Source organism: Cavia porcellus, unplaced genomic scaffold, assembly GCF_034190915.1.
Source record: "Cavia porcellus strain 051 isolate PalLab524CR breed Dunkin Hartley unplaced genomic scaffold, mCavPor4.1 scaffold_15, whole genome shotgun sequence".
Classification (NCBI taxonomy): Eukaryota; Metazoa; Chordata; class Mammalia; order Rodentia; family Caviidae; genus Cavia; species Cavia porcellus.
Genome location: NW_026947498.1, coordinates 6746374 through 6817785, shown reverse-complemented (window position 1 = coordinate 6817785; position 71412 = coordinate 6746374). Strand labels below are relative to the sequence as shown.

Here is a 71412-nt window from a genome sequence, read left to right as displayed (position 1 = left end):
AACCTCTGCTTCCCTTTCCTTGCAGGTGGTCACTGCTTGTACCCTCGTCGTGCTCATCCAGGGTGGGAGTGTCTTGTCAGGTCTCTGGGCCCTTTCTGGAACTGTCTTGATGCTGATCAAAATCCACATTGGGAGGCTGGGTTGTCCTGGTGCTTAGGCACAGGGCTGGGAGTTACTGCAAACCACTGTTTTGTGAGAAGCTGTCCACGCTCTCCCACACTGAAGACTGGAGTGACACGGCAGGGCAATGGGAACAGGGACCATGTATTCTGATGGAGACTCAAGGCGGAGCGTCCAAAGCCTTAAGTACGTGGGTGAAGTATGGATCCTGCAGAGGGACCAGGGATTAAGGGTATGGCCTCTGCAGAGGACCTGGCCAAGCCTAGTGGGTCCTCTTTGCCTCCCATGGCCATGGTGACTGTGCTGAAGACATGTGTCACACACCCGCCATGGATGCTCCCTCTGCCTGCAGCCAAGCCGTGCCTTGTTCCAGGATGGCCAGGTCAGATGCGGCTTGTGGCAGCTGAGAAGTCCACAGATCTGGGGTTGGCAAAGTGGAGAACCAAGGAGACCCAGATGTTCTAGCCTGAATCAAAAGACTAGAAGATACACATGTCCCAGCCCAAGTAGGCAGGAGGCTTTCCTGTCACTCGGCCTGTTTGTCCTACTTAGATCTCAAACTGGTGGGATATAGACCCCCAGGTCAGGGAGGGTTGGCATTTTCCTTGGTCTTGCAACCCAGTGTTAATTTTGCTCTAAAACACCTCAGGGTGACCAAATGGCTGGATGATATGGGGCCCAGTCAGGTTGACTCATAAAGTTGGCCTTCACAGTGTCTCATACCACAATTTCCATCATTGGTTTGAGATGCTGCCCATGCCCAGGGCAGCCATTCTGTGGGCTTCATTACCATGGGCCCAAGTCCCTGAGCAGGGATCATTGTAACTGGCAAGAATGGAGGCATGGATGGTGTCACTTAGATGGTAGCATGAGGGGAAGAGGAGTCACCTGGAGAGAACGAGGGACCAACAGACGGCAAGGACTCATGCTAACGGGAATGGCACAGTGAAGATCCCAGGATGCTGAGGGTCCTGGGCAGCAAGACAGCATATATCCTAGAGACACCTTGCATCCTGAGCAAGATTCCCAAGTCCATCCTCCAGGGCCACAAGGACATTAACTTCCGTCCTACCCTTATACAAGAAGGTAGCCAAGCAGATCATGGATGTTTATACTTTTAAAAAATTTGTTACAGCAAAGGACACACTGCCACTAACCCCCCCAACACTCGCCACTAACTCCCCCCAACACTCGCCACTAACCCCCCCAAACACTCCCCCTTTCTTTGAACACATTTATCCTGTCATTTCTGCCACTTACTAAAGCAGATCTGCAAGTCTTTCATGAGTGGAGTCTTGAGGAATAGATATAGATATACACCAGGGGCAGAGGGAAGGCACCAGGCCAGACCAGGACTTAGTGGGAAGAGAATAATCAAGGGAGACCTCAGGCCCAAGCAAAAACACATAACAGACACATTGGATCCCGAGTAACATTATGCCTGGTCGAGGGAGTGATTTTCATGGTGGAGGAGGGAAGCTGTCTATCACTGTCCACCCCTTGCCCCCCAAGCCCAACCCTCTTCCCACCATTCTCATGGGGATGCCACACCCTACCATAGGTCTCAGCACTGACGGCCAAGTGCACATCTTCCTCTTTGCAGGTTCTAAGGCAAGGGAAAGGTTGGAACCAAAATTGTCAACATTCAGATGAACATTCAGATAATATTGTCGTTCTCTCATACCTATGCTTTAGTTCACTGGGCTGCTATAACAAAACACCTTAGATTGGGTCATTTCTGAATTAAAAAAAGAAACTGTTGGTGGTGCTAGAGACTGGGAAGTCCAGAGTCAAGATAGCAGCAGACTGGGTGTTCAGGGAAGGCACCTTCTCCCTGGGTCTTCAGGTGGTTCCTATGAGCCCCTTTTATAAAAGCACTAATCTCATTCATGGGAGCACAGCCCTTATGACTACATCATGTCCCAAAGACCCCAACTCTTAATTCTACTGCATTGGGAGTTGAATTCCAACATATGAATTTTGGAGAACACAGACTTCAGGTTTTAGCAAGGTGCTGCTCTCTCCTATGGAATTCTATATTTTTAATACTTATATTCTATAAGTTATCCCCCAAGCAGAACTACACCAGATCACACGGTGTAGTATTTTTTATCGGCACACACTGTAATACAGAATAAGGGATTTGTTTTGGCATCTGGTTATGTGCATATAGCCTGCTTTGATTACGGTAACTCCTATTATCTCTCCCTCTTTCCTGTTCCCCTCCCCAACCGTCTTTATCTCTAGTCACCTGTTTTCTGCCTTCCTGTCATTTCTTCTCTCGTGTCTTTTCTTAGATTTCTTTTTTGGAGGACGAATTTTGAGAGTGTCTTGCTTTTTAGTTCAAGCAGGCCTTGAACTCACTATGTAGCCCAGACTGGCCTCAAACTTGTGATGATTCTCCTGCATCAGCTTCTGAAATGCTAGGATTAGGCGTCCTCTGTACCTGGTTTGTAGATTTCTTTTATAAGATAAAACTTGTGATATTTAACTTTTCTAAGCCTGGTTTATTTCATTTAGCATGATTGTCTCTAGTTTCATCCATTTTCTACAAATGGAATGATTTCATTGTTTTTCTGTTCAAATTCAATTTATTTCAAGGATAAAAAGAAAAAAAACTATAACAAAGTTTCAAAACACATCCGTCAGGGGGCAACAATGGTACATACAATGAGCATTGTCACCCCCAAATCATTCTCTCAGAACACAAGACTTCCACATTCAATTGTCTGAACAATACCAGTGCAGGCAGTGAAGGCAGTGAAGGCAGAGAAATCAGTAGTATAATTATCTTAACTATTTTTATATGCATATATATGTATTCACACACATTTATGTTTTTTTCAGCTTCCCACACTAATGAAACAATATATTTACACACGTGTGTCTTATTTATTTCACTAATGAATAGTGCGTCTCAAATTGCATTCATTTACCTATCAAAGTCTCCAGTCTATCCTTCTTTATGACTGAGTAATACTCCATGGCATAAAAATACCACATCTTTTTTATCCATTCCTCAGTTGGTGGGCATTTAGATTATTTCCAAGGGGCATGATTTCATTCTTTATGGCTGGACAGTACTTCGTTGCATATATGAGTTTCATTTTCTTTATCCTGTATGGATACACATACCGAATAAATCAATAGACGTATTCTGTTTACTGGCATCTAGATCATGTCCTCAGTGTAGTCAATGTGACTGTGCCACAGTATACATGTGACCACAGTATTCCCACAGTGTATCATCTTTAATGAGGAGTGGCATGGCTGGCTCAAATGGTATTCTATTTTTAATTTTTGGAGGAACTTGGTACTGATTTTACCTGGTAAAAATTTTTAAAGGCTCTCAAAGTTGTTTCTTCAGGAACCCAGGGAAATTTTCCATGTGTTGGCTTCAGATCATAAAACCAATTTAAATATCACCACCTGGGCACGGGGCCGGGATGGCTTTGTTTTGGGTGATTGCCCAGGAGCTGGGATTTGCCTACCACCTTGTCTGCTGCTTAAAGCATGCTCTGTGACTTTCTTCTGGTGTGCCTAATACTCTATTTCACGTTGCAATCATATGTGGGAGGTGAAATCTACTCTTCATTTGCAAGCTGACACATAGAGATGTTTGATGTGTGGGGAGCTCTGATTCTCTGGGGCAGCAGTTTGAGGCTCAAGGTTGGTCCCCAGGGGTGGGCACTCCAGAGCCATTGTGACTTTGTCACTGTGTTCCCCGTCCTGGCCTCCTCTCATGACATAAATGGGCATTTTATGGCTCCAGCGGTGTTCTAGGGTGGTGTGAGCAATCTGTAGGTTTTTATAGTTCTCCCAATGCAAACACACCCAGTGTCAGACGTACACTATTTCTATGATAACTCCTCCTGCTCATTTCATTAGATACCATCGCATGTACAAGTCTCATGTGTCTGGCAGGCCTAGACCGCTGTACACCCGTGTGATGCTGGTGTCAGTCAAGACCCAGAGCGTCCGCCACCCTGAGCTTCCGGGTACAAAATCCCAGGGCACCGCCAGCCTCAGGAAGCCTCTGCCCACATTCTCTCCTGGAGCTCTCTCACTGCAAAGCATCTCTGTCTGTTGCAGAGATGGACACACATGGACACGTCCTGGGTGTGTTCTTTGAGTGTGTGACACCCGAGTGGTGTTCACGTGGCTTCACTGGTCCAAATCGACTCCTTTTTACCCCACTATGAGACTGCACCACTTCTGCCCCCTCCTCCTGCTGATGGGCATGCTCTTTTGTAAACAAAGCAGCTATCAACACACTGGCCTGCGCCGTTCTGTAGATGGCCGTGCTAATTTACCCTGGTAAATACCTAGAAAAGAAATCACTATCCAGCAGATGCTGTCAGGGACCCAACGCTCCTCTCCTCTCTGCTAAGACTCGGGCGGGCTCCCGTTGCTCCACCCCTGACCAACACCGGTGCTGTCTGGGGCCTTTACTTAGCTCTTCTTGTGGGTGTGAGGCAGCTGTCACCCCCATCTCTCTGACAACTGATAAAGTAGAACCACGTTGAACACGCTTACTGGGCGTTCACATGCTACTTTGGAAAATGTTTGTTCAGCTCTTTTCTTCATGCTTAAAATTGGGTCATTCGGTTTACGTGTGAATTTGTGAGTTCTACTATTTATTTTTGTGCTTGTCTTTTCCCCTAGTTACCTTCAAAATTTCTTGAGGTATGGGGTCAGCTCTTTCTCCAGTATCCACCACTGTTCTCATAAACACAGGCTGCTGAGTTAGTATCCTGAAGGTTTAGTACTAGATCCATGCGCTGCCTTACAGTGACACAGCCTTTTGACTTATTAAAATTGTGGTTTCTGGTGTTTAGCTTTTTGATTGATAGCATTTCTTACTGCTGTTTTTGGATTGAGGATCCATTTCCCCAACATGCAGACCTTTTGCAGATTTACAGTGTTTATTTCCAAACATGTTAAGTCAAACTGGCACCCGCTATGTGAGTTTGGAAGTGACCCCCACCTTCACTTTGGAAGACCCAGAGAGATCCCAAGTTTTCATAATAGGTGGTTGCTTCAAGAAAGTCAAATGTTTACAGTCTGAAAAATTAGAACATTCAGTCCTATCATCACTTGATGTTTTTCCTCTTCTAAAGTTTATGAGACATTTCTCAGTGAACAGCCAGAGCCCAGGGGGAAGAAGGAAGGAATACAAACGCTTTTATTTGCAGATAAAGACGGTAAGCACCCACAAAAAGACTAGTGGAGGCTTTTTAAAACCCTGTCTCCCTTCCAGTGTTGTCAGCCAGAAGCGTCATAAATTTATGCTCTGCTTTGAAAGAACACCTGCAGTGATGTCACCCACACTTTCTTGAGTTAGTCCGAAGCAGGCTGGCGAGATATTCCCTCCGTCACTGCTTTGAACTTACATTCCACTCTGCTCCCGGGTGTTGTCCTGTTTTGGAAAAACTCCCATCCTCAGATCAATCGAGAGAACCACAATCTTGGATCGCTGAAATGACATGTGCCCGGGGAAGTTATCATTTTCCAGTTGATTGGTTTGTACTCATGCCAATTCAACAAATGACAAACTTTTTCTCATCTAAAAAGTCATAGTTGCTTATTGTACTTGATACAACATGAAGGAATGGAGAAAATGAAAAATTACCTGAAAATTTATTACTATAAATAATAAGTGTTTAATACTATTTAAATACTTGTGATCTTTTTTGTTTTTATTTGTCTGAGATTCTATATAATTTCCAAAAAAATACCCCAAACCATGGTGAATATACTCTTAAAGATTCTAGGTGCTGCAGACCCTGTTTTTCCTAGAGTGTTTTTTTTTTTTTTTGTACTGGGGTTCGAACTCACAACCTCGCCCTGACAGGCAGACACTGTGCCGCTGAACTGTATCCCTGGCCCGACATTAGAGATTTTTAATGCTGCATGACAGCTCATTAAGTACTGTCACCCCTCGTGTCTGTGCTATGTCTCCATCAAGTTTTGTTCGGTTCATGCTCCTAATAATGTTGACATCTTTTTCACCAGTCATGCCTCATGCTCGTGTATGGAAAAGCTATTGACTGTGCACGTGTGTTATTTTTTAATCTGGCCCCTTTCCAAAGGCTTTAAAAAATTCTAGGTGTTTTGAGTTGATCCTCGTGCGCCTTTGGGTTATCTGATTTTGTCAGCGTGTAACAAACTTTTTGGCTTCTCCTTTCCAGTAACTGGAGCTCACATTTCTGTTTCAGCTCTCCTTAGATGACTCAGATCTTTGCAAAATGAACTACTAATACTTTGACAGACACACCTGCCTCGTTTCTTATTTTGATAGAAATACTTTCGATTTTTTCTCCATGAAGTCAGAGGCTAGTCATCTGTGTAATTATGATGTGAAAGAACGCCTCTTGAGCTCAGCTTTTCCCTGAAGACTCTTTAAAATGTGGGAATGTGTTTTAGGTGAAGTTTAATCCCTTTAAGCTACTATTAAAGGTGGGAACTGCTGACATAAATTATTGTAATGTTAGATTTCCTAATATTGAGCCCTTTCTCAGTCTTAAGATTAAAATTTCCTTAGTGATGGTAGAAAATTATTTTAAGAGACTACTTATTTTTCCATGATCCTATTTTATATTTAAAAATTTCTCTTAAGTGAAGCTGGTTCATAGCTTTCATTTGTGTGTTACCCATATTAGGTACTAGAATCATTGTTAATGTAGCTCATGAAATAAATTGAGAGCTTTGTGTATTTTTTCTACCCTGGAATAATCAATATAACCTAATTCCTTAAAAATTGGAATGGAACTTTTGAGATGAGCAAATTTTACCTTACATTGCTTCCATGGTTAGTGATATATTCATGCTTAAAATTTCTTCTCATGTCAGTTTTGGTAGCATGCCCAGAAAAAGTTCTTTGATTTGAAGATTTTAAATTACATTTTGCAGAGCACCAGAATACCATCATCTCCGGCCACTTTTGTTCACACCTCAGTTTAATTTTCAAAACTTTTTATCAGACAGAATTAGAGAGAAGAGTGTCACGAGCTATTTCCTCCCTCACTTTGGTGTCTGTTAACCCACAGGCGACTTCAGTCCACCCCCATTCTTTCCTTCTCAGTGCCACCCCGGCCCTATTATTTTGAACAAATTACATCACCAAAAATTCATCTATGAATATTTCAGCATACACCTCTAAAATAAAAGGGCTCAGAAAAGCAGTGGCAGTAGGGCTCCCCTCCCTCCAAAATGTTAACAGTAATTACCGCGGCCACTCAGATCCGGTCAGTGCTCCTGTTGCCCTAAACCTTTTAACCTTCTGTGACGTTCGAGTCTGTGCAGTGAACTCAGCGATGTGTCTCTTCCATTTCTACTGTTTCACCCTCCATTTCTTTTTTTCCTTTAAAATTTCTGGTTTCTACTTTCTTATTTGTTCCTGTTTCTTGATTTGCCAACAAGGGATCTGTTTCATCTCTCTCTTATTTCTCTGCCCATTTCCCCCTGTCTTCTCGATTATATTTACATACAGTTTATCTCTCATGCTTTTTAAAGAAATGCCTTACATCAAATCTGACATTGGGCTTTCTACTTCCTCTGAAGCACATTTATCTTTCTGAATTTTTGTTTCCTTAGACTCCTGTAGAATCTCACCAGACCTGTCCATCTCCTCCTGTGGTCTTGGCTTACCCTGCAGTGTGTATGTGTAAGCAGGTGTGAGTTCCCACTGGCTTTAGCTCTAGGTTCTGTGTAAGAGGCCCCTGGAATCCACTTCGTGGTTGCTCCTGGCCATTCAGTGGCCCTAGCAGCGGAAGCTGAGGCGGATCTTCACTGCGAGAGCTCTAGGCCAGAGCTAGAGCCTGACCGATCTGCAGCCAGAGCTCGGGAAGCAGTGGACTCAGGGCTTGGTACGACTCATTGGCCCTGGGATTCCTGGCTGGCCACCGCCTTCCCAGGGGCAGCCACTGGTCAGGGTCCCCGTGGAAGCGGAGATCAGCCAGGACCTCCCATGAGTGGGCTGATGCCTCCACCTCCCAAGCTTCCCAGGCCAGCATGCTGCCCTTAGACCCACGGGGTGAGCTTCCGGCCACGTTCCAAACTTCAATCCCCCCTTGTACACTGTGACCACCCTTACCCCACTCACTGAGCTGGATGGTGTGTCAGTGGGGAGCTCAGTCCTCATCCAGGGTGCAACCTCTCAGCATGATGTTCGAATGCTTATCAATCCTGCTTTTTCTGCACAGCCTGGCTTCAATTTAGGCTTTCTGGAGTACAGTCTTCATGGATTCTATCAGAGGTGGCTGGCCGTTTCCAGATAATTTATTTCTGGTCCTTTCCTTTTTTTTTTTTCCTCTCCTCTTTTTTTCTTTTCCTTCTTTCCCTTCCCTTTCCTTTTTCCTCCTTCCCTCTTCCTTCACTCCTTCTTTTTTCCTTTCTTTCTCCAACACTGGGGATTATACCCCAGGGCTTTTGCATTGAGCTACATCCCCAGCCTTTAAATTTTTTTCCATTATTATTATCTTTTGAGACAGGCTCCTGCTAAGTTGCTTAATTTCCCAAGCTATATGCAGACTTACGATCCTCCTATCTCAGCCTCCCAGAGAGCTAGGTTTATAGGTGGGTACCCCCACATCCAGCTAGTTCTGGTTTTTCTACTAAATTATTTTCAGTTTCCAAAACAATTTGTTTCTGCTTTGTAGAGTAAGTCATCTTCAGAAGTCTCCTCACCCTAGTCTGCATTGAAGGATTGCTGTTTCAACGTTTTTGCTATCTTTTAACTCTATTTTTCAGCATCTTAGTGTTTTGCTCTTTGACTCACTTTTTCTAAGAAGAAATGTTTATCTGAATGTGATGATGACCCACATAAAAATGCCCCGAGGCTCAAGAGGAAGGCGGCGGGTGTGCTGTAGACCAAGGTGTTACCAGGCGGTGTGAGGATGCTCGTGGGACCCCAGAAACACCCAGGAATGAGACCCGAAGCTCACACAATTAGAAACGACAGCAGCTGATCTTCCCACTGGCTCAAATATAGGGCGCAGATTTTATTTTTTATTTTAAAGAAAAAAATCCAAGGACTAGGGATTTAGCTCAGTGGTGTATGTGCCTGCCTGGCAAGCGCAAGGTCATGAATTCGATCCCTGGTAATAAAAAAAAATAAAAAGAAAAAAATCCAGTAAGAACAATAATACAAAATTTCAAAACAAGATAATAGGATCAAAACAGTGGTTAATATAGGGCGTATTGCTATCTTCAAAATCATTGCTCAGATTATAAGATATACCCCTAATTTCTGTTAATTCATTGAAAAGGAAAGTTTGTGCTTAGGTTGTCTGGTCACTTTTTTGTATGCCTATATTTAGGACTCGGATTTTAGAAACTTCCAGAATGCCCCAGAACGGCTGCAGACCCCTCTCTGGCAAAACCCTCCAGGCCTCTCAGTGCTGAGCCCTGCTAGCCCCGTGTGGTGTCCACTGGGCAGAATCTCATCTGCACCCCAGACCCCGGCTGTGCCTGGTGGGTGCTGCTCTCTGCCCTACCGGACCTCACTTAAAGGGAGCAGAACCGAGCATGGCGCCCACCGCCCGGGTCTGGAAGCCTCCACCACGGTGGCCCTGCTGCAGGGGTGCGGCTGCCACTCAGCACTGGGTCTCCGGGCCCTGCACCGAGGGAGGCTCTGAAGACGTTAGAGTCCCTCATGCACTGACTCCAGGGTTCTCCCGCTTATGTCTTCTTCCATAGATGTTTGGTTTCTCAAATGAAAGGTGTCACGCATCACAGCTCTCCACACCACAACTCATCACAACCCCTGAGATCCAATACTGGAGTGAAATTACAAACTTACGGGGAGAGAAAGGAGAAACCTGACAGTCAGTGTGGTGGAGACGCAGCTGCACACATTCTTGGCTGAAACAGAGCCTGGAAGCCCGAGCTGGGAACAACCTCAGGGCAGGGCCAGCTTTGGGCAAACCCCACTGGGCCAGGTGGAGGCCATTGAAATAAGAACCTGCATGCAGACTTCTGGAAGTCAGACTTCTAGAAGCTTTGTGATGTTGCAAAGTCATTTGTTTACATCTTGGACTAGTTTTTCTTTCCTCAACAAAAATGGTGCACAGTTTTTCACAAGTAGTGCTGGAATAACTGGAGTCTACATGTAAGAGAGCCAAGTTGGAACTCTACCTCACAGCACACATAAATACTAACTCCAAGTAACCATGGGTCTACATGTAAGGGCCAAAAGGTAAACAGAGGGTCAGTCAGCAAGTAAGAAGAGGCTTGGTTATTATTTTTCAAAGCCACAAATGAAAGCCACAAGATGATACACTGTGCATATCTAGTAGGGTGGGAGAGAGTCGAGGGGTGAACACCAAGTGTCTGCAGTGGTAGACAGAATTTGAACCCTCATTCCTAAGTGGTGGAAATTTAACACTAATGCCTCGGCACCGAGTTTGGTAATTCCTCGAAAAGTTAAACATAAAAGTTACTTCATGGTCCAGGAATTCCACTCTGTGATTATGGAAAACGTAAGTACAGTAAGTCCCCAACTTACAGAAGAGTTCTGTTCCAAAAGTTCCAAGTTAGATTTGTTCCTAAGACAAAGCACTGCACACCTTTGACACAGACATGCACATGATGTTTGCTGCTTGTGCTTCCTAGTGGTCCCCTTCGTGTCACCACTGCTCTCCTCTCACTGCTGGATGCCCCAGGCTTTGACTGAGCCCTGTACTGCTGTGGGCTGTTGCACTGTGCAGGGAACATGCGGCCACACAGCTGTGACAGCCCCAGCACACACCCGAGCTGCTTCCGTGATTCCGCTTACAGCTATGAATATCTGTAATGCCAGGCAGTCCCTTCATACCTGTGGATGTTCACAACACCCGTGTTCATAAGGCAGGGACTCACTAACACACAAGAATTTGTACACAAATGCTCATCAGCAGAATTGTGAATAATAGCCAAGGATGGGAAAGACCCAAATATGAACTGCAGGATGAATGGAGAAGCAAAATGTGATATCCCAATTGTTATGAACAGAAATGAGGTACCGACTCCTGCTGGGTCTGGAGAGAGCTTGGTACACTAAGAGGAAGGAATCCGCCAGGACACCGCGTACTGTAGATTCCATTTGTTTTATTTTATTTTTTGGTACCAGGGATTGAAGTAGATTCTATTATAGTACAGTCCCTAAAGGCAAGTCCATTCAATCAGGAACAGATGGATTGGTGGGCTTCGGGGAGAGATAGGGAGATGCTGGTAATGAGCACGGTGTTTTTCAGGGTGATAAAAATGTTCTAAAATGAAACATTGGTGAGGTTGTAAGATTCTGAGTATACAAAAAGATCCACTGAATTGTATTCTATAAGAAGGTAAATTTTGAGGTACATGAACTATACCTCCATGAAACTTACTTTAAAAAGTAATTCATGAGGTTATTGTAATTTCACCAAAAGCACTGATCACTTGGCATGAATTTATTCATGATATTGTAGGAAATATGGCTCATTAAAAATTCTAAAAATTAAAAATCAGAATGGAAAAAATTAAAGCTTCACATTAAAGAGTTCTTTTTTAAAAAATCAAACTCAAGCAGAAGAAAGGAGGTGACGTAGGTGAAAGCAACATTACTGAATTAGAGATCGAAAAATATTAAAAACCATATATACAATAAATTCAAATCTAGTTCATCGAAAAAATACAATAAAGCAGATAAACTAGTAAGAAAAAAAAAGGAGGTAATACAAACAACAAACCAGTGACAAGGGAGAAATAATTATTGAAAGAAAGGAAGTTCAAAAGTAATTAGCATTTCCTCTCCGGCCATGAGGGAATAACAAAATTCAGGCATCTCATCTCCCTGTAAACTACTTTGAAATCAAACAAAATAGAGCAGCAAACTGTTTTCAGGCACTGGTCAATAGCTTGAGCATTACTGCTGTCTCAGCTAACTTCCTGTTGCGATCATGAAATACTGGAGGCTGGTTAACATGTAAAGGAATGAGGTTTGTATAGCTCACAGTTTTATAGGCTCAGAGTGCAAAACCCAGCAGCCACATCGATGCATCTCTGGTGAGCCCCCGGCTAGGTCACCTCATCACACCATGCAGACAGCATCCACTGGATGCAAGGACAGGCTGACAGCAAGACAGGAAGGAAGAGGAGGAGTCAGGCTCAGTCCACGGCAGCTCACTCTCAAGGGAACCACACTGATCCCCTGGGAGGGCAGTGCCCTCCTCACCTAACCACTTCCCGACTCACAGGTCTCCCCAGCTCTCACATCATTGTACTGGGGTCTGAGTTCCCAACACGCGAAGGCTTGGGGAGCAAACCCCGTGAAGACATAGCACTGTGAATGCTAGTAACCAATGACCAGAAGAGAAAGGCTGTGATTGCCCCGACTTTCAGGCCATGGACGCAGAGGTGGCACTACAAACAGAGCCCGGGGGTCTCCAGCAGTTGGAAAGCAGAAGTTCAGTGCCCAGGGAGGCTGAAGCCACAAGTCACGGAGCAGAGATCCCAGGAGGAAGGAGCTGCTTGGAGAAATAGCTGTGCACATTTGCACAGGTCCCCCTGCGTATCTGCTGAGCACCAGGCAGCCCATGTAGGCTGAGCCTCAGTACAGATGGGTTCCGGAGGCCCATAGCACTGCAGATGATGGAGGATCAGGTCTTGCAGAGTGAGGTTTGAATTCATAGTAGTGGAAATACAGGTCCTTGAGAATGCCTCAGAGCAGCCAAGGGACTCCCAGAGCCATCAGTCCTGGGTGGGGCCCTCAAAGCTAAGAAATGGACTGCACAGGAATCTTGTCATCAAGCTGCCTTCTGAAGCTAGGCTCACCACGGTGTAAAGGAAACCAGCATCATCCAGATCCCAAGATGGATCATGTATACACTCCTGCCAGAGAGCAGAAGACACACCCAAAAACACGCTTAAGAACTCCAGGAAACAGCAACCATTAGAAAGAAGCAAAACACAAATAACAAGGACACGACAAGTGGTGTATTTATAAGTAAAAGGCATGACTGGGTGGCCCAGCAGACAGCCAGCAAAACCGGAAGTGCCGCCCATCACACAGGAAGGAGTGACAGACTGTTATTTCCATTCAGACTTGATAAGCTAGGAATGTAAATTGCAGATTTTAGAAGGGCACTTTTAAAATAATGAAACAAAAGGGCATAGTGTGTCATTCACTAGCGCATATAAATAGAATAGTAAAATGTTATAGCTGTGATCTGAAACAAAGTTGGAATTCAGGAAAAGAGAAATAAATGAGGACTGCCAAGATTTAATGAGATGAGAGTTTGAAACGCGAGCACATTGGTAAGTATATAGCATGTGATCATTTACACTCTAGTTAAAGACAGAGCTTATAGGAGTGAAAAAGGAAGACAAAACCAGGTGCAATCTACGAGAAACTAAACAGTAAAGATGGGTGAAGGTGAAAGTGGGGGGATGGGTGCACCATGAAAACAATAATCAAAATAAACAGGGCTGTGCATATGAACATCAGAGGAAATGGACCTCAGAAAAAACATTTTATCAAGGATGAAAAAGCACATGTCATACTGACAGAGGAATAGCAGTCCTAATCGCCCCCAAACAAGCAAAAACAGACTGCCCTAAATAGTCAACAGAACAATTGTAGCTGGACGTCTCTGCATCCCTTTCCTAATAATTAAGCACAAGTAAACAGAAATTAAGAGATCAAAGTCTCAAATAACACTGTTTACCAGTGTGACCGATGTAAACAGAGCTGTGACAGCAACAGAATGTCCATTCTCGTCAAGTGTGCCAAGAAAGACCGGATACTGGGCCACAGAGCAAACCTCAACAAACGAACAGCACTGTAACATGCATCGTTTATGTTCTGCCTGCAACAGAACCTAGAAAGTCAACAACAGAACAATCTGGAAAGTCCCCAAATATTCAGGAATTAAACAACATTCTGCTTAATCAACCACGGGTCAAGAGGATATAAGAAGGGTTAGCAACCATTGGAGCCAAACAGGAATAGAAGCACAGCATATTGAAATCTGGAGCGTGCACCTAAGATATATGCTTCTACTTTAAGAGGATATAAGCAAAACCACAACAAAAATGCACATTAAGGCCAAAAATAGAAAGCAGGAAATAAACATAAACTAGAAATCAATGAAAGAGAAAATGCTGAAAGACAAATCATAATAATAACATGCATGAAACTCACAGCAGGTTCTTTGGGGGAAAATCGATGAACTTGATGAAACGCAGCAAGATTTATTGGTTAAAAAAAAGAGAGGAGACGCAAATTACCACGTGAGGAATAAAAGAGACAGCTCACTCTAGATCCTGTAAACTCCAAGAGGCCTATAAGGAGTTATTAGGAACAATTTTATTTCAATTACTCTGATAACTTAAATCAAACAAATTCTTTGCTATAATATTGCTTGGCTTACATTAGAGAATGTTTTTCTTCTTGAGAAATTTGTGCAGAAATATTTAAAGTGCTACTCTTTCAAATAGATCTGCAGATCGCTGGCAACTATTAAAGGTAAGTAATAAATGTAAAGATCTTCTTTGGCCTTTTGGTGTATGATCAGCCCTGTCTCCCCTCTCTCCACACACGGTCATTTTTGGATTCAGTCGTGACTGGAAAAATATCCTAGAAAAAAACTTATATCTGCATTGAATATGTGCAGAATTTTTCCTTGTCACTGTTTCTTAAAGAATACAGTATAATAATTATTTACATTGTAGTGGCTACTGTTAAGTAACTGAAAGATAATTTAGGTTACAAGGAAAGCTGGGCATAGTGGCATAGGCCTGTAATCCCAGCGGGAGGGAAGGCTGAGGCAGGAGGATTGCAAATCTGGGCCTAGTTTAGGCAATTTATCGGCTTAGAGAGACCCGTTCTCAAAAGCTAAAAATCTAAAAAACGGTCTGGGGATGTAGCTCAGTGTGAGGATTTGGGGTTCAGGCCCCACGACTGAAAACAAAGACAGGACAGGAGGCAGTGTGTGTGTTCACATTGAACATCCTTGGATCCTGGCACCTATGTTGTTTCCGATGGGTTCCGCACTCTAGGACTCTGGCAGGCCCAGTGTGGCACCTGCCCAGCAAGGCGCTGGGCGCTAGAACCACAGCGCGACCTCCAACACCGTCTTCAGTGTTCTTCCAAGCCCCAGTTGCAGGTCCTGCTTTTTGCGCATGCGCCAGCGTCTCCCCAATCAGCGGTCAAATGTCACTCTGCGGCCCCTTCAGACTCCACCCCCTGTCAAACCTAATAAAAGCCGGAGGGCCGTCTGCAGCAGAGAGCTTTGCAGTCTTCTGCAGGCCTCTTATGCTCCGAAAAAGGCGTTTTTCCTTTTCTGCGTGTTTCTCTACCATGCCAAAAATCCTAACAGTTTTCCTGGAACCAGTACCCGTGGGTGCTAAAACTCTATTTCGTGATGCTTGTAACACAAATAGTTGGGGAAAGGAAGCAGGGCCCACGCTTGTCAGGAGGCGGGTTGTCCCTTCTGGGACCACTGGAATGGGCCAATGTGGAGAAATGCTGAGTCTTGACCCTGTTACCCCGGAAGGCAGGGCTGTGGCCCTCCTCCTAGGCCAGCCTGAGGCTCTTTGTGACACTGAGGGACCGGTAGGTCCTTTTCCTATCACTAGCAGCAATGGCCAACTAAAAAAATCCCAAGGACCTTCCCTGGAAAGATCCCCTGGTGTCCACGTTGGGCCCTGCTTTTAAACAAAGCCCTGACCTATTTAATTCTTCGCAGAGCTTTGAAAGAGGCTTGACTCACCCAGACACGAAACTGAGGCCTAATTGGATGCTAATTACTCAGCAGAGGTCTGTTTATGCAAACGTCCCATAAACCCAGCTTGCTTACGTGGAGTGGGAACAGCAAAGAAGCAAAAGGCAACAGGAGAAATGACACAAATAGACTGACCAGCCCCGAAGTCTTCCGCAGAAATGATGATGCAAATCACCCAGGGATAAACAACACAAGAGCTGATGGATTCCACATTCAGGGCCTGAGAGCAGCTTTTCCTACATTTCTGAGGGGCCGCATGTTTGGAAATATTTGGAAATCTGTCAGGAAATGACCCCCTTTTGCCTGTAAATCTCGAGTTGGCACTCGAGAGCCTAGAGAGATGAAGCAAGCAGCGTTTCCCACATTTTAATAAATGTCTCTGAGGAGAGTCTGAAAATCACTACGAGCTACTGGGAGTTTACCCGTCTCTGTGCCATGCAAGGCACAGGCCTGGAGGTGCAGTTTTCTTCCAGCCCTGGGTCCCAGTCCCTGCCCGAATGCCACCCCAGAGGCAGCGACATGGAGCAGCAGCGACCTCCCTGCCCAGATGGGATGAGCGTGGAGAATGTTTGCTTCCCTGGACCATCAGGCACCGGAAGACGGGTTCAGCACACCCTTGCTGGAAAGTGAGAGCCAGAGGCGTTGATTTGGCAGAGACAGAAAGTACAAAAATGCTCCCTGGAGGTTGTGAAGGTCAGCGAATTGGGGGCAGAAAGGAGTTGGATAGCAGATGCCAATGCAGAGGTAGGAGGGCTCTGTTAGCCTGGGACGGCGCCTTAGAGGGCTGCGGTTCACCCCCATCTGTCACACGTTTTGTGAAGAGGTAGAAGAGAGCAGTTCTGAGGCTCCCAACACGAAGACCTGATGACTCTTTAATGAGATGGAAATGCCGTGGGATTGGGCCATTGCGTGTTTCACACGTGTATAAGTCATCTCACTGCACTCCTTACTCACGCACAGCACTTTTAGGTGATACAAACATTTCTTGAAAAAGTATGGAAAATATATCATGATCTCCCCCAAATGCTCTGTATCATTAAGAATTCATTTTTTAATATTTCCACCTTTTGGCGTTTTTGTTAATAAAAACAAGCTTTAAAAGTCGAAGCTATTCTTTGCAGGAGGTAATCAAACCACTTCTTATTTTCTCAAGACTGTTCATTGAACAGATGGAGTGTCTCACCGGCTCAGTGCTATCATAGCCAATAAAGGGGAAAAGGAATTGGCTAAATCTTGGAAGCTGCCTCTAGGTCTGTCAATAAATGGATGAATAAAGAAACCATGGTATTCGCATACTGTGGAGCACTACTCTGCCGTAAAGAAGGGTAAACTTGGGTCTTTGTAGGAAGATGGACGCACCTTGAGACCCTAATGTTAAGTGAAATAAATAAATCAGGCCCTCAGGGGAAAGAGAGAAAGAAAGAGCTCTTTTGCAAAATGGAAGGGGTCTGAGATCAGGGGAGAGGAAGGGAAGTGAACAGAGTGAAAATGTATGCACCAAGCCCTGTGATGACTACAGGGCTCCTATGTTACTTGTTATGTTCAGTCAACACTGTGGGTGCTACAGTAAAATTAAAATTCTTTACATAAAGAAAAGTAGATGAGAGGAGGATTGTGGACTTGGGAGAACTGGGCTGTCATCGGCTTTGTGACAGTGGTGGGAGACCCGGAATGACAGTCGCTTGACCCCTCTTTCCCTTGTAGTCTGTCTATTTGGTCTCCAGACCACCCCCACCCCACTGGCTCCACACTGCCTCGGCGGTAGGCTGCGGGATCTGGGCAGGTGACGGGAGCTCCGGCGAAAGTGAGCCTGGCTTGGCTGCTTGGCTTTCATCCTGATTGAGTCGTTTCCCACTCTGACCGTCAGGTTCTTTGCTACAATTTGCAATGATATATTTACTCAAAGAACAGGTAAAGCCACTGGTGACTGCACCCCGGGGTACTGGGTTTTCTCTCTTGGGGGCTCACATGTGACACAAGATTTTGCAATGCAAAGACCACAACCATTTTGCTAAGGAAACAAACGGCAATGGGCAATGTCCCCTCCATCACACCATCCGTGGGTGCCTGACCTGGGAGGGACTGGAGATTTTTGAATCTAGTGACTCCCCAGGACGCGGCCATCATCGATGTTAAGACTATGCTTATTCTGGAGGAGCTGCTCATGCCCACAGCCACCACAGCATCCTGGGGGCGGAGCAGGGAAGAGGGAGGCACGGTTACTCCGGCTTTAATGCCACTGATGGTAGCAGACAGCGCTTTGGCGTCTGAATATCATGAGCAGACTGACTATGACAACAGAAATCCCATTGTCTAGGGTCCCTGGGGCAAAGCTTGGTCCTGCATGGTAATTTCATTTCATTTCTAAACATGGTAAGTGGTTAAAGCTAGACCATCAGGAGTCAGAATTTAAAGGAAACTTATACAAATCTGTCAGAGGACAATTTAGTTTAAAAATAGGCAGAAGTCTTGGGCATGCACGCGACGGTAGAGCGAGGATAGGCAGTTTAGGTGGCCTGATGCAGCCAGTGCGATTTGTTGGCGCAGAAGTGTGGGTCATGGCTGCTTTTGCTCTGCAGAAGGAGACCTGAGAATTAACAAGACCACCCAGCGAGAAAAACGCACCATAGCAGGTCCTGCATGGAAAACACCCCAGCTTTATTAGCCAACGTGGATGGGCAAAAACACCCGTGCCACTGTGTACCTTTTACAGTGGTCCAAACTGAAGAGATGACGACTGGGTCCCTCCTGTACAGATGGTTGATGTGCAAACCAGTTTGGCTTTGGAAGCCAGGTTGGCATTTTCACAGCTAGCCCTGTACAGTGCTATTGCTCAGCAATTCTGGGCAGACACTCAGGAAAATGGAGGCCACGCCGGGAAGGGGTGCATGGGGACGGTGCTTTACAACAGCCCTGAACATAACCCCGCTGAGGTGTTCGCCAGCAGATAGGTGGGTTAAATAAATCATGATGAGTTCACACAGCGAATGTTCTCTGCTCCACGCAAGGACAGCTCACAGGAATGATGTGCAGCAAAGAAAGCAGGTCCTGGGCAGTTCGCATTGAACTTTTCCATCTGTGAATCTCAGTCACACGTGTAGAGGTCAGAACAGCAGTTGTATGGTTGGGGATGCGTGTGGACAGGGAAGGGACACGAGGAAGCTGGCTAGGACCAGGCTGCTGTAATTCTCACCTGAGAAGTCACTGAGATCTGACCACCAGCTAGGACAGAAGTACAGCCTGAAGAGCACAACTAGATATTCAGAAAAGCTTGGGCCCCTCAAACTGAACCTTATGCTGACAGTGGATACTATAGACCATTTAAACTAGAAATCAAAGTATAATTCCTTCTACATTTTACATGGAAAATAATGCATTTATGAAGACATCCTCCATGACAACCGATTGCTTCTCAGGCTGAGGGGAAAACCGGTGTCCATTGTCTCCTGCCCTTATCTTTAATGAGCTTCACAGGACATCCAAGGGGGAGACGAGTCACACCAGCAGAGGGCCCTTGCTATGCCTGACATCTGCATCTGGTGGCCACCAGGAGTCTAGTTCACTCAGCATCTGATGTGACAGGACAGAGCACCTCCAGTGTCAGCCTGTCTGGCTGCCCGTCCAGGAACACAACACAGGAACGGGGCTGGGTTCTTGGTGAACCCGGATCTGCCTTTCTGGAGCAGATCCAAGGAGTCATCCGACCACACTTCAGATGGCAAAGTGGGTGTCACTACCTGGCGGTCCATAAAGAGGAGGACGTTTCCTCCCGGCTGATTTGAATCCTCGTCTGCTCTCAGAGTCCAAAGGGAGTGAAATACTCATGAGTGGGTCCCTCCGTGGATGACAAGCTCATGTCGTTTTAGGAGGCGGGGCTTGGCGGGAGGGTAGATCATGGAAGATGTGGCCTGGGCGGATGCATTCTTATTTCTGCCTTCTGCTTTTTCTCTCTGTTCATGGTTGCATTAGGGGAGCAGCTTTCCTCCTCCAAGCCTTTCTACCATTCCACTCCTGCCTTTGAGTCAGCCGACTATGGACCGAACCCCTTCACACTGTGAGCCAAATAAAACCTCTCCCCCTTTATATTGTGGGTGTTAGGTATTTTGTCACCACAATTTAAAAAGCAGACAAGATTAGGGAAAGACATTATTTCTAAAGAGGGCTACATTCTGAGGCTCTGAGGAGGACGTCAGTTTGGGAAAATACTGTGCCCACCACAGGCACCAGGAACTGAGTGCTTATTTCTACCAGCTCCTCTGCAGATCTGCAGAGCGGGCTACTGCGTTCACACTGCAGGATGTGGAGGAGCCTCAGGTTCCACACTGTGGGAGGAGAAGGTCTGGACCAAGTAAGGGGGAGGAGGGCAAGGATGGAGAGCTGGTTGCCATGGAGATTTTCTCTCTAGTTTCCATGGTCCTCTTCACCTCCACATCCTGTTCCTCCTCTGCAGCCCTTGATTATTCTGGAGTCGACTCACCCCACACATAGGGACTCCACCCACATCCTTCCTTTCTCCCCATATTTTGGGGCCCAGCTCTGGGAGGGTTAAGAAAGGCTTGAGCTTCAAGGAGAGGGTGCCAGGTGGGCCCTGGGAAAGAAGTACTTCCTGTGTCTCTCTAGCAATGGGCATAGGACCCACAGAGCTGTCTCAAGAGCATAAAACAATGCCTTCTTGGCCTGGCCTTGGTGCAAGGCCAGAGCTTTAACTGGGGATGTGTGCCAACTGGGGGCAGAGCTTCAGTGCCACCAGTGTTTTGTTCTAGAAACTGAAGAATAGAGCAAAGGTTTGCTTTGAAAGCCTTTCCTGGGGCTCCCCTGGGGGCATTTCTGTCTGGGCATTTGGGGTACAGTTTAGTCTTTTCCTGGGGAATCAGGCACCCTCCACTACTTCTTGAGTTCTTTGAACACCACCCCCTACACCCCTGAGTTACCCCAGAGTGAGCTGACAGAGCACAGCATTAACATTGCCCAGCCGCCTCCAGACTGTTCTTTATAAACCTTAGTAGGTGGATTAAGAACTGCCTGGTTTTCTTAGCCCATTCAGAAAGTCCCATGGTACTGGATTTGATTTCAGCTGAAAGATTCCACCTGATGCCTGCAATTAGCTACTGAGGAGGCGTAGGGCACCGGATTGTCCTTTTGCATCAATTTTTCAATTATTCTAACCTATGAGATTTTGTTCATCCTAACCTTATGATTCAGACTTGAAATTTCATCAGCACAAGGAACAGGAAACAACATTCACATATAAAACCAGCCACAAAATGGCCAGGCTTGAAGCTAAGCAGGGAATTACAGCAGCCAGTGTCTGTGGAGGCCAGGACCCATGGCTGGTGAGGGATGTGATGCCCAAGGAGTGCTGCCTGGCTCCCCAGAGCTAGCGACTTTCTTGTGGCAATGCTGGCACTTTCTGGTGGGGCAGAGACTAACGTTTGCTTCTTCTGTCAGGTTTTCCTGGACACTGTGGGCTACATTTGCTCTGCCCCTGCATCCCCACCCCTTGGCGGCTCAGGGAAGATGCCCCTAGGGTGTGGTGGCTCCTTGCATCCTGGGAAGAGGTGCTCCCTGCACTCAGGGGCTCAGAACCCTGGCTCTGTTCTGCTCCCAAGAAGAGCCAGCTCAGACCTGATGGAGCATGCATGCAAAGATAATTAATACAGATTGTGCCAATAGGGTTCGTTAATATGAAAGAGCTAGAAACTCAGACCAAACTGGCTGAGGCCACCAAGGTGGCTCACTAGTATAACTGTTTATAATAGGTTGTGGGGCTTCGGGAACAGCTGGTTCCCAGGTCACAGGTGCCGTTTGGTGTCAATCTGTTTGTTTTCTGACAGCTCTGCTGCACACGCTGTGATAGCTTAGTTCTCAAACAAGACACCCAGAGAGAATGAGAGGGCTGCTGGCGCCCAGGAGCTCAGGAGGAGACCTTGGAGCTGCTGGGATCCCATGGCCGCCCCACCCTGTGGGCTTGGAGAGCGGTCCCAGGTTGAGGAATGTGGGTCCCAGGGGCAAGAGAAGGGGGCTGAACTTCAGGGTGGCCCAACATCAGGCTTCCGGAGGGATGTGCGATACAGTTACCTGGCGTGAGCCTGGCACTAGTGATCGGCAAAGGCTGGAGGGAAATCAATTTGATAGCAGGAAGACATCAGGTCTTTCATGACCTCGCTGCGCTCACAGCTGGAAGGCTGTGTAAAGAACAGCAGTGGCTGGTGAGTCCCTGGGTGTGGTGAGTGCAGAGTTTTCCCAGGGCTGTGCCTGCAGGCTTGGCATGGACCTGGCATTTAAAACTGTTCCACCCCAGGTTTCCATAGAGTGACTAGAGGATCCCCAAAGAAGAATTTGGTAAAGAAACACAGTTCTGGGGAGAAAATCACCTGCTCTGAAAAGCTGTCACTTAACACCTGCTTCTTAGGAGAACTTCAAGGAAGACCCCCAAAGGTAGCACGTCCTGGGACAGCTGAAGCCTCCCATGTGGATTGCTACAGAGAACGAGGAGCATGCCCCTTTTGATCCCCCGTGGGCCACCGGCAGAGGCCTCACTGAATCATAAACTTTTAACGATTGTGTGAATTTTTTGGTCATATTTGCCTGGTTTGATTGACAGCACAGGCCACAGGGGAACACTGTGCACAGAAGGCCCCAGGGCATTGCTAACTCCACCTCCCATGCCCACCATGCCACACAGTCAGCCCAGGGACACCAACGGGTGCCAGGCACCTTAGGGGCTTGCACCACTGGACCCATGAAGCGTATGATTATTGGTGACCGTATTTCAACCCCTCAACCATGTGTAGTGACATTTGGCATTTCCCTCTCAGGTGACACACATCCTGCATTGTTTCAGTGGAATGTGCGGTCATTGAACTCAAAGACTCAACTGGCCTCGCAGTCTTACCTTGCCCAGTACCACTCTTTGGAAGGGTGGGGGTATCTGGGAACAGCTACACTCAAGGATGAAAGATGTGAAAAGTAAAATTAGGTCAAGAATTTCTGCTGAACACCTTACAAACTCACTAAGAACTACAGTGTTTCCATTAAACCAGGAAGTGTTACATCCGCTTCACAAAACCAAGGTCAAATATCCCACCAGTTTTGTGTTTATGCTGCCATGATTTTAAAAATGTCATAAGAAGAAGTACACAAAGGGGTTTTGTTATACATATGCATTAACTAAATTATATCAATTTTGTGCAGCCCAAGGGAATTCCTCTTCACTCAATGCAACCCTGGGAAGCCTAGAGGCTGGGCACCCCTTCCCCTGAGCCCTGTGGCCCCAGTTAGGGTGTGAAGTTACCCAGAGAGGTGACTTTGAGGCCCAAGGACAAACTTGCATGGGGAAAAATCACATTTTCATTTGCACTGACTTCCAATTGATCTCAAGCATTTATTTTTTTGATTGTTGAATGGAGGCAGCAGAAGCAGATTGCAGGGTTACGTGGCGGCTCTATTTACCGTTTTATGCTTCCCAATGGCTATACCAATTTGCATTTCCACCAAGAGTGTGCCAGCCTTGCCTCATTCCACACCGTCGCCAACACTGCTGGTGGGTCTTTTGTCTTTTTGTTGACAGCCAACCCTGCACATGTGAGGTGGTGTCTCATTTCTGTGAGAGAGGGTGAGGCTGAGCTCTGACGTTTCCATGTCTTCTCTGGAGAAGCATCTATGCAGATTTGTGAAATGAGAACATACAAAATGGAGTAAAATAACTTCTTGGTTTATTCTGCTTCTTGGCCGGGAAGAGTTCCTGCCCACCGTCAGAGGAAGGCTAGATAGGGATCAGGAGAATGTCCACTGCCCTCCCAGGCAAGCCCATTTTCAGAATGGAAAATTGGGAAAGGAAGTTGTAAATTGTTCCCATTGAACTGATTTCACTGCGGATTTGAGAGATGGGCTAGATGACGTGTGAAAGATTTGGGAATCAGAGCACATCCAGAAAGAGAAGTACTTGTTGCTTCAGGGTGCGCTGGGGTCAGCAGTGTGGAAGGCTCACACCCCACCAGGAGGACCGAGAGCTTGGTGAGCTGCCCTCCCGCCAAGGCTGTAATCTACACTGAAGAATGTGGATTAACCTTTCATTGGCTTCAGCAGCAGCGGCTCTTAGCTAATTACCATTTCCTATTTCTTCCTCAACTCCACTCCACTCTCTGGCCCTTGTAATTAAATCCACATATCAAAGTTTTTCTTTTATCAGATACTTTGCTCAATTGTTATTTGGATAACTTGTTTGTGTCCCTTGAGGTGGCATGATTAAAAAGTATGGTGAATGGGTAGTGAAAATGTTTATTATGGTAAAAGATGCCTCGGCTTCAGTACCCTTCAAAATGCTCTAAATCTTCCCCTTTATTTTGAACACACTTATCTCACCCTTCTTGGCAATGTGCCTTTTACTGTAGTAAATTTTAAGAATTTGAAACTCACCATATGTATTTTCTCTCACCCCTTGTATACTGCATATGCTAAGCCTTGTTGCTTGGTGTGTTTTACAAATATATTTTCCAGTTCCTATAGACTGTCTCTTCACTCTGTTAAGTGCTTTCCTTTTCAGCTTTTTAGTTTGGTGTAATCCTGTTTGTCTAATTTTGCTTTTGTTGCTTGTACTTTGAAGTAGTAGCCTGGAGATAAGTGACTTCCCTTTATACTCCTAGATTTTTTAGATGGCTTACAATTTAAATACATGTAAGGTAGATGGGTAGAAGAAAACTATATGATTGCATTATGCCTACAAAGGCATTTTAACCCAGGAAGACCTAAAGTTTATATTTATTCTTCATAGGAGAGGATGGATGGGAAAGAGAAATGCTTGGAATTTAAAGGCAGTAATGACTTTTGTTGGAAGACGTGAAGGACCACTCAGAAGGATAAATATCAGCCTGTTTGGTCATGGTGTTGACCCAGTTAATCTGACTCACTTGATAGGATTCCCAAGAAGGGATTCATGATAATTGAGGTCTGTTTGAAGTATGGTCCAGGCAGATAAGGGAGCTCAAGGGAAGACTCCACCCATGTCCCCGAGTGCCATCTGTCCAAAGTCAGCAGCACACTAATGTGTCATGCTTCACGTGGTAGCTCCTGCTATAAGTAATAAAGTTGCCTTTGATAAGCACTTTTCTAGATATAGACAGTTTATTGCAGATTTCCTTCATAGATTGTAATTGCTTTCACAAAGGAACAATTTTTAATAAGTGATATTAGTCATCTTCCTGTTACTATAACATGACACCTGAGTTAATCAACTTCTAAAGAGAAAATGTTTATTTTGGCTCATGCTTTCTGATGTTACAGCTTTGGGCTGGTGATAGGGCAGCCTAGCATGGTAGGAGAGCAGACAGAGCAAGTCACCCACTCCATGATGAGCCGGGTAGCAAAGAGAGGAAAGAGCCAGGATCTTCCAGTTCTCTTCAGGAGCATTTCCACAGTGACCTAAAGATGCCACCCCAGGCCTGACTGCTTTATTTCCTCATAGTGCTGAGGACTGAACCAGGGCCTTGCACATGCTAGGCAAATGCTCCTCTCAGCTCTAGGCTGCATCTCTTCAAGGCTCTACCGTCTCTTAACTGTACCAGGCTGGAGACCAAGACTTCCAAAATGGATCTTTGAGGAGATATTTGAGTTCAAAAACACCAGAACTGCTCCTGCATCTCCAGTTTCTCAGAATAAGCAAATCTGTGTGTTACAGAAGTATAAATTTCAGTAGTATATTCTGGTCTCTCATACTACGATGTTAGAGTAGTGTGTTCAGAGACTAACAGCACGGAACTTTCCCACTGAGTTTTCTTCTAGTAATTTTATGATTTCATGTCTTATGTTTCTCCTTAATGCATGTTGTATGGCTTTTGTATATATTGTTTTTATATGCAATGTATGAGGGTTTAGTTTCATTCTTTTAAATGGACATATTCAATTTTCCTGGTAGTATTTATTTCATTGGTGTATGGTTTTGGCACCTTTGTTTAAAAAAATCAATCAATTGTAAATGCATCAATTTGTTGCTTGGTTCTCTCTTGTGTTCCATTGGCCTATTTCTATTTTTTGGCATACCATGCTGTTTTCATCACTATTGCTTTATAATAGATTTTAAAATCAAGTAGTATAATGCTTCCCACTTTGTTCTTTTTGCTCAAAGATTGCGATGGCTTTCAGGATCTTTTGTAGTTCCATTTGAATTTTACAGTAAGTCTGTTAAAATGCCATTAGAATTTTTATAGCAATTCCTTTGACTCTGTAGATAACATTGGTACAGACATTTTACCATTTTACTTAATCCTTCCAATCCATGAACACAGGATATCTTTCTATTTATTTGAGTCTCCTTTATTTCTTCCATTAATGTTTTGTAGTTTTCAGTATAAAAATCTTTCATCAGTTTAGGTACATTTACACTTATGTAGAGATTTTATTTTAGGTGCTATTGTAAATATGGTTGCTTTCTTTTTCTTGTCTTTGCTTATTATTATTGAAATGCTACTGAGTTTTGCACGTTAAATTCATGTCTTGAACTTTAATGAATTCTTTAAAATCTCTAACGATTTTTTCCTGTGGAAACTTTAGCATAGTTTTCTTTTGTAAGATCATGTTATTTAACTTCTTTTCCTCTAATGTAGGTGCTTTTCATTTCTTTTGTCTCCCTGTGGTTAGGACTTCAGGTCTATACTGAATAGAAGTGGTAAGGATGTGGGCATCACTGTCTTGTTCCTGAGCTCAGGAAAGCTCAGGAAAGCTCATCCTTTCTCCACTGACTGTCATTTTGGTTATGGGATTTTCATTTATACAGTGGCTCTTCAATGTGTGAAGTTCATTATTAAGAAACCTAATTTGTTGAGAATTTTATCATGAAAAGATGTTGAACTTAGTGAATGCTTTTTGGAAAGTATGTGATCTTTGGTCTCCATTCTATTGGGGTATATCACACTTACTTTTTCACATTCAAGGCATGATCAAAATATACCATTTATATTAAAAATTATAACAAACAAAGACTCATTGTCATGAATCTCCTTCAAAAAGAAACTCCCTCAACTTCAAACATACTCAAGCCACCATTCTTGACATTTTCTGAAGAGACTCTGTAAGTCTTTTTTCTGTTGGGATCTTTATAAAATATGACAAAAAGCACAGTGAATATTCCTGGTGAGTGCCATCCAACAGAAAGGCAGGCTCATAAAAACACGGTGCGGTGTCCTCACCCACCTTATACATCAGATCTAGCTATGACACTTCCGGCTCTTCCCCGAGGTCACATGGCCAGGATAGGGAAATGTTTTGAACCACTTCATTACAAGGCAGCCATAATAGAGTAACGAAAGACACTGAGGAAAGAGGACTCCAGAGCTGCTTCAGGAGGTGACAAGGAGGATGGGATAAATGTGTTCAAAGGGAGAGTGAGGACTTGGAGGGTGATTCATGGCCATGTGTCTGTTACTGGAATACATGCTTTAAGCATTTTAATATTCACTGCAATATTGGTCACATGGTCCCATACCAAACCAGCCTTGCATTCCAAAGTAAGTCCTTCTAATTATTCTCTGAACTGGAAAGATCTCACCTCATGGTTAAAGGTTAAAGAGAAACAACTTTTCTCTATTTGGAAACAGAGGGGATTTAAATCCAATATGGATCCAGTAATTAGGGGGAGAACTCTCATGGAAGAATTCCAAGTACCCTGAGATTTTACATGAATCACCAAGAGAACACAGAGTCATGCTGGGGAATACTAAATCCCTTCCCTTTTGTTCCCTTCCCTTCCCTTCTGTTCCCTTCCTTTCTCCTACCTTCCCTTCCCCTCCCTGCCCTGCCCTAACCTATCCTGCCCTCCCCTGCTCTTCTCTCTCTTCTCTTCCTCTTCCTCCTTCCTCTCCCCCTCTTCTTTTTCTCCTTGCCTTCCCCTAGGAAATCCTCTGCCATGTCTCTATCTGTCTCCCCTTGAAAGTTCCTCCCTGAGTTGGGCATTAGCTGGGTTCCCGTGAAATAACTCCCTGAACACTACACAGAGGTAAACCCAGCCCAAGGGAGGTGAGTAGACAGTGCTCCCCACGTAGCCGCCTGGGGCAGAGCAGGGGCACAAGCCTTGCTCCTGGGACTCAGTGAGCCTGGCATGTGCAAGGGCCCCAGGTTGGGTGAGTGCTCACTCATCTCCATGCTGAGCCATGAAATGAGTCAGTCTATACCAGACTGGGTGGGAAATGAGGCAGCTAGGTGGGACTGGGGTGAGAAGAAGAAGAGAAAAGAGGCCCAGAAAAGAAATAAGGTGAGAAGGAGGAAGAATGAGAGGAGGGGACACACAGACAGAGACGAGGGAGGGGTGGCTCAGTTGCTCCGAGCACCTGCGTTCATAGCCTGCTCTGGCCTCACAGCAGCTCAGAGCTCATCTTCTGCCTCTCCGCTGTGGCCTGGGACCTCATGTGCACCAGAGACAGCTGGTGTGAGCATTGCCACCTGGGCGTGTGACAGGCAGGGAGAGCAGATCCTGCCTGGCCTCCAACACAGACGAGTAAGGAAAACAGCCCAGTTACAGGAGGAGGGAGACGGGACAGCATCACTGAAAACATTATTTTTAAAATGCAAAGCAATTTGGGAACTTCTTTGCTCTCCAGCTGGTCAGTTCCTGGGGCACACGTGCTTGGAGGCTAAGGATGTGGGCTCTGAAGTCATCAGCCTGGCGGGGGTGGCATGAAGTTTATATGTTGTGCTTCTGCGTTCCTGTCTGGTACAATGACCGCGATGAGCACCCCGTGGCGGTACAGTGAATGGAAAGATACATTCCCTGGGAAGTTTCTGAGGACAGAGTGCAGCCTGCAGGAAAGCTCCCGCAAGCTGAGCTGCTGTCATCACCACTGTCCTACGAGGCCTTGTGAGCATGGGGTTTGTAATAGCAGGGGTTATCACGTTCCTAAGTGGTCGGGTGAAGCTACAGCTTTGGTCTTAGGTACCACCTAAGAAAGCACATGGCATGCTGAGTCCTCAGGGAGCACTACTAAAAGGCAGTGGAAATTTTAAGATGTGAGGCCTATTGGGAGGTTTTAGATAACTGAAAGGGACAGAGGGACCCTCTCACCTTCTTCCTTGGTTTTCATTTGCTTCGAGCCACACCATCCTGACACAATGTGACAACACGACAGAACTGATTGATCATGAGCTGGAACTTGCAAAATGGAACCAAGAGAAACCTTTTTGCTTTATAAAATGATCACCTGAAGTATTTGTTACAGTACTGGGATGCTGAGTAACAGATATGGAATCCTATTAAAATTTGGTAAATTTGATAGGTGATACAACATTATCATAGTTCATACTTATATCCATATGTGAAATATCTGATGATAGAAAGGCAATTCAAGTCAGAAAAGGGAGAAAGAAAAATTACAAAAATACAAACCAGGGGGATCGGAGAACATGGCGGACAGACAGCAGCAGCTACTGAAAGCTCTCTGAAAGGCTCGGCTCAGAGGCCAGGAATGATGCGGACTAAGGAGATACAAACCAGTAGAGACGTGCTCTGCTGACTCAGGAACGAACTGGGCTGAGAGAATCCAACTTAGAATGCAGTCCTGGCGCTAAAATAGGAACAGAGAAGTCTCGGTGTGGAGGCTCGACCCCGCACCATTGGAAACCGCGATTTGGGTTTCCTGCCGCCCGGCGGCTGGCTGCCTCCACAGCGGCTCGGCAAGGAGAGACGCACAGAGCTCTGGGAACGGGAGTCTGCGAACGGAGTCGGAAACAGGACGGACAAGGAGGAAAACGGACTGGTGGCGAGGTGAGCGAGAAACTGACTCCCTACCACAGTTTGACTCCAGCGGAGGTTTTTCTGGGCTCGGGCAGTCCTGTAAGAGCAGGGCGCGGTGGCAACTCCAGCCGCACATTCCCCTCTCGGACGGGATTGGTGAAAAGTGCCTGGCCTGCGTGACGCTGCTGGCGGACTCCCTAGGCTGGCCTAACCCAGATCCCAGAGCCTGACGGTGGCCCGGAGGAGCGACCGACTCCCGCGTAGGCTGCCTCCTCCGCAACTCCCTGGGGCGCAGCGGTGGCCGGGAACAACTACCAACGCAATTTGATCAGGCTGTGGCTGACAGGCAGGGAAGCTGGGCCTCCTATGTAAGATTGCATTTTATAAGGAACAGAAAATATGGGGAAGGGAAGCAACAAAAAAGGCTCCTCGGCCCCCAATCCTGAGAATCAGGCAATAGTGGACACCGCACCAATATACATTAAGCGCCATCTAGGGAGCCTCATAGACCAATTCAGGAATGAAGTTATCAATGACCTGAAACTAGAAGTATGCAGAATAGTTAGAGAAATGCTAAGCACCACCCAGGAAAAAGCAGATGGTGGAATGGAAGAACAGAAAAAGAGGGGAGAATTGCTTGATGGAGAAAACAGAGAAAGCATTGAGTATGTGAAGCAGGTTCAAAGGGACTATCAAGAAATTAAGAAGTCTATCCAAGACTGGCATAACAGCTTGAAAGAAACTAAGGACAGACTATCTGAATTGGAGGGCAGACTTGAAACATGGGAGAATGAAATGAAAAATTTCTTAAAAATAACAAAGAAACACACAGCAATAATACAAAGACAAGAAGATGATAAGAGGAGCCATAACTTAAGGATTAAGAACATAAAAGAAGAAGTAGGGACACAAACAAGTGAACTACAAAAGCTACTCACAGAAATAATCCAGGAGAATTTTCCTAATTTAGCAAAAGGTAAAGATACTCAGATGTATGAGGCATACAGGACCCCAGCTACCTACAACCCAAACAGGGCAACACCCAGGCATATAATAATAAAAATTCCAGAAATTCAATACAAGAACAGAATATTAAAAGCTGTAAGAGACAAGAAACAGATCACTTACAAGGGAATACCCATCAGAATTACAGCAGATTTCTCTTCACAAACCATCAAATCACGAAGAGTATGGGGAGAAATAATTCAAGCTTTGAAAGATAATAATCTCCAGCCAAGATTGAGATATCCTGCACAACTGTCCCTGGAAATTGATGGAAAAACGAGGTGCTTCCAGGATAAAGAGGAACTGGGGGAATTTGCAACCACCAATTCAACCCTACAGATAGTATTGCAGGATATTCTAAAAAAAGAAAAATACAAAGAACCCAGAAATAGTGGCGGGGAGGCCACAACGAATGGAGCAGAGAACAAAATGAAGAAGACAAACTGACAGCTACTGACAGAAAAAGAGCTCAACAGAAATGAGACAGAGAAGATTGGATGATAGGAACAGCTTTTTTTGGAGAAAATGACATCTTAATAGGTAATGCTGATTTAGTACCATCTTGTTTTGAAGTCTCATCTAGCTTTTGTTCTTCTGTCTCCAATGGTCTAAACAGGTTGTATCTTATTGGATTTTGTTATGTACGATAGTATAAGCAAAAACCTTTTAAAGACAAGGAGATTATACAGAGACCATTGTTCATTTTCTGTTAGTCGATTCTAAATACTCTATAATGCTGTCATTCTCTTAAATGGATTTACATTGTTTTGATATACTTAATGCTACAGTATATGAAGTTGTACTCAAGGACTTCAGGGAGGGAGTCAATATGGTAACTATTTTTGGGTCAGGATTATCTGGTGGTGAAACACTATTCTGCTTAAATGGTTATGTTTTGATCTGCCCTGTTTCGCTGTTATGCCCTCTTTTTGCTCAATCTCCACTCCATTATTTACTTTTTTATTTTTATCCATTTAATTAAAGGGAAAAATATAGCAGGATATAATATAGTAACCCACTTTGACTTTCTATTATCTCGATTTGAAGCCCTGTATTACTCTCACCATCTTGTTTTTGACTGAGGTTTCTCTATTCTGTTTTGCTGGATAGTATCAGGTTCGAAAGTTTAGGCATCAGCTGAGAAGATAATGAGATTAATTATAACGCCCATTCTCGTTGACTTTTATCTACTTTTGAAGACCTACAATATCTCCAATGTTTTGGTTTTGTCAGTTTTATTCTTTACGGTTTTGTTCAATTGTATTACAACTAATGATATAGGCAATTCTATTAGAAATAGCGGGAGGCATTATGGTAACCATTGTTGATCACCTTGTATTATGTTTTTATATTATCTATTGTGTCCACCCTTTTGACTTGACCGATTCTGTTCTGTTATGTCACATTTGGTTTTACTCTCTTCCAAAAAAGCAATAAGAACCGTGGGAGCAATGAAACCCAAAATGTGTAATAGTCATGGTACAAAAGAGAGGAAAAGAAAGTGCTCTAAACTATATAACTGCATGTATGTTTAAATGTATAAGATAGAAAATGATATCATAGAGTTTTATTGGATCATTGAACAGAACTGTTTGCAGTATCATTGTTGGAATGTCCACTCTACAAGCTTTAATTTTGTGACTTGAACAATTATTTCTAAGATGGCAATATGTAATCCATTAACTAGTGATTTCCTACTGCGCATTTTTTTCTTCTGTAAATCTGTATAACTTGTACCCCTTCACTGTTTTTTTTCTTTCTTTTCTTTTCTCCTTAAATAAAAATAAAAACAAAACAAAACAAAAAAAAAAAAAACAAAAATCCAAACCAATACAGAAGTCTTGAAACCTTGCAAGTATGAGACAGAAAGGAGAGGTAAGGAAGTAGTCCTGGGCATCCTCTGGAGACCAGACTTTCAGCCAGCCAATTAGATGAGCAACTTAACCGGCCACTGCCACCAGAGTGAGGTCCTGTTGCTCCATCAGAAGCTCTAGAATCTGTATCTTTCTTCGGTACCTTAATTTTGGACTTCCTGGCCTCCAGAACTGTACACAATAGATTTCTATGGTTTATGAATTACTCCGTCTAAGGCAAGTGTTACCACAGCTCTGTCAGAGTATACAGAACACTCTGTGCCTTCCTAAGATTCCACACACTGACTCTCCACTCGCCCTTCCCTGACAGGCAGCTCCCCCTTACCAATCCCACCCTCTAGGTTGAATCAAGAAAGATGAGGAGCTCTAGTCTGTTCCTTCAAAGGTCTCTGTTGCTTCCCAGTGATTTTCTAGAATTTTTTAAGGAAAGTATGTGCTCAGATTGGGTTGTTCCTGATGGACAGCATTACTTGGGGCCCATCTGGCACCCAGAACTTCCTTCTCTGTTCCCGAGGGTGAGTGCAGGTGCCAATCCCACCCACACTCACGCCCACTTCTCTCCAGCATCCTCATCTTTGAACACCTGCAAACCAAGGTCTCCTGAGGGCCACAGTGGCCTTTGGAGGGCAGCCAAATGGCCTCTCGGACAAAGTCCTGACTGTTTGTCTTTCTTTAGACGCACAAGCCAGGCCTTCCTCCTTTACCCTAGACTCTGAGATCCACACTGCCAGTGGTCAAGGGTCCATTGTGTAAGGGTGGGCAGGGAACAGAGAGCTGGAAGCCTGTGCAGGAGACCAGCTGATGTAGGCCAGCAGAGCCACAGCTCAGGAGTAAAAGCAGCCTGACTTCACCCTAGTGTCACTTACTTTCAAGCATCTGAACAAGCCAGGCATAGCATCAGGGATTGAGAGTCACAGTCTCCCTGCATATTTTTCATGGCTCCTTCCGTGCGTAAAGGAACTTTGTGAAGAAAAGACAGACAAGTGACATTCTCCAAAGTCCCACTCCATGAACTAAGGGCGCTTCTATCTATGGAAATAGCACACATGTGAGAAATGTCACTGGGGCAGGACAGCACACCAGTGTGTTCAGGAGGGGTGGGTTGGCGTCCAGCCTGCAGCCCTAGAATACAGGAGCTGTGATGTCACAGGGCTCCAGCATGGCTTGGGCTAGGCCTAACAAGTTATTCCTCTTTGAGAATTTGCACCCTGCTCACAGGATTGCACATCCATGTGATAATGCTGCAGGGAGTATTCTTACCCATGGTTCACAGAGGGTAAACTGAGGCTCCCAGGAGCAAGTCCCTGGCCCAGGTCAGGCCTGCGCTCTTGGACTCTGTCGCACTGTAGCCCTGAGCTCCACCAGGAGGAGGACGCAGAGAACACCTGACCTGGATGGAGAAGCTTCAGACAGGCTCTTCTGAGAGGAATCAGCCAAGCAGCCCAGAGGTGGAGAGCAGGTTTCAGTCATGCAACTCCCCTCTGAGGCTCATGGGGAGGAGCGGCAGACAGGTGGCTTTTCCTTCTGTGAGTTTTACTTATCCTTGTTGTATCTCCAGTTCTGTAATCCTTCCTAACGAAGGCAGAAAGGGTGAGTTTCTCTGCCCGCTGTATGTCTGCCAGCTCCCTCCCGTCTCCTGACAGAACCAGAACAAATGCCCATGGGGCCTTGGGCACCTCCTGCCTCGGGATGAAGTTTAGGTCTTGCAAGCTGGATTTCCTCTGCCTTGTGCACAACGATGTCTCCGTATCTGCCTGGCTGGCACATCAAAAGAGCTCATCTTGGTTAATCTTCCATCATTGCTGGGATGAAATACCGGACACCCAAAATGAAGGAAAGGTTTACTTAGCTCACAGTTTGTGGAGGTTTCTGTCCATAATCAGCTGACTCCAAGGCAGGGTGGCATGGCAGGAGCAACACTTCAAGGAATAGCCAGAGCAAAAAGAGGGGAAGAACAAGCCTCTTTTCCTCCTTTAGATTGTACACAGGCCACACCCCCCCCCCTTCCAGGGCAGGTGTAACACTCACAAAATCCCCGTCCTCCTCTTGCACAGGAGGAGTATGTTTACAAAGTAAGGGCCCTGGCTCCCTCTGGGCCTCTAAGTTAAATTTCTAAACTGCTCAAGTCGACACAATGTGTCAGTCATAACCCTGGCCGCATGAATGAATGAATGAATCAAGGAAAAGATAAAAGCTACCCAGCACATAATCCTGGAAAAATTGCAAACTACCTTTTGTCATCTTTTACCTGGCACAGAGGTCAGAGAGAACTGAAAATTTTCATAAAACGGAGAAATTTCATAGATTTCAGAGATTTACATAGATTTGGGGATGTTTTATAAAACTATGCAGAAAATCTGCAAATCTATAAACTACATATTAAAATCTAATATATATCAATACTGTACAAACCTGTTATGTACATTGTTTATACTTTTCTGTTGTTGATTTTTGAGGCAGGGTCTGGCTGTGTAGCTCAGGCTGGCCTTGAACCCACTATATAACCCAGGCTAGCCTCAAACACACAGTGATCCTCCTGCCTCAGCCTCCCAGGTGTTGAGATTCCACGTGTACGCTACCATGCCCGGCTTGCACATTGCACATTATTATATAGAGCTTATTATTTAACACAAAAGGGACAAAAATATGCACTGTAGAGGAGTCTTCAGGCATGTGCTGCAGAAGATGCAGGGGCCGTTGAGCTGGCAGCCATCTGCTCATGGGACCAGGGAGCTGGCCCAGCTCAGTCAGCTTGCTTTATCCTCAGAGCACGCTTGGAACAGCTCTGCATTGGCTCCAGCTGTTCTTGCGTGGGCTCCATGGCTGGCTTCCCAGCAGCCCCATGTCTTTGGTCCTCTGTGCTCTTCTAAAAGACTCAGTGTCCCGGGACAGTCACCCTCCTGTGGACGGCAGCTCTGGAGGGCACCACTGGGAGCAGGGGCCCTGTGGCAGCTCTGAGTCACTCTGTGCATGTGTCTGCTCCCTCCTCATCCCAGGGCTGCTGCCCGCTAACTGCCCCAAGCCCACCTGGCCCTGTCTGGCTACCCTGTGCCATCGTGGCCAGGGATGCTCTCTCTGTCCCATCTTCCTGGGCTCCTGCCCCTTAGCTACCTGTATCCTCCCCAATCCAGCCCCGGTCTCAGCATGAACAGCATCTAGGAATAAGGCAGGGTCTCCACAGCCCCATTCCCCAAGACCTGATGAATCAGAACCTGCTTAGTAACAAGACCTTCAAGTGATTGGCATCTGCCCGAAAGCTCCAAAAGCACACCAAGGGCAACGCCCACTTAGCTTGCAGTGCCCAGCTCCGGTCACCTCCTCCAGAGGACACGTCCGGCACCCCTCAGGGCTGCCGGAGGAGCCAGAGAGGCAGCCACAGCCCCAGCCACATACACATGTCAGAGTCCTCCTGTTCAACGCCTGTGTGTGCTGGTGCAGGAAATTCGATGCTTCTTGGGAAGCTCAGCAAGGGATGTTGTTTGGACCACCTTGGGGTGCATGAGTCACACCTGTAAATGGCCACCTGCCAGGGACCTTGCCTGTGCCAGCCTGGAGACCCCTGTGTGACCACCCTAGAGGCTGGGTCACATGGTCCTGAGCCTCGGCTACTGAGGTCCATGAGTAAGACCATGGGTGACAGCACTGACCCAGCTCTCTTCTACAGAAGAGGTACACCCCACAGCAGCCTGTCAGGGTGAACAGAACCACTGGAGTCCTGCGGATTTGGTCCAAAATCCAAGTTTGATTCCTGAGGACCCCAGAATTATAGACAAGATGCCAATTTCTCAGGGTGGTGGAAGAGTAGCTTCATCCTGAGAGAGAGAAGAGCATCTATAGTCTTTTCTGATAATTTGGACCGACAGGGTATAGCGCCTGGGGAGATGTCCACACACCAAGCATCATGCCAGTGTGGCCTCTGAGCCCCCGATGGCCCCAGGCTGCGGTCTGGTCAAGCACAGGAGATGGAGGCTGTAGGTGGGCCCTCTGGTCTCACTACCGGGGCTTCACCTCTCAGCCCTCGGTGCTTCTGCAAAATCAAGCCAAAAAAAAAAAAAAAAAAAAAACCAACCTCCAAGGGTGACACAGAGGGGTAAATGAGATGCCCACAGAGGACAGTGAGCTTTGGAATCGGGGCTGTATTTCATGATTGTTAATAACCCACCTGCTTTGCAATGAAAAGTACTCTCTCCCAGCACCAAAGGGAAGGAGTTTACCAGCAAACAGGACAGGAGTCTCTCCCCATGAGCTTTGGTGGCCATGACTACACTGGACACCTCCTCTGCTGTTTATTTCCCACCTCCACTGTCTGCTCTCTGACCCCACAGGTTTTCTCCAGACCACAAGAGCTCCTGAACAGACGTTTCTGACGCCGTGCTGCACAAACACACACACAGGTGCCCTGCCTTTGAAGAGATCAGAGCTAGAGACATGGAAACACCTGGCGGGAGGCTGGTGTGGCAATCCTGGGATGTTTTGCCATCTGAACACGACTTGGAGAGACAGGGAGGGGACCCAGAGCGCACAGAACAAAGGCCATGTCAATCCCACTTCAAAGATGTCACAACAGCATGACCAAAAATGGTCTTTCCCTTACTGTTCGGTTTCCAGCAGAACTCGAGTGTGTGAACCCTGCCCAGGAGTTACACAAACTTACACCGCCGGGGGTTTCCCCAGCACTGCTTCGGTCTCACCCTGCTGCGTTCCTCCTACAGAAATGACAGATTTGCATCTGGCCCCATTTGCGGGAGCCTTGTATCTGCTCAAACCCAATGGGCTGCCACCAGTCTTGGGAGGCTGACGGTGTGTGCCTGGGGTAGGAAGTTTAAGGGTAATTTCAAAGTCAAACCAAGGGCCGTGGTCTCTGTTTTGTGGGAGGAGGAACTGGAAGCTTGGGGGAGCCCCTCGGTAGCATTTACAGTGACTTAACCCACACTCAGTGTTTCAGTTCGCTTTTCTACTGCTGTTCCAGAGTATCACACAGTGGGCAATTTGCAAGTAAATAAATAAATAAAATTGTTTTCCGCAGGTTTTGAGACAGGGCAGTGCAGTGTCAGGTGCCTGAATCTGCGGCGGACCATTTCACTGGCTCATCAGCAAGGGCACAGGTGCAAAACAGAACAAATCGGGCCCAGAGAATGTTCTTTTTAGGAGCTGCCTCCTGTGATAACAAACCCACTCCCCTGAGTCCACTGCCAAGCAGGACCCTCGTCACCTCTCAGTCTGTCACGGCAGCACTTCAGCTGGCTCTGGAGGGGGCATCCAACCATGACACATGGCCAGAGAGCCCCAGCTGCTGGGGTACATGGAGAGGGAGACACGGCTGTCAGGAACCCTATTTTCTTTGCTGACCCCTGGCTCAGCCCATCTTGCCGGGAGCACTGTGCTCATGATGCTCATGTTGTCACCCTCAGGTTTCCGACCACATGCCATGCTGTGCCAGGGACAGTTTGACACACACTCAGCCACCCTGGGAGCCCGTGTGTGGAGGGGGAATGGAAGCAGAATTTAGTGTGCCCCGTGCTCAGGTCACACGGAGGCCACACGGAGGGCAGTTACCCAAGCTGGCTCTAAACTTTGGAAACCCTGATGACCAAGGAGGTTATGAGGCAGCTGGCTACACGGCCACATGGCACCCCCAGCTCCCAATCCCCCAGGCCCTTGAACCCCATACTTTACACACCCCACTGACAGCCCCCACAGGACTCCGGGTCGTTATCTGCCAAGAGTGTCCACTGTCTGCAGTCCTCCATCCAGTCAGCAAGGGCAGCTGGAAGTCCTGCCGGAGGGAGGAGTGCAGGGAGGAGCACACGGTTCTTCCCCACACACAGAAAGGCTGGGCCGCAGCCACCGTGCCTCTGCACGACCTCGGATTCAAGTTTAAGAAAAATGACTCCTCCATACACTTAAGTTCCCTTCCTTCATGCTTTTGCTAAACCTTTTAAAAATTGTGACAAGAAATTCAGACCAATCACAAGTACAAAAGACCTCAATGGATCCTATCTTTACAAACAAGGAGATAAGGTCATAGAAGTTATTATTGATGCTTTATCAGCAGCAATGGAGTTCAATTGTATAGTCACATGGTGAAGGCGATTTGATTAATGTTTGTGTAACTTTGGATAAAAGGTTACAAGTTTTCTTTTTCTTTCCAGTAGTGGGGATCAAACTCAAGACCTTGTTCTTGCCAGGTAGGTGCTTATGCTGCTGAGCTAAATTCCTGGCCCAACATTACCATTTATTAAAGGGGCAGTTTGTAGAATTTATTATAAGATGATTTAAATTCTGCTTTGTCTAGAAACATCTTCCTTAGAACCTCTCTTGACCATTTAATTCTTTAAATACTAGACAGCTCTTGGGAAAGACACTGTATGGCCATGATTTGAGTTTGGAGAGCTCCAAGGGCTTGGTCTCTGGCCTTTGCCGCTATTGAGAGGTGATGGAACTGTTAGGGGGTTGAGCCTAGAGGGTCATAGATCACTGGGAGTGTCGCTGCATGGATCCGTCTCTCTGGCTTCTTCTTTTCTCTTTCTCTTCTTGGCCATGAGGTGAACAGCTTTGCCACACCTTGAGCTCACTGCCTGTCCACAGCCCAAAACAAAGCAATGGAACGGAACATTAGAGTCAAATTTTTCCTGTTTGTAAACTTACATCTTGAGGTATTTGGTATAGTGGCAGAAAGCTGACTCATAACATGCATTAAACAGACAATTATAACTCAAAGAGAGGATAATTCTGAACTGTCAGAAATGTGGTGAAATATACATTATTTTCCCTAAAAACTTTAGAATTGGAGTGGGACAAAAATAGGATGGGAGGAAGAGGACTTTGAAAATGTATGCTTTTCCCTGTGTCAAAGAACTTTGTCTCCATCCTGTACAATGGTATCTTGCTGTGCAAAGATAAGACTGGAATAGTTGACGCTGGGTTAGGGAGAGTCAGAGCTAATTTTTCCTGTCCTTTGGGGTCTATCTTTTATGGTTTGAGGGAGACATTCTCCTTTTATAGTCTCCTTTCATTTCAAAGTACGGTCCAGACCCTGGTTATCTCTGGTCACCCTTTCACAGCCATGTCAAGGTTAAAACTACTTTGAGTGGTAAGATCCACAGATTTGCCTTTTTTCCTGTGTTGATACTGGCATTGTTTGTGCAAAGTCAAGGGTGAGTCAGACTGCTGGTGCCTTAACAGAAGTCAGGCAGAAGCACTAAATCACGTTCCTCACTGATGTGTAATTGCTTGAAAAACAAATATAAAAAGGAAAAGACCAATCCCACTCAAGAATGTGTTTGATGCAGCAGTAAAAATTAACTAACTAAAAAGAGCACAAACCTTTTCACTCCCTGTGTAATAAAATGAAAACCTGCTGTGTACTCTGTGGCAACAGCCCCAAGGAAATGCAGGTGTGTGTTGTCAGCTAAACTAACCACTTTATTGTGGACATCACTTTTACCCGAGAGAATGACTAACAAATTATGTCTATTTGGTGGATTATGTCTTTGCTTTTAAATAAATGAAAAAAATGTCACTTCCAATAAAATAATCTAGGGGAGAGCATCTTAGCAATGATAAAATCTGAACTTCTAAAGAAAAATGTGAGTTCTCAATTTTATCTGTCACTGCGAGCATCATGGTTTTTGCCTACTTTTTTGAATAAGAGTAGTGATCATAACTGCTGTGACCATTTGTTATAATCTGCTGAAATGTGTCATCAGCTGGTAGCAATAGTTTCCAACTGACTGATGAGTGATGTTACAAAATCACAAGTAAAAGCCATCCACAGTGCAAGACAGAGCAACTGAACGTAACGTCATCATGGAAAGTTTGATATGGTTTCATATTTTTTCCAATCAGAGTTTAAAAAATGACCATGTGTAATTTTTGACATTATGTAAAAGAACATCCACAGTTGTGCGATATGATATGACTAAATGCTAAAAATGCTGATCTGTGTTAGGCCAGGTTCCCTTCGTATACTCTTGTCAAATCATGCCAGAAGAGAGACTGAGTGCAGGACCAAGTAGAAGAATCCAGCTATGTGTTTTATTAAAGCAAATATTAAAGAGATGTGCAACACCATGCTTAAAATCTAATATTTGCTTTAACTTTTAACACAGGAACTTTTTGGTGGTAATTTTTTATGGTAGTTTTTAATACGGTGACGGGGGACTGAGCCTAAGGCCCCTCTCCTGCTTGGCGAATGCTCCACCAAGCTCCGCCTCCAACCCTAATCTGGTCAGGGTTCTCCGGTGCAGCCGGTGGTTTGTGAGTTAGTAACCAGGTCCCTGCAGAGAGAGGAAGCAGCCTGGTAGCCATGTTTGCTGATCCCTGTAAACATTCTGTCAACCTGAAGTTGGGGAGAGAGGTATGCTCGTCAGTGTCCTCATGAATTCAGAGAGCAACCACCCTCCTCATTCCGTCACCACCCCAGTGTCAGCAATGCAGCCACGGGGCCTGGAGAGCTGTCACCCAGTGCATCAGCACGCAAACCTCCCACTCCCATCTGGCCTCTCCAAACGCCCCTGAATCTCTTCTCAGGTTACTTCTGCCACAGAAGTCTCCCCACTGCAAACCTTTCCTGAATGGACCATCCATTTGAAGGAGCACGTTTTCGGGGTTCTTTGAGGAAGGGTGGGGCACACTGCAGTGTGAACCCCCTAGGTCAACAGTGGACCATGGCCCTCTGAGCAGGGTGGCATGTGGCTGGAGGAGCAAGAGGAAGCATGAGGACCATTACGAGGTGAGGTGTCCTTTACATAAAGCAAATGCTTTATTTCAGAAAGGCCCGGTTACAAAACTTTCCATACTTCAGATCTGCCCGCGACTGCGTCAAAGGCTCCCCGTTTCCAAAGCCATCAGGTCGCACTACATTAAGCTGCCACCTAGGCTGATAAAAAGCAGCCTCGAACCGGCAACATCATGCTGTTCAAACTCATATTAAATCGAGCTGATGGCTAACGCTTTCTCCTGGCAGCAAGATGTCCCCGTCACACGTCTGCTTATATTGTAAACAGATGTCCCAGTCATAAATAAGTCCCACTCAGAAAAAACACCCCGTGCTTCAGCACACTGCTTCTGAACACGTAGGCTGTCAGCCCAGGGCTGGCTCCGCTGCTCCGGGTCACCCTGGACCCATTCCACAGTCTCATCCCATGACGACTCTTGAGTCTTTGGAGATGTCGGAAGCCAGTTTGCCAGGAAGTAGTAAAGTCTGTCCCACTTGGAAGCTGGAGGGATTTGACCTTTTCAAAAGGTCAGAACTACACACACGGTGGACTTCAGTGCTCCTGAGCTGGATCGAAGGAATCTTTTCCTCCAGGGGACCACTAGGAATTCTTGCCTGTCTGGTTTTTTCTGTGCCTCTGGGTGTTCTGTGTCCAGGAAAACTGGGAAGAAAAACAAAACTCCAAGCCCCCAAAACAGCCTCTGGCTGAAGACACGAACTGGAAAGCAGGGCATTCGGTCCAGATGGCCCAAGCCATGCCTCGTTCACTGCGGTCCAGAGTTTAACGGTGACCCCTCCCATCCCCCTCCCCCGTCCAGCACTCAAACTTTACACAGAGCTGAGATAAAAATAAAGCTTTCATACAAATTACATTTTTTTCCAGTGAATTACTTTTGCAGTAAAAATAGCTGCTACACAAATCCCTCCTGATCTCTGAGAAGGAGTCGAGTATTTCCAAAAATAGTATTCTTATTTTAATCACAGAGTAACGTGAGCATGGAATGGAAACGGTTGGCTAGGGAGAGGTGAGCTGGCGGGGAAAGACACGGGAAACACCAAAAAATAAAAGACATCTGTGTACAAACTGATTGAAAGGCATGCAGAAAAGTGGAAAACATATGCCATTTGTCAAGAAAAATACTGCTTATAGCTTTTACTTTACAATTAAAGGAGAAAACAGAGAGGCCAGGCATCCTCTCCACCTTGAGATAATAACATTACGTTTCTTATACATATATATATATATATATATATATAAAAATCCCCAAATGTACAAAGTCTTTGCCAGATAACAGCCAAGGCAAAACAAACATGAAACAACAAAAGAACAGAAGGCCAGGGCCGAGCCCTGCGGATCATATTCCTATAGGTATCTTATATGAAAATATCACACTTTACAATGCTTTTCATTTGCCACGCTGGCAGATTAAATCTCCGTAAAATGCCGCTCGTGTGTGTGCTGAAAAATGCAATAAAATAGTGAATGTCTGCATTCTTATTTCAAATAGTTACATAATTACTTTAAATACAATATACAATTTCTGTTAAATAGAACAGTATGAGGGTTCCAATAGCAATCATAAAGATTACAATAATATATACAAAACTCGTGACACGGCATCGCTGGTTTCCTTCCCACCGCCCCCCATCCCTCTCCAATAGAGCTGGTTTGTGTGCGTTTACTGATCCTCCTTGCAAAAGTCCAAAATTCCGCGAGTCAAAGGCTGTGCATCCGAGACGTGCTCCCTCCTTGGAGAATCTCCAAGCAGTGGGGGCACCTCGCCTCGAGGGGGCGTGGTGTGGCGGGGCAGACACAGGCTGGCCTCCTGAAGCCCTTGCAGCTGCCACTGCTCCACAGTGGCACTGCCCGCCTGGAGACTCCAGAGTCGAGAAGCAGAGTCTGTTGCTGCGGTGGGGGTGCAGCCTTGACACAAGAGGCGCATTGTCGGATGAAATGAGGCCGCTGCTTCTCAGTGACTTTCCTGGACGCCTTTCAGGGGTCCTTGGAGCAGCCAGACAAGACGGGCTTCCCACTCCCCACTGCCGGGGTGGGCTCAGGGCGGTCCCGGGACCTCAGTCCTCTGTGTCAGGCTGGACCCCCAAGATGGCATGCAGCTCCTCAGGTGTGAACCCCAGCAAGTTCTGCAGGTCGCAGACGAAGCGGTACACGTAGCGCTTGCCCGATGTCTTGTGGATGATGTTCTTGTCGTAATAGTAGCGTAAGCCCCGGCTCAGCTTCTCGTAGTTCATCTTCGGCTTATTTTTCCGCTTGCCCCACCGGCGGGCCACCTTTGGGGAACACAAGTGAAGAGTGAAGTTCATCAAAGCCAACCACGAAGATGCTGGTCAGGTCGATGCTGCCACCTCAAAGTATGTGTGCCCCACTGCACAAGGCCCTTGGGGCTCCGTTTGTCTTTTAGTACACAAGGGACACGGGATCTGTCCCTCCTTGGCTGTTTTCTCTGCATATGGGAGTGTGAGGTCCCCAGTCTCCTGCCCCCCACTCTGTCTCCGCAAAGCCTCCTGGGAACCGAGAGCTCAGGGGCCAAGAAGACCTGAGGTGGGGACCAGGTGATACCACCCACCTCGGGGTTCCGTTTCCAACCCCTGAAGTCAGCAGCTGCTGAGCAGCGGCCTGAGCCCTGTCACATGTCCCAGTACTGGGACAGGGAGGTGACAAATGGGGCTCTGTAACGCCAGGGACCAAGGGTTCCTGTGACACTGTCCTGGGAAGCCCTGCAGTGGCCACCTCCCTCTTGTGATTCACTCCTCCAGGCTACCGGGGGCCAGTGTGAGGCTCACTCAGTGACAAGGATAGATCTAAGGAAGGCGCTTTCAGATGGCCGCAGGAGGACCTCAGCTGGCGGCTCTGCCTTCTCATCAGACATTGACCAACGGGGCAGTCGGTCTCAGGTCTATGGACAGGATGGGGTGGGGGGAATCCCTCAGCTGCCAACCAAGCAACCCGCCCTTTCTTGTGGCTCAAGAGAATGTGCCCCTAAAGCCAAGGTGATAAACCAGGCTTTGGAGCCCGGGCTCCCCAGGGCGCGGGCCGTACCTCATCGGGGTCAGCGAGCTTGAACTCCCATCCGTCCCCAGTCCAGCTGATGAAGGACTGGCACGACTTGTCGGAGAGCAACTCCAGGAGGAACTGCCACAGCTGGATGGGTCCACTTCCTGGGGGACAGAGAGGAACGTGGTGACACATCTCCACAGGCTCCGGACCACGGGGCTCAAACCACCCACTGAGGGATGGGAGCTGGCTGCGATGCAGCTCCGACTCTGGGGGTGGGGGGCAAAGTCGGAACACTTCCATGGGGTAAGCCTGGGCCCTGGGGCGAGGTGGCCCAGAGGTGAGACCAGAGCCTGCAAAGGAGTCCTGCCCACCTGCTTCTTCACCAGACGCTCTGCCCTGCACCCCTGCCTGGCTCCAGCCCTCAGCACTACCATTTCTCATCCTGAGTTTGGTTCCTCACACAGAAACTTGGAAGGTTTATTTCTAGAAACCACTAGAAGGGCAGGAGAGGGGTACGGGGGTCCTGGGTCACAGACTGCTGCCACGTGGGACATGGTTTATTCAGCACTCAGATGGGGTGGTACTGACTGCCTTTCCTGAACCCCGATTTAGAGTCCCGGTGACAGGAGAAGCCCTGTCCTGGATCCCAGCCCATCAGCACATCAGCACAAGGAATCTTCTGATCCAAAGCCCCACCTCTTTCTACCAAAATTCCCAGAATGCTTTGGAATAGTGCTATAATCTCTCAATCTGGGAAGCTGAGACAGAGAGACTGTAAGCTAAAATCCAGCCTGGGCAGCTAACTGACTTAGAGAGACCCTGTCTCAAAATAAAAATACAACAGGGGTCAGGGATGCTGCCCAGGGCAAAGGCCCTGGGTTCAGTCTCCACACAAAGACTTTGTGTACAGTACCCAGGCCCGTGTGCTCTGGAGCCAGACACAGCCAGGTCACCCGTGTGACCTGAGTGAGAGCTGCTCGAGTCGGAGGCAATTTCCCCATCTGTAGAAGGGGCTCACAGTCAGGCCAAGGGTCTTAGACCCAGGTAACCACAGGAGTGGCTGCTGACAGGCGGTAATCAGACCGGAAAGCACCAGAGCCACAGTTGTTTATGAAAAGTACTGGGGCTCACATACTCTTTACTATTAACACATTTACGTGGCTGTTTGTTTCCAATTACTTAAACAACAACAACCACCAATGTGCCCACATATCCTCATCTCATCTACAGTACTATTTGTTTTTGTTTTTATTTTTTAGTACTGGGGATCGAACTCACGACCTCGTGCTTGCCAGGCAGGCCCTCATACCACTGAGCTAAATCCCTTTTCTACAGTATTATTTGCAGGCAAACTTTTTGAAAAAAAAATCCATGTTGGCTCTACATAGTCTAAGTATGAAAAAAAGAAGCACATTTAAGGACACGGATGGCATTTTGTAGTTTTGCTCTAGTATTGGAAATATTTGGTTCCAAGAACAGCTGTAATATTTGTCCTCTGCTTAGAATAGCTCTCATCCTAACCTGAGAGGCCAGGGAGGTAAACAGTGCCCAGGACCTGGGCCAGGCCGGCTGCCCCTCCCAGGCCAGTTTACATTCCTGGAGCGCCTGCAGCCCTGAGTCAGGCCGGGACTCTGCACCGCCCGGCCTGTCTCTTCCTCCTCCTCCTCCTCTTCCTCATCCATCTCCTCCTCCTCCTTCCCCTGCATTGCAGGTGGAAAGCCAGGCCCCTGGTTGTACCCACCCCCACCCCGAGCTCCGGGTACAGGCCATTCTGGCTGGGTGGCTTTTCCACCATCCAGGGATAATGCATGCCAGGCAGGAGCAGCTGCCGGGAGTCAACATGACAGGCTTTACCACAAAAGCCCTGAGATACATGGGGCTCAAGATGGGACAGAGAGGCAGCCACACGCACCTGTGAAGCCGGCCAGCACGGCTGCAGGGATGACTGGTTTGCCCTGCTCTACCGGGTCACTGCGCTCCTGGATGTAGTCCTTGAAAGACATGGTCGGCTTGCCTAGGCACAGGGACTGGCTGCAGTCGTCCTCGAAGCTCTCAAAAGAGGGCACGCGCTGCACGTCCAGCAGGGAGGACTGGCTGTTCCAGGAGCGCAGCAGTGACTCTGAGCTCTCAAAGCTGTCCCCGCCATTCTCGGGTGAGTCGTGATCTTTGGGCTTCCCTGGAAGGACAGCACAACACACACCATGACTCTCAGGTGACCACCTCTGTCAGCCATGCACGCTGCTGGTGCAGAATCAACAGACCCTTTAAAATGTTCTTTGGCTATACTCCAAGACAAGTACACCCACAAATCCCAGCTTCCGTCAAGGGAAGAATGGATAGGATGCAGCCTCACACAATGGATATTACACTACGGTGGGAAAAAACCCCAAACAAATGGCCACAACATGCGCAAGGCTCAGACACAGCGACCAGCAAAAGACAAACCCAGAAGAAAATATTCTGTAGGATCCCATCTGTATGAAGTTCAAGAATGGGAAAAAACAATCTGTGGTGATAAAACGTCAATGGTTTCCTCTTAGGGTGACGACGCAATGGGCTTGGGAAAGGTAGGGAGCAACCTTCTGGGAGCCAAAACTTTCCTGTCTCCATCTCAATAGTGGTCACACAGGTGTCAAAACACACGCAAGCCCAGCCAGTGGTGCAGCCTGAGATTTGTGCACTGTGAATATTTTACAATCTCATAAAAAGAAACATCACATTCTGAGGTCTGCATGCAATGTCCCACTGGGCAAGGTAATCAGCTTCAAGAGCAGGGACTGTGAGTAGCTTACTGGGTCCCTGTAGCATCTGACGGACCAGTGTCTGAAACCTGCTAGCAGAATGCACTTGCTGGAAGCTCACTTAGCATTCGGACCCCAGCCAGACACAGGACCCATTTACTCAAGAGCCCACATCCCCAGATCAATCCCATTGCCTGGCTGCAATAGAGTGCCCATCTTACCAGAGCTGCTGGCGAGCAAATTCAAGTTGCTGCCGGTGAAGTCCTGGCCGACGGAACAGTAGTTAACACCGACGGTGCTCAGCCGGGACTTGGGGAACATCTGAAAGTCCTGCTCAGAGCTCAGCACCCCGGGCGCCATGGTGGATGGACAAATGCCGTCCAGGAGGCCGCCTTTGGGGTAACTTGATGTCTGCATTCCCCCATATGGAGCCTGTTCAACGCCAAAACCTACAGCAAAAGGATTGCACAGAGGAGTCATTAAAAACAGGGTGGTAGTGACAACCAACTTGCCCAACAGATCATGAGCTGGGCCCACAAGTGACCATCAATACCCAATTCCAGGGCGGCATCTCCAGCTCCTAGACTCAGAGCGCACTGTGCCTGCTCTGTGCCTGCCACCTCGATGTGTCACGCTGGACTCATCTCTGGTGACAACAGTCTCAGCTCTCTACCCTTCATCTTAATCTACAAACCGGCCAGCCCAGGGCTGAGCCAACGGCAGGTAATAACAGCTGCTAATACAATTTAAAATTTTCTAATATGACACTAACAAAAGCAAGAAACAAACTAATCGTTCGTCTTCGTGGACCTGGTGTATCAACGATCACATCAAGGTGCAAATGCTACCTGTCAATCACTGAGGAAGCTATTTCACAATCTGTGTTTCATGCTAAGACTTCCAGGTCTGTGAGTCTTATATTCCCTACACGTTGCAAAGGGGAGCGGCCCCATTTGAGCTGCTGCGTACCCACGTGTGGCCACCATCAGGGCCACAGGGCAGGGCGGGACTGTCCCTGGGAAACTTCCACTGTACAGGCCAAGCATCAGGTTTTGGGAATCAACCAAACTGACCTAAGGTGTTGCTGTTAATCCACTGAGGGACCGCGTTGAGGTGGGAGTCTTCTTCATACTGCTCTTCTGTCTTTTCTTGGTTTTCTGAAAAACAAACACGGGCGGTGTAAGACGGCAAATTCAAGTCCAAGCTCCACAAGGAAAACGCAATCGCCCGCACTCCTGCCAAGTAGGCATCTTCCATCAGCCACGCTTCGCCCTTCTCGTTTCGGTTGGTGGTGTCATATGTGATTATATATTCTTTTCGAAACACTACAGATGGTGAAAATACTGTTTTCTAATAACTGGAGTTTCCCGAAATAAATAATGAAATCTTTGGCAAAGTCAGATTTTCTGCTGTCAAACTGGAAAGATCCAGAACAAGTATTTCATTCATTCTTATTACATCCAAAAAAAACCCCCCAAACCAGTTAAACACTGATGAAAAACATCTATCTGTCCAGGGGCTGGGGACATTGATTAAGAAAGTGGAACTTGTCCCGGGTCCATAAGGATTCTGGTGTAATTCCACGCCTCAAAGTTTGTCCATGGTGATGGGACCCAGGTGCTCGTGAACTTTGAAATGAAAAGGTTAACATTTACTAAGAACAGAGGCACACACAACCACACACACACACACACACACACACACACACACGTGCAAAACCACACACGAGCTAACAGGGAAACGAGCTAAAACTTGGCCACATAGGTAGGTTCACTGGTGACTTTCCAGGTAAAACCTGTTCAAATTCAGAAACCATTTGGGGTCTTTAAGTTTCCTTGGCCCTGAGAAATTAGGAGTTGAACAGAACTGGTTGGTTGAACCCAGGTCTATCTGAGATTCTGAGTCTACGGAGGATGTTGAAGCTTGATGTGTTTATGCACAATTAAGTCAGGAATTCTGCCTCCACTTCAACGAAGGTGCTTGTCTTCTTAGACTATTTAACAAAAACAATCCCTTCTCTGAGTTTCTTTGAAAACTTACACATATTCCAGGCATTCTCATTGGTCTTTTACATGCCACCTCAAGGCTGTCTCTATATGGTGTGGCTGCTTTCTGTCTAAAAGTTCAGTGGGTAAGTATGTATCAATTACCGCCTTGTTGAAATACCTAACACTCCTCCCCTCTCAAACTCTGTTGGATTCCTTTTAGACTTAGTAAAACTCAGAGTTTATCTGTGAAAGACTCCCTTTCCTGAGAGCTGACTGATCTCTAACACACAGGAGCTCCCACTGCTGCCCGACATTCCCAGCCCACTCAGGCCACTTCGACAGGACGGCAGCAATGACCCACTCCATGACTCAGGCTCCCACCTCGGGGCTGTGCCCGATGCCACCGATACAAGGCACACACTCAGCTCTGGGCAATGAACCCTGGACAGCACCGAGCACCTGACTCACCTAGGGTATTGGGCGCAGCCCCCAAAGCCCTGTTCCCCTCGGTGTCCCCTCCCACCGTGGTACCTGGGGCTGAGCCACCCAGCCCCACCTTTGATCATCTGCTCCAGGTGCTCCCAGAGAATGTCGCCCACAAAGTCCGGCGCCAGCTCCAGGAAACGCTCCTTCCCAAGGTTGCACAGGACCTGGCCGTTCATGCCAAACCGCTGCAGGTTCACGTTCACCAGGCTGAACTCGTTGGTGGCCCAGAGAAGCCACTGGCACACCTGCTGCTCGTTCCACAGCCAGGGGTCTGCCAGGGACAGAAAGGTGGTGAGATCAGGCCGCTGCCCACATAGGACCCCAGACACAAACCAGGACACCGGGAATAGACATTTAGCAGGCTCTGGATGAAGGGTGCGGTGGACCCTGCTGAAATATGGACTGGCCTGGGTGGTCTTCACAGACACTCTCATTGCAACCCCGAAACAGTGGCATTGGAGCCGGGTCCAGATCAAACCCCAAAGCTTGATCCACCACCCTGGGCCAACCTAGGCGGGAAGCCAGTGCTTACTCTTGGGGATGCCGAGCCGCCGCCGCTCCTTCTGGAAGCCGCTGAAGGTGGCTTTTAAGGCCTGGCTCATCACGGCCTTGCTGCAGGGGGTCAGCAAAGGCAGCTCGCAGCTGGCGGAGTCTGGAAAGAAACATGGAGGGGTCAGGACGTCAAGGGGCAGCAGCCAAGGGGGTTCGGAGACAAAGCTTAAGACTGCAGCCAAGAATGCTTCTGACCTCACATCTGGACATAATTTTTCTTTTATCTTTTTGTTTGTTTGTCTGCCTGAGACAGGGCCTTGCTGTAGTTCAGGCTGGCCTTGAACTTGCTTCTGGGTGCGGAGTGATGGGGGTGCACCTTTATAACCAGCACCATGATTTTCTTAAGAGTAGATACACAGGGCTGGGTGGGAGCTCAGTGGCAGAGGGCTTGCTTAGCATGCGAGAGGCCCTGGGTTAGGTCACCAGCACCTCAATAAAAAGTAGACATATTTACGATACATAAAAATATGAACAAATATGTTTTAACCAGGACTGGGAAAACATGACACGTCTTAGAACTAGATACATGGAAAAAACCTGCAAGAAAACCCAAGCTTATTCTATTTTCAAACAAGGGAAGCACACATATAGGTTTTAACTTATGCCTATTTTAGAATTTCAGTAACAAACCAGATTGTGGTTTTTGCTTGAATAGCTTAAACAGGGTCACTGGGAAATTTGGAAGTCATGTTCCTTAAATGAACAGTGGGCAAAGGGACCTGAGCGTTGTACCCGTAGTAAAGTAGGGGCTCTTCCCAATTTTCAGAAAAAGTTTTCTCTGAATGGGCTCAGAAAGAAAGATAAACCACTGGTCACCCCGTGTTACACTTATGCAAGTCCATGTGCTTTAATTAATTTCCTTGGCCGTATTTTTCTAGCACCTACTTCACATGACAAAGCGATCCCTGAAATGTTTCCAACTACAGGCTCCACCAAAGAAACTGCAGGGACATTATCTAACACACTTGTCCCTTGAAAAAGAATAAATAATGATCTTAAGAAAGAACTGCTGACAGACATGCAGATGGTAAGAGTATGCTGGCCCACAGCTGCAGCAGATGATTTCACTTCTAGGAACCCAGAGTGGAAAGCGGGGTTCAGGGTTTTATGTCTGTCTGGCAGAGTGGACCAGAGAGGGGAGGACAAACACCCTAAGGAGAAGCTCGGGGGTTCCCCTGCAGGGTACAACAGGAACGCAGGGGTGGTCCCCGGAAGTAAAAACATCAGAATTGCCAAGTTACTCCAAAGGCAGCGGGCCTTCTCCCAGCCCACACTTGTCATAGTGAGGATTCGGCGGATGCCATCCTTGCTTATGACCCCGGTCTCTTTGTTAACTGAACTCCTCTGGGAGAGCGGGCATCGCATCGTTTCTCAAGGCTGGAGAACAAATTACCATGTGAAATGGAATCCAAGCCCGTTGGCACTTCTTGGAGTGTTTGCTCTTCACTGAGAGAGGGGAACATAGCGAACAGAGAGCCATCGAAGGTGTCAAAGGCGGGCTGGCGCTGCAGAAACAGAGGGAAAGGAAAGGAACACAATAAGACACTGATTTAATTACCTATTTTATGAGTGTCCCGTGGGTAATCTCAAGACACACCCTGGCTGGGCTGGCAATTACAAAGCCACACAGCACACCCTACTAGTCCTGGAAACAGATTTCCTAAGAAGGTCAAAGTGACCCACAGGATTCCATTGTTCTCTGGATTAACTAGCCTCAGAGTCGGAGTGCTTGGTAATGTCAGGGGCTGGCTTGACTTAATAAATCAAATACACCTCAAAATAACAGAATCCTAGCACCATGTTGGGTGGAAGCCTGGAGTCCCATTTGGAAAATACCTGCCACCTTGGTACATGGGAGGAAAACGTACTCAGGCTGGGTGTAGGGGAGCGTAACCCACAGCAGGTACTTTCAGTGCAATACAGGACAAGAGGCAAAGTACAGAATCCACATTGAAACTCCAAAAGTGAAACACTATTTTCTTTTTGGAAGCGCTTGCTTTGAAAAATTTACCACGAAACAATCTAAGGGAAACTGGGAACGCTTTTCCTTATCAGTTCTAATGGTTTAGAAAGCATTTTAATATATGAAAGAAAATTCCTGGAGTTTTCATTTTATATAAATGTAGGGTACGAAAAGGAACCTTTCCACTGATTCATCAAGGGGAAGCATTGCCAAAGGCGATGGGTTTAAAGTTAAACTTTCTCCAGGTAAAGGGAAAGACACAAGTACAAAGAAGAAATCCACGGCTGCTGATTCCTCGTGTAATGTTTGTGAGAAAAAAAGCAGCCTCTCCTGGGGGAGCCGCATCTCTAGAGCATAACCAGCTCATCCCTCACGGTTGCTTCACTCAGGGGAAAACACGCCGGCCCCATTTTTCCAACATAATGTGGAAATCCCATGTTATGTGTAATACAATGACCCATCTGTTGAGTCACCAATTTAAAAATGTGCAACACATTTACAAATAAAATCAGTGTGCTTTCTTTTAGAAATGCAGAACAACGAATGACGCATTACAGAAGAGGGGAGGCAGAAGTTGGGGCCCAGCCTCAGCCCCATCCCAATGCCTGCGCTTTACCTAAGGAGAAAAACCCAACCAAGCTACACAGGATAAAATAATCCTCCAGCCCTGTAAACCACAGGGGGCTGGCGCTGGTGAAACATCTTCCCCTAGCACTGCCCACATGACAAAGTGGTGCCTTTCTGGATTTCGAGTTCTTTTTTTAAAATCAGGAAGCTAAAGAACAATACAACTCTCTGCTTCCTATTTCAACACAAAATTTCAGCAATGACCATTTCTTCTCCGAATCCAGGCATCACAAGAGCATCATCACCTTTTAATTCATGGAAGGATTTTCTTCTGGGGGGTGGTTTCTGTGTAAGAGTTCTCACTTCTTAGGTCATTTTCTGGTATCTTAAGCTACCCAAGCAAATCAAGCCAGAAAACTCACTGAAGTTTGCTGATCTTCTTGGAATAACAGGAATACCTGTGGCCAAATGTTGGCTGGGGCAGGGTGGCAGGGGAAGCTGCTATCCGACAAACAGCCTCACTAAACACTGAGAAAGAGGAAAAAGCCAGCAACCCAGCACCAGCAGGCCAGACCTTCAGAGCTAAACTTAAAGGATGCCAATCCTAAATCACCGCTGCTGAAACAGGCTTACCACGCAACACTCAAAAACAGTCAGGCCCGCTGCCACATTTGGAGAAAGCAAACGGGAAATCAGTTCGTGCACGGAAAGAACGCTCCGGAAAGGACCCACGACAGGAGCACGGGAGATGCGTTTAGTCAGGGCTGTGCTGGCCTTTTCATCTTCCATCCGGTTTCTTGTTTTACATAAACAGGCCTGCAGTTCCCTGCAGTTACCCAGGCTCCTCAAAACCCGTGGGCGTCACTTGGCCCCTTCCAGAGAGCAGCAGCCTCCCGAAGATCCCTTTATCAGCGGCCTTTCCCATCTCCAAAAATTCAAACTAGACAGCAAGATGGAGACAGCACCTCTGGCTATTTCACCGACCATGGCAGGATCTGTCTTTTCCCTTGGAGGGTACCTCAGACAGAAAAGGCCTCCTGATTCCCAAATTACATGGTTTCCTATCTCAGAAGACATGGAGAACCCGCCTCAAGATAACCATTTTACAGACCAGAAAACTGAAGCTCGGAGAAAGGAAGCACAGTTCAGAGTCACACGGCCAGTAAATTAAAACTGGGGCTAAATCAATTTTCTGGGACCCGGCCCAAAATTTTCCCCCCAGAGATGGAGTTTTCCAATTTGTAACAAAAATAATAAGTAACAATTAATTAACACATGCGTGCTTACCTTGAGTGTCCCTCGAAAATTGTTGGCCACAGGAGCTACTTGGTCCATATTCTTGAGCCCAAAGTCATTCATCTTGAAAGAGAAAAGGAAGAGTCATAAGCACCTTTTCTCAAAAGTCTCCATGGATGGCTTGATGGCAGTTCCACAGGTGGCAGGTAATTCACAGCTGGCTGCTGGAATTCGTAGCTAAAGGATTTTCTCAAGGTTCTAAGGAAAGCAACGCTCAAGTATAACAACAACAGGTGTGAGCTACGGAGCCATTTGAATACTAACTGCACTTTGATATGAGACTCCAAACTTTTTCAGGCTGGTAGGTCAGAACCCTCTTTGCTGGATTAGCTGGTAGGAGCGCCCTGCTTCCCACTGATTTCCAAGGCACTGGCAGCCTAGGTGAGGGTTTGGGGGCAGCAGCAGGGAATTGGGGTGCCTCGAGACTGCATAGGACATACTGAGCTCTACCTGGCAGCTTGAGACCCCCTTGTAGCTCCCCAGGAATCAGATCCAGGAAAGCCCGCTCTGCCAGAAGAGGGTCCCAGAATGTTCCCCTCTTTTGTCTTCCTGTAAGAGACAAGAAGAGGGGTAGTAGTGGGTGGGAGACCTTAGGGCCAAACCCTCTTACAAGATAGTGATCCTCCTGCTGAGTACAGAGCTCAAGACACACTTGGTTTTGTGTGTTGCTCGGCGTGCATGTCTTTGGGAGGAAGTAATCCCAAGCACAAATCCACCTACTGGGTTTCGATGGTCTGGGCTTACACTGTAGCTGTGCAGACCAAAGTGGTGACTGCCAGCACTGTGAACCTGGCTGGCTGAGTGCTGAGGACAGGATACTCCTAAGATTCCCAAGATTTGGTAAAAACATGGAAAATGACTCAAGTTATTTGTCTGCTCACTGCATGCTTATATAATAGCTTGACTATAGCAGGTTCATGAAAATCAATTTCACCTGTTGTGCTATTTTTAACATGGCTGGCAGCAAATTTACAAGTACGCATGTGGCTTGCAGAGGACAGTGCTGGGGGAAGGCTGGACACGTCTTAGGGGCCCTAACCTACACCTGCTTGGTCATACGTGTTTTAGGAGGACACTGCTAAATAAAGCAATTGAGGAAGTAAAGCTCCTCAAATTAACCGGGGAAGCGCTGGGAAGGTAGTTTTTTACCTTGAGCCCCTGCCCAACTTGAGGACTACGGAGGTGAAGGCCTTCAGCCAGTTGTTTGGGGTTCCCTTAAGTGCCCAACTTCCATCTCCCCTGGGTGCACCCACCTATCACAGCCTAGGCACCCTAATCACCATGCAACTGATGCTATGTAAGGGGATAGCAAACTGCACAGCTGCATGAAATGATCTATTCTGTGTTTGTGTTTTTGTTTTCTCTTTATGGCCAGTATTTATGGCTAACTATTGTCCTAAAGGCCCCTAACCCAACACACGCGCCCTTGAATAAAACAGCCAGGGCGGCAAGAATACTAGAAAGAGCCGGAGAGGCTCAGTGTTGCAGGTGACGGCTTGCGGTGGCCCAGGGCTGAGTGGTAAGTCATCCACCTGAGGGAGGCAGAGGAAAGGTTGCCCTGGCTCTGAAGTGGCCACAGGGGCTGAGAATGTCACCCTCCATCACAAAGGAATCGATATTCACTACCCAGGAAGGCAGCTAGGACACTGTGTCTGGTCACCAAGGGCTGAGCCTGGCCCTGGAAGACCCTAAGTCCCTCTGTCCTGGAATTTCCTGCGTTCCTGAGATGTGGATGCCACAGTGCCAGAAAATGAGGCCAGCTATGGGGTGGGGTCACTGGCCTGGGACCACACAGCTACAACAGGGTCCCAAGGCAGGGTGGAGCTGAGAATCTGGACCGTGGACCTCCCCACACGCTGACAGACAGCACCAAGTATTACTAAGAATATTGAAGGCCCAATCCTTGGCTACCACATGACAGGCTCTTTCTCAGGAACCTATGTCATCTACCAAGGTGAAGTCAGTCCAGTCACCTGTTGATTAAATAAACAAGCCTCAAACAAAAAAACTCAATAGGACAAACAGATTAAAAAAAAAAAAATAGGGCAGACACCACCCAGAACCTGATGGGGTAGTACTTTTTGGTCACTTGGTCTGTCCAGATGCTTGATTTAATCCTGCTTTTCAGCATCTGTGAAAGAAGGCCCGTATGGGACAGCTTTCCTGGTTTTTGTGTACAAATACCAAGAGAGAGGGTGGCATACCACTCCCACATAAGGAGCTGTAATTACCAGCTACACAACAGAATTCTTTTGTTGTCCAGCTTTTAATGAGTTTTGTACAACTCATGTAGAATTAAAGAGCTCTACTAAATGGTTTCAGGCAGACACACAAATAATCAAATTTAAGTTCACTTATTCTACACCACTCGTCTCATTAACTAGTGGATGGGTCAAGTTTCTCCACATTAAATCGATCTCAAGTTTGGGTCCCTTAGACTTGATCTTTGCTTTTCAACAGAACAAAAAGGGAAAAAAATGGCAGAAATATAAGCACTGAGAACGCTTGCTTTCTAAAACAAGAATTTGCCAGACAACAATATTCTTCTTGGAACAAGTAATCACTTATGTAAGATCACAGTACAGGTTTGTTTGTAGGTAAATTTGGAAAAAAAAAAAAAAATCTAAACCCGTGACAGCTTTTGAAGGCTGGCTTGCTTGTAGTCTTTAAAGCCCTCAGTTTAGCAAGCTGAGTGATTAATCTCAGAAACGAGAGTTTGACTGTCTTCCCCCGGCTCACAGGGTGTTCGCACACACTGTACCGCGATATTACTCGGAATTTTAATAAAGCTGAAGGTGGAGATTTATCTTCCTGATTGGAGGTGGTTGTGCGATGGTAGATAAGGGAAGGGAAGGCGCTTCCATTCTGTGGAACAAACGCGATCTCTTCCCGGCGAATTAACATAAATTACTTCTGTCTCCAAAAATGCTCACTTCTTTACTTTGTAAATAAGTAGCGATTTACCTATTTTAGGCTAAAAATCGAGTACGGGGAGAACCTAAGTGTCATGCGCTCAACATTAAAAGGTGAGATTTCCACGACCTGAAGAGATACTAGAGTGTATGCGCTTAAAATTCAAAAACATTTAAAAAATAAGAAATTTTAAAAAATCCAATTACACAGAAACGGTCAGGTTTTCCCTACAATCAAACGTTCTAAAGGAGAGAAAATATAAGGGCCGCGCAGTGGGAGCAACCCGCTCTGAAGGGGCAGGGGCCCACAGCCGGACCCGGGATGTGGCCAAAAGCAGGTGACAGAGGACCTGCAGTCTCCCGGGCGCCTTTCCAGGAAGTCACCCCCAACCCTCGGGGCCATCTGGGACACGGCTCCCGACCCTCTTGGGTGAAATCAGTCCCCTAGGGGCTGGAACCCACCAGACCCACGATTCTTCCCCCAAAAAACAAAAGCAAGCGCCCTCCGCCCCGCCCGCGCCCGACCACCCGCGCAGCGCAGCACCACGCGTGACCGCGACCGCCACCTCCTGGGCCACCCGGTCACCGGAAAACAGGCCCAAGCCGAACTCTCACGCGCGACCCCCGAGTTCCCTAGGCGATCCGCGGTCCCCGATCGCGCCCCGGAATCTGCCCCGGAGCGCCGCGCCCGCCGGGGAGCGCGCTCTCCCGGCTGCTCTTACCTCGCCTCGGGGCAGGGCCGGCGGCCAGCGGCCGAGCTCGGGGCCGGGTCCCTCGGTGGCGCAGCAGGAGGCGAGGTCGGGTGGGGAATGGGGGTCTGGGATCGGGATCGGAGACCGGAGATCAGGGATCTGGGATCGGAGATCCAAGTCGGGGCCGGGCGCGCGCCGAGGCCGGGGCTGGACTTAGGTTCGCTGAGCCACTCCGCGCTTGGCGCCGCGGTGGAGGAAGTAACCGGCCCGGCCCCCTCGTCGCGCGCTCTTCAGAAGCGGGGGCAGGGCCGGGAGCGGACGCGGGAGGAGGAGAGAGCCGAGCAGGGGAGGGACTAGGGGCGGAGAGCGGAGGAGGAGCGGCCGGGGCGCGCAGGGCGAGGCGCGGGCTGCGGAGGCGGCGGGGGCGGTGGCCGGGCGCAGCGCCGGGGCGGGGAGGAGGTGGCACTTTCCGGCCCCTCCGCCTCCGCAGCCTCCGCTGCCTCGGTGCCTGCTGCGGCGCCCGGCCCCGGGCTCGGTCCCGGGGCTGTGTCCTAGCCTGCGGCCCACGGCTGGGGACACGGAGCCTGCAGGTCGGCCCGGGCGCCCGTTGGATTCCGCGGGCACTAGGGCTGAGACTGGTGGCGCGCGGGGGCAGCGGGGCGTGGACTTCAGGTCGTGCTGTCACGTGAAGGCCCGGGAACAGAGGCTAGGAAACTGCGGATCGACCGCCCCCGGGCGCCGAGTTTAGAGGGTCGCCGGCGAGCTGCCCGGCCCGGGAAACCCCCTTGCTACGGCTCCGAGGGGAGGGAGGAGCGCGCCCCCTAGGGCTGGGCCTCGACGGAGCTGCGGGGCTGCGCGCCCGCGAGGTGCTCTCATGGTTCCACAAGGCCTGGCTGTTCCTGCTTTAGCGGGACGGAAGCGAACTGCGCCGTCATTAACCGAACGAGTCATCTAAATGGGAAACTAAGGTTTGAAACCCCAGTTGGTCTGTCCTCCAAACTCATGGTCAAAACCACCAGGCGTACAGTGGTTTCTTTCCATGTTTTACTAGAAGGTGCTTGAGTCCGCGGCTGGCAACCTGTGCATTTCCTATCTAGGCTCCGTCACAGGCTCCATACCAAGCAAGAGAGTTCAGATTCCTAACGTGTATGAAGCAGAACAACCCGCGTGATCGAAGGCTGGTGCATCTCAAGAACTGCTATCTACGGAAGGGAGAGAAAGGGCCCAGCTTCTTTGGTACCCACTGTTCCCAGTTGCCATGGCAACTCAGGATCAGGGCTTATTCGATCATTGGCTGATTGAGATCCTGCTGCCCCTCCGTGTTTCTCCCGTGTGAGGGCGTACAGGTGTTAGGTGCCTGGGCCTAGGCAGCATCTACACAGCGAAAACGACCAGGCCCTAAAGGAATTGCTATTTCTTGGAGAGTGAATCAGTTATGAAGGTTTCTTTCTCAGTGTGTATTCAGGCCTTGATCAGAGAACCCAGAGAGGTCAAGAAGGAGCTCTATAAATGGAATAGAGATCCGTAGTATGTTACCATGGAGACGTGGATGCAGTCTATGTTATGCTTGCTTTTTTTTTTTTTTTTTATAAGCCATAGCAGAAAACCCTGACTCTGGGACTGCAGTGCTGGTGATTAGTTTCTTTCGCAGGGCATCACAGACACTGCAGTGTCCGAGGGGCTCTGTGCAGATAGCTATCCTCTGGTGTGCAGGTGCCCAGGGCAGGAGGGCAGGGATTGTTCCATCCCACCTGGTCCTGAGTCCATGGACTTCCAAGGGGCGCCCTGAATCAGGATGTCTTTCTGCTTGCAGGGCTGGCACAGGCTGGAGACCAGAAGTGGCACTTCACATGCTGAGCTGTTTCCAAGTGTGCACCCAAAAAGCTGCGGAAAGGGCGGGAGGCTATGGAGCCCCGCCTTTGCCCACAAGCCTCTGGCCTCTACGACAGGCTGGCCTCTACCAGCGGCTGAGTCCGTGAAGGCTGCTAATGGAGGCCCTGCCTGTCAGAACAGATCCATCTGTAAAGAAATTACCAGCAAGGGGTCACAACTAAGTGACTGCATTTCTCCTAAGCTCTCCTCTGAGAGTGTTGTATGAAAAACTGGTTTAAAAAACACCCTATAATATTATATAAATGAAAAAATAAATCCTTACCCTCTGGGCTCTGAATGTGTGAAACTCTGTCTGAAATGATCTTGGCTCCAAGCATAAAGGTCAGAGGTTCTGGTGACCTGTTCTCCCAGCTAACCCAGAAACCTGGATCTGGACCCTACCTTTGATTCTGGGTCACTGTCTCTTCCCAGGAGGCCTGCGCTGGTCCCAGAGGCCCCAGGCAAGGGTCTTGGGCCAGGGCTGATTGCCCTCTGCCTAGGGCAGCTGCTAAACTCATGATAACATAGCAGATGCTAATTCTGGGGCCATACCAGGGCTCCTTCCATTTTTCCTTCCCATTATTAGATGGTTTCCTAGTTACTTGGCTGAATTAAAGCCCAGCCAGGTTGAAGCCTGAGATTACTCATTGACTATTATGGTGCCATTCCCTGGAACACAGGGCTGGACAGTAAATGAAACCTAATAAAAGTGCAACCCTTCAGTGTGAGATCAAAAGTCGGTGTCAGGAGTAAACAAAGTCGGAAAGCGACGATGCACCCTGGCCGCTCAGTGTGAGGACTGTTGGGAGTCTTCCCCTACCACGTGGCAGAGGAGAGAAGAGAGGGTCGTTAACAAATGGTGGGAGAGTAAAGTGCAGACAGAGGACTTCAGAATGCAGGCATAATTAGGACAAATGATTAACTGACAAAGTCATCCTTTAATGGAAAACAACAGGCATATGTTTCCCTTACAGGCTTGCCTGTGTTTACCTTGCGATCCAAATCAATGGTCAACATAGTCCTCAGTAGTTTCCAGTTGCAAGTTAAACAGACGTCATTTTGTGAGGTGTATCATTTATTCATTGAGTGAGCACAGGGCCAGAAAGGACAAAGGTAAACAACACTTACTCCCTGCCTCTGCAAAAGTCACGTGAAGTAGGCCGCGTGGCCAAAATCGCACACTGAGTGTTCTAAGTTGTGGTACTAGGGATCGAGCCCAAGGCCTTTGCGTTGAGCTATGTCTCCAGCCCTTCTTTTCATTCTGAAGTCACTGAACTGCCCCAGCTGGGCTTCCTAGGGTGGTGGTAGAAATAAGAGTGTGAAAGCTGGGGTGCCTATTGCCCTGATGCATACTGAAATCAAGGAATGGAAAGAGTCAAGCAAGCGTTAGAGCCTTACCCCTCCCCTGCCTCCCAACCCCCCCTGCTCCCCTTTGCTGGCGGGCACAGGTACCAGGAGTCCTTGGGTGGCCTCCCCACTGGATGGCCCTAAACCACCCCACAGCAAGCACTGTTTTCTTCATTAACTCATTTCTCATTTAGCAAAAAAACAAACAAACAAACAAAAAAGAGTGCAGCTTCATTTAATTTAAATGAGGGCCAGCCTTCAATAATTTTCAGCAATCAAGAATGGCTGTATTTTATAAATAGAAATACCGCTCGGAAAAACAGAACACTGGAAACAGCACAATGTCTTTTGTCTCCAATGACCCTCCGTACTCTCACGCCATGTAAACATCATAATAAAAATGAGATAGTTCTCGGCAAGCTGGGGTAGGGTTAGGACTGTCACCGCCGGAAGCGCTGCTGCTGCTGAGTGAAACAGGAAATGGCTTAAGACTCCTGGAGGAGCAGATAGGATATCCTGGGGGTTCAAACCTTTTCCTGATGCCCCTGATCGGTTCTTGTGCCTGCTAGCAGTTGCCTCTGTTGCTTGAGCTGCCTGGAGCCATGAGCACACAATAGTCTGGTAGAGCCCCTGGTGAAGACCCGGTTCTGCATCCATGACCATCCAGGGGCAGCCTCCGTTTGTTCCTTGTCCTGTGATGTACCTGCGACAAACCTCAGTCCCCTGAGTCAGCCCAGGTTGCTGCCTGCTCCATGCTCAGTGCAGAATCTCAGATCATGACAAACGATTGGCTCATGACCAGCTCTGCCCACGGGAGCTGTGGTTTCTCCGCCGTCATTTTCAGGCCTCCGGTGGGAAGAGGCCAGGGAACGAAGTCCTGGGTTTTAGAATGGGGACTGACTTTAGAGAGTTGGTCACTCAGGCGGCTCCGGGATTTACAGAAATGGAAACTGAGGCCCAGGCAGTGTAGAGGCCTGGTCCAGGGTCGTGTGATTTTTTTTTCCTGGCATGCTGTCCCCCATCCCCTGTGAGGCTGCCACCCCACCCCAGGCATTTGCCCTTATAAGGCCTTGTTCTCCAAGTCTCCATGTCTGTTCATCACCTTGGAAAGCCTCAGCGATGCGAAACTGCTCGGGGACATGCCCTGGGCAAGTCTGGTCAGCCAAGCTGGAGGCGGGGACCCTTGGTGGCTGTGCAATCGATAATCCCTAAATAAATGCATCTGCACTGAGTCAGACCTGTGCAGGTATATGATTTTTTTTTCTGAATCATGAGAAAGATTCTCCTGTAGGCATTGAACGCAGTAATGCTCAGGGCAGCGGCCCATGTAGTCCATCCTTGTGCTATTCGGTTTAGCAAATGATTAAGGAAAATTAATCTGCAGGTCACTCTGGGAAACAGAATAAGACCCAGATTAAAAGGGGGATCTGAATAAATTGCTAAACCATATAACAGACTTCAGCAAGTGTGTGAGGGCGGCGCTAAGAAACTGGAATATCGAAGCGACACCAGTTTTGGGGAGAACAGCTTTCCCATGGTGGCATTTTCCCCAATTCCTCACTTGTGGGTTGCCAGTGTCTGTGTCTCTCTCAGGCCCTGAGCTCCAGGGCCTCTTCCAGCTTTTACAGAGAGGCACCTGTCTCCGAGTGCTTTGTGCCATGCGACTGCTGTCTTTACCTCTGAATGACAAGTCACCGCCTGGAGCAGCAGGAGGGGAACTGACTTCGGGTCTTTGCTCTCCAGGGAGAGAGCCTGCAGCCTCATTCTCAGGAGGACTCTCTCGGGACACTGCAGGCGTCACTTCTGCTCTCAGCAAAGAAACGGCCGCAGAGCCCCTTCCCACTATAGTTTTCTGCTGTTGCTGTCCTGGAGTCGTGAGGAACCTTCAGTCAGACGTTGTCATTTTGCATTTGGCTTTGTAAAGTATTCAGCTGGTCCCTGGTGGTCATTTTTCCCAGGCTCTGTAGAGCTGGCGGGCAATGCTGTCACCCAGAGCAAGGCAGGCAGGGCACCTGCTCCAAGGATTAGGAAGTGCTCCAAATCATCCTTTCTTGTTTGACACCAGCAGTTTAAAAGCGGGTATTTTAATTTATGATTATTAACCCTTTTTTTAGGAATCCCATCTTTTGTGTAGGTATAAATGCTTTTATTATGAAGTATGATCAAAAGGAAATGTTTGCATGTTTATATTAGAAATATTTATTATAGTAAATAACACATCGTTATGCATTCCCCTTAAAAAGCTCCCCTTGGCTTCAAATGTCCTATTCCATTGTCCTGGCCACTTCTTGCAGCAGCTCTGGAGGCCTGTTTCCTGAGGGTCTTTAGTTGCACTGTCTTGGCTGCCTTGATATCCTGGATCTATCAAACGTTTCCCTTTCGTGGTCATTTTAACTTTAGGGAGGAGCTGGAAGTGGCAGGACACCAGATCCAGTGACTGAGGGGGATGAGGACCCAGCCTCCGGTTTTTGGATCCCACCTGTGTGCTGGATGGTGCTCAGTAGCAGCATCCGCTCTATTTTTGGTCACGGGTTGTAAAGACCCTCACAAAAGAGGACTTCCAGAGCTGCTTCAGAAAAGGGTAGCTGGGTATGGTGCTTCTCATCCCAGCACTCAGGAGGCTGAGGCAGAAAGATCTCCTGGAGTTCAAGGCCAGCCTGGGCTACAGAGTGAGCTCAAAGCCAGCCTGAACTGCATAGCAAGACTCTCCCAACCTCCCTCCTGCCAAGAAAGGATGGATAAGAAGGATGGGTAAGTGTGATAAGTGTGTTCAAAATGAGGGGGCATTTTTGAGGGTCATGATGGCAGTGTATCTTTTACTGTACCAATTTCCCAGGTAAACAGTTATCCTGTATTTCAGTTATGTATATTTCATGTATATTACACCTCCTCTAGAAGTCACCTTCCAGGAGACAGAGCTGTGTCTGTCTGTTCAGGGTTCTGGAATGAAAGCCTAGACCCAGTGCTGTAGTTGGGGTCTGAAATGTCCCGAGAGGCCCAGGTGCTCACATTTATCCTTGGCTTGGTGACACTGGGGGTAGCAGCACCTCTAAGAGGGGCACCTGGTGGAGGCTCAGGTCACAGGGTACCCTCAGAGAGGACTGTGGGGTGCTGCTTTTTCTTTCTCTTTTCACATCCTAGAGCTTTGTTCTACCAGGTATTCCTGCCTGTAGGCCCCAGTGCAAGAGGGTGAGCAACCTCAGACTCAAACTCCCAACACCGATTGTCTGGAGTATTTGTTACAGTATCAAACACTGATCAACACACTGAGCCACTGACAAGTAAATGTGGATTTGTTTCTCATGGTTCTGGAGCCTGGATGTCCAGCATCTGGGAAGGGCCGCTTCCTGAGCCAGAGAGATACCTTCTCTTCCTTCACACAGCAGGAGGGCAACGAGCTCCCTCAGGTTTCCTTCATGAGGGCACTAACCCCATTCACAAGGGCACCACCCTCCTGATCATCATCTGCAAAGGCCCCATCTCCTGGTACCGTCACCTGGAGGGTTAGGTTTCTATGTATAAGCTCTGGGTGGGGGACATTTGATCACAGAAATTCCACGAAAGTTTTCCATGTAATGGATTGTTTTTAGAATATTCACAGGTAAGCATAGCCATCACGTCTGTTTTAGAACATTTTCATCACCTCAACAAGAAGCCTGATCGTTTAGCTACCACCCCATCATTATTCATTCCCCAGCTCCAATCCACTTCCTGTCTCTGTGGAGTTGATTATTCCAGGCCTTTCATACGATTGGAATCACATATAGTCTTTTTACTGACCAGCTTCTTTCACTGAGCAAAATATGTTCAAGGTTCATGCCAACACCTCATTCCCTTTTAAGACCAATGTGTATTTTTATTGTACCTAGTTATCTGGTTCCTGCCTGCAGCCCGTGCAAAGCTTCTGCTTGCTCCTTGTCTTTACTCCAGAGGAGCTCAGTGCCAGCAATGTCCTATTCCAAGAGGAAGAAGCTTGGCCACTGGGGACCCTGGTTCCCCTACAGAGGGCAGCTGGACCTCCCTCCTTGGTGGGGACATTGGGCCACCCCTGAAACAGCCAGGCTTTCCCTACTCCGCGCTTGGACAGATGTGCCCCGCTCTATCAAGAACGACACGGCCTGAACTTAGCCAGTGCGGCTTTTCCTTTATTTTCATTCATGCCATGGGGGCTCGAATACCAGGCCCAGTGGATCCTCTCTACCAAAACCACCTGCTCGGCTTCAGGGAGAGGAAGCAAGCTTTTAACATTCAGGATACAAATGTGGATTCAAATACTTAGATTCATTTCTAGAGACGTCTAAATAGAGGGATCCTGTTGAAATGTCAGTCAGCGATCCCCAGGTGACTCAAGACAAAGCCAAACTCCTCAAGGTGCTGGCAGGAGCCTGTTCCGCCCCCTCTACCCCTGTGATGCGGCCTGCAAAGCTCTCCAAGGACCAGGGAGGCGGCTTTCTGCCCCTTGAGATAGCTCTTCCCCCGCTCTTGCCACATCTTTGCTAAGCAGTGCCTTTGGTGAGGTCTTCAGCTGCCCCACCTAAACTGCAGCAGCTCAGCCAGGTGCAGTGGTGCACGCCTACAAGCCCAGCACCGTGGGAGGCTGAGGCAGGAGGATATGAAGTTTGAGCTGAGCCTACACAACTTAGCAACTTAATGAGATTCTGCCTCGGAATAAAAAATTTAAAAAAGGACTGGGAATGCAGCTCACTGAAAAGGCTGGATTCAATCTCCACTACAAATAAAATAAAATAAATTCCTCATCTTACACAGCATGAAATTTATTTTCCTTATCATTACTGTTTTTTATATTTTAGCTTTTTAATTTGTTAATTCTGTCTCCCACCACATTAGAGCCAGAGCTGCATCTGTTTTGCTCACTACCTTCCTGCAAATCTTAAATCAGCAATCCTTAGAAAAGTGCCTGACACAACCTTCAGTAAATACCTGTTGAATAAATTGCAGTGATTAATTCTAAAGATGGACTCCCATCACCTTTCCAGGGAACACATAAAATGCTGACTCATAAACCAGGCACCCGTGCTAAAAGTTTCACTGAATAAAACGTAAGTAAGTGGCATTATATTTGTCTTAGTCGATTTCTATTGCTACAACCAGATGCTGGAGGCTGGCAAATTTATGAAGAATAGAGGACTTTTTGGCTCATGATTCTGGAGACTGAAAGTTCAAGAGCAAGGCCTGGTGGGGGGTCTCTTGCTGTGTCCTGAGGTGGCAGAGGTGTCCCATGGCAGGACAGCGGGTGTGCTAGCTCAGGCCTCTCTTCCTCTGTGCATAAAGCCATTAATGTCACCACAGGCCATCATGACTTCCTCCCTTCCTATCCTCTCCCACGACTCCGCCTGCAGACACCACCAACATCGGAATTTAGGGATTAAGCCTCCAACTCATGAATTCTGGGAGACACATTCCAACCGGGCCGGGCCGTGTCTTTCATCACACTTTGCGCAACTGGTAAAAGATGTAACAGTGACCCAGCTTTGCATGGACGTGATGCATGGCCATCTGGGTCACTATTTACTTTGGATAACATCACTGTCTTCGGCGATGATGTCCTGCTTCAAGTCACGGAGCCAAATTCCAGAGGACCCAGCAGGAAAGCCGCCTGCATCTTCTTCTAGCATGTCTTCCCCCTCAAGCAGACAGGAAGCCCCTGGGAGGCAGAGGGAGTGGCCCCCGCAGGTGCAGACCCTCTCTCAGCCCTCAGCCCTCGTCCCCTGCTCTGTGATAGGCAGAGGGAGCTGTCATCTCCGGGCTGTGAGCTGTGGTTGGTGACTCAGAAGGCTCCGTGGCCTGATTGGTGGAGCTGGGAGCCAGGTCCAGCCTCTTCTTTGTACCAAAAGACAACAGAGAGCAAAGAATGGCGCCGAGCATGACTTCCTGTGCTTTGCAGAAGGGGCTGAGGCTTGACCTTTGGCAGTTGATGCTACTTTTGGCAATTGACGCTTTGGTCCGGTTCACAACTCAGCAGCAGTCCCAAAGACCCACAAAAGCTGTTTGAGACTCTGCCAAAGCTGGGTCTCAGTTGCACCCTGTTCCATGACGCCCCTTCCTTCAGCCTGCAAAGAAACTCTGCTCCGGGGACAGCAGTGTGTCCCTGAAGCGGCTTGAGTGACGCCCCCCCCAGCCCCTCCCTCAGAGCACACGTCGAGGTCCCCAGCCTTAAACCTACAAATGTTTGGGAAAGCGCTTTTGTGGATGACACCACCTGGTGGCACCCTGATAGGTCCTAACACCAGTGACATGTGTCCTTAGAAGACACACAGAAGACAGACAGGAAATAGAGAAGCCACATCAAGACAGAGGCAGAGATTAGCACAGTGCAGCCACATTCGCAGGACACCTGGGGTCACCAGCAGCTAGGCACTGGGTGGAAGGACTCTGTCCCTGGGCCCCCAGAGGCAAGGCGACCTGTCTGCACCTTGGTGTCTGGCTTCAGGCCGACAGCACTGTGAGAGAGGTCATTTCTCTTCTTTCAGGCCACCGCTTTGGTGTCACCACACCCTCAGGAAATCGGTGCTACCTCCTGGTGGAGGGGGCCCTGAGCCAGGAGCCAGAGCTTGGATGGGAAGAAAGGTAGCCAGTGTTCTCTGAAAGTCAGGGGTCTTCTCCAGGAGGCGCTGAGTGGATTATAACACACTCTCCAGAAAATGAGAAGCAGGGCTTTATAAACCGGTTTCCACCAGCCAGCAGGGCCAATTGACTTTACCGCTGCAATTACAGGATGGAATGTTGAAGTGGGATCCAATGGGGGGACTTGCCTGCCCCCACTGGTGCAAGGGGAGAAGTCACTAATGCCCATCAATACTAGTTAATAACAGTACAAGGGGTCAGCTGCAAGGAAATGACAAGGAACCAGGGAAGGCTGCCTTCTTGTTCTCCTGTTCCTTGTCCTGGGGGTCTTTTGAGCCCCTCACCTTGAGCCCAGTCCAGTACCTGGGCCTCAGTTAGCCAGAAAAGCTGGCCCCATGCACTCCTGGGTGGGCATTGAAAGTCCACCCATAGCCAGCTGTGGTCAGTTAAGGACTGGACTGTCCCCTGGCCAGCTCAAGGCCACTCTGGGTCCTGAGAAGCCCCAGGACTCCATTTTGCTGTGGACCAGAACCTTGTCACTGCCCACCCTGGGCATCTGCCTTGGTCTCCTTCCTTCAACCTGGAAGGTGCCCCCTCGGGTCTTTGTCCTGTCCCTGTATGAAATGTGCTAAGTCCTGTTGTCCAAGGACAGGGTCACTGGTGGCCACCTGCTTGCCTGTTCTCTTAGTCTGAACCACATGGCACTTCTTCCAGCTCCCCTGTGAGTCTTTGGGAAGGGTCCCGTGGACCCCCAGGGGCCATTCCCTGGATCTTAATCCTGGACCGTGGGGCAGCCGGCTAAGGGCCTGAGCAGGAGTGGACTGGCCTGGCAGGTTCAAGGCACAGGTCCTGCCACCTGCACTCCAGCCACGGTCCTGGGAGCCATTAGCAGCAGATCCAATGAGCCCCCCCTCCCCCGCCACCTCACTCAAGCCAGACCTCTTCGTGCTCTCGCTCTGGCTGTCCTCATCTCTGCCATCACTGGCCTGGACCACTCCTCTGTTTGCCTCCATGTAGCATTCAATCTGAAACAGAAAATCCTATGCAACCGCCCCTGCCCCTGAAATCTTCCAAAGGCTTCTCACCCCACTGAGGGTAGAATCTAACTCCTTCAGTGCCCGCATCCACTTCCTCCAGCCCAGCAGTCTGTCAGCCCTTGGAACAGCCCACCTTCCTGCTTTTGTGTTTGCTGTGCCCTGGATGCACCCTCTGCCGCCTCTGCAAGCCTGGCTTCCTCTGCTCTTAGGAGTCACAGCCATGGGTCGTCCTTTCTGGCCTGATGTGCAAAAACTTTAGTTTCCTATCATTATTCTTTGCTGATGGTGCTCTTGCTGGAGTATCTGTTTATTTTATTTTATTATCTTTCTCCCCATACGAACACAAGCTCAGGGAGAGCAGGACTTTTGTCACCTGTGCAGCATGGTCTCCCAGTGCCTTCTATAGAATGAAGGACATCAGCAGGTCCTGGCTGTCACCTGTCACAGAGTGAATGGGTCAGCAAGTGGATGAAATCATGCAGGCTCAGGCATCGTTCCAGCCGCCCCAGATCTTTACGACTCTTGAGTTTCTTATCAAGAGCATCTTCTATTACTAATGACTTTGGTCACTTTTAACCCTGACAAGCACGTCATGGAGCAAACAGTGACTAAGGCAAGCCTGCAGTATGTCACTGGGACTCTCCCTTGGCAGCGACATCCTCCTGCGGCTGATGAACTCTTTCTCTGTGACACGGCTGTGAGGATGTTGGGCACAGTGCCATCTGCCAAGTCTATCTTATCTGCTCCTCCATACCCCGGCCAGATGATGCTGACACCATGTGCTTCTGGGCAATGCTAGTGACCCTAGGCCTCTGTTTCTGGATTAGCTCCTGCAAAGTGTCCACCCCTGCCCAAAGGATCTGCAGACCCAAATGGTGTCTCTCCCCGAGTTCCCCATGTGTTCTTCATACCACAAAAGGATATGGAGCACAGCTATAAAGGATATAAGCACAGCTTCGAGAACCTTCTGCTCACTGGGTCAGTCTTTCAACTACTGATTACTTAAAATGCAACACAAGGAGCTGGGGATTTAGGTCAGCAGGCATAAGCGCCTGCCTTGCAAGTGCGGGGTCGTGAGTTCGATCCCTGATACCGATAAAAAATAAAAAATAAATAAATAAAATGCAGCACAAGCCAATGAGTCTGCTCTTCACATAGAATGACACTGGGAAACAGCATGTCAGTGATAAGGGGCTGAAGACACAGGGGTGTAAAGGACTTAGAAGTTTACTGCTCACTCCCACAGTACTTGGGGGAAAGTGAGTTTGCTCCCTATAACTTTGGGATTAAGTTCCTCCTGTCTGGATCTGTCCTGGTCACCCTAGCTGCAGATGATTCACTACCACATCCACCTTCCCCGAAAAAAGAAAGTAGAGTGGAGACACCCTTCTTAAGGGAACCAGTCAGAATGGCACCGCAACAGTGCGCCTCATTCCCAATAGGCTGGATTTAGTCACATGACTTCATCTAGCTGCAAAGGAGGCTGGGAAATGTAGTCTAGCTGGATGAGTCTGTGTTGAGGATATCAGCACAGGAACCAGCATGTCCAACCGTGCTTTCTCCTGGGTTATCTCCCAGTCAGCCAGCAGTGGTCCTTGCCTGCTCTGTCCAGGAGGATTCCACTCTGTGTTCTAGTTCCCGAGTACCTTTGATTACCAGTGTCTTCTCGTCCTCGCTGATCACTCAGGGACAGGCACAGGGCATCTGGAAGTTATTTGCCATCACATGGCCTCCCTCTGACAGCTTCCTCTCATCAGGACTACCCTGAGCAGCCGGACACACTTCCTAACGCTCCTTTGAGGTGTGATTTCCCTCTGCGAGACTCTGGAAATACTGTCTAGCCATCTTGGCTTGACCTCAGCGCTGCCAACCTCTCCTCCCACCATGCCAGGAGCCCGAGCTGTCCGCAACGGAAGGGCGAGCTCAGAGAGGAAGGCAGCACACATGCGCACTGTGGTTCAGCGGCACCCTGGGGGCCTTGCTGAGCACACGCTCCTTCCTGCTGCCAGCACGAGCTCTGAACGGCTTCTCAGCAGCACTGCCTGAGTTTTCTCCAGGAAGACTCGGCTTCCTAAGGCCCAGAAAGTCCCTGAACCCTGAATCCTTGCATGATCAGGGCAGAGAAAGCACTGGGGTCCCCTAGAGGAGTTCGTGGCCGGTTATTTTCTGGCCAGGGAGGCTGAGAGTGCAGTAACTCCCCAGCTCTGGACCTGGATGGTTTGATGGTAAAACTCCTCCCCGGAGCCTCCCAGCTGAGGCATCGAGGCCTGACCGGCAGTTGTGGTTACTTAATCCTGGGCTTCCCCGGAGCCAAAGCCATGGGCAGCCCCGTGAGGCACACCTGAGGTGGGCAGTGGGAAGCGGGTGTGGTGACAGCGGTGACCTGCACTGCCAGGTCCTCAGCTGGTTCTCAGCCCATTGTCCATTCACTGACCCAGAGCCTTTTGGACAAAGTTTGACCCCTGGGTGGGGATCTTTCCTGCTAGCCTCCTCCAAAGGGCCTTGTGTACCCGTTCTCCACTGACGGCTATGGTGGGGCACTCCGATGCCTCTCTTCTCCACTGGGTGCCAAGGACTGCCTTTCGGGGCTCAGATGACATTCAGGTGACCAAGAGAGCAGTACAGGAGCCCCGACTTGCTACCTACCTCTTGGTCCTGTGCAGAGCCCCTCACTCCCAGGGCCTCTGTCTCTCCCATAGAGCAGAGGCAGTGCAGCCTACCCTGAGGGTCACACGGACCCTAAGAGAGCTCTGCCCTCCACCCTCTCCTTCCCTCCTGTCCACAGACATTTCTCAAATGTCCCCTCAGAGTCAGACAGCCTGGAGTACAGGGACAGGCAAGATAGACAAATTCTCAGTTGTTATAGAGTTTATATGGGGACAGAAGGTGCCTACCATAAGTAACAAGCATGACAAGTAAGTAAACTACCAGGTAATAAATATTAGCTTAGTAATAATCTAAACCCTCTGGGCGGCTGAAGCAGAAGAGTCCTAAGTCTCAGCTCAGTTTAAACAACCTGGGGACTTAGAAAGACCTTGCCTCGAAGGAAAAAATATAAGAAGATCTGGAGCTGTAACTCTGGCTTCAATCACCAGGTTGTGGCTTGTGTCTATTTTCAGAGAGCGCTGGATCTGGAGTGTGTGACACTGGATGAAGGGTGTGTGACTGATTGGTTTG

At 47.9% G+C, this 71412-nt stretch overlaps 1 protein-coding gene across 2 annotated transcripts; it reads right to left on the bottom strand.

The window, feature by feature from the left end:
- Positions 1 to 41202: 41202 nt before the first annotated feature.
- Ets2 (ETS proto-oncogene 2, transcription factor) lies at positions 41203 to 57606 on the bottom strand. Of its 2 annotated transcripts, none has more exons than XM_063224520.1 (10): positions 57425 to 57606; positions 53782 to 53853; positions 51358 to 51469; positions 49945 to 50064; positions 49483 to 49683; positions 48012 to 48095; positions 47160 to 47387; positions 46110 to 46373; positions 44240 to 44358; positions 41203 to 43470 (listed from the first exon to the last, which is right to left on the bottom strand). In XM_063224520.1, exons 2-10 carry the CDS (start codon positions 53851 to 53853, stop codon positions 43255 to 43257), a joined length of 1416 nt encoding a protein of 471 aa, XP_063080590.1. In that variant the 5' UTR covers positions 57425 to 57606; the 3' UTR covers positions 41203 to 43254. The 2 variants fall into 2 exon arrangements, with proteins under 2 accessions (XP_063080590.1, XP_063080591.1); XM_063224521.1 differs by lacking the exon at positions 57425 to 57606 and adding an exon at positions 54241 to 54341.
- Between the last annotated feature and the right edge of the window lie 13806 nt (positions 57607 to 71412).

Excerpts from the sequence above, each read along its gene's own strand:
- Ets2 (XM_063224520.1), bottom strand. The coding sequence starts at position 53,853 with ATGAATGACTTTGGGCTCAAGAATATGGACCAAGTAGCTCCTGTGGCC. Across the intron at positions 51,470-53,781 it reads ATTTTCGAGGGACACTCAAG|CGCCAGCCCGCCTTTGACAC; the intron begins GTAAGCACGCAT and ends CTGTTTCTGCAG. Across the intron at positions 50,065-51,357 it reads CTTGGATTCCATTTCACATG|ACTCCGCCAGCTGCGAGCTG; the intron begins GTAATTTGTTCT and ends GTTTCTTTCCAG.